The 71,939-nt window shown below is 42.9% G+C and overlaps 1 protein-coding gene and 2 long non-coding RNA genes across 12 annotated transcripts; 1 reads left to right on the forward strand and 2 right to left on the reverse strand.

Annotated features, from left to right (window-relative positions):
- Window positions 1-11,494: 11,494 nt before the first annotated feature.
- LOC127049338 (uncharacterized) lies at window positions 11,495-20,305 on the reverse strand. 8 transcript variants are annotated; one of them, XR_007773928.1, is made up of 5 exons: window positions 18,097-18,265; window positions 17,622-17,984; window positions 17,296-17,487; window positions 14,455-16,076; window positions 11,495-14,309 (listed from the first exon to the last, which is right to left on the reverse strand). It is a non-coding gene; the product is annotated as an uncharacterized LOC127049338 (long non-coding RNA). The 8 variants fall into 8 exon arrangements; XR_007773927.1 differs by having other exon boundaries at window positions 14,455-14,546; window positions 15,102-17,487; XR_007773924.1 differs by lacking the exon at window positions 18,097-18,265 and adding an exon at window positions 18,657-20,305 and having other exon boundaries at window positions 14,455-17,487.
- Window positions 20,306-37,231: 16,926 nt separating this feature from the next.
- On the reverse strand, window positions 37,232-42,666 carry LOC127049348 (uncharacterized). Its single transcript, XR_007773948.1, has 3 exons — window positions 42,114-42,666; window positions 38,308-38,451; window positions 37,232-37,436 (listed from the first exon to the last, which is right to left on the reverse strand). It is a non-coding gene; the product is annotated as an uncharacterized LOC127049348 (long non-coding RNA).
- On the forward strand, window positions 41,446-51,092 carry LOC127049205 (serine/threonine-protein kinase Sgk1). Of its 3 annotated transcripts, XM_050949763.1 has the most exons (13): window positions 43,755-43,836; window positions 44,459-45,068; window positions 45,241-45,316; window positions 45,744-45,819; window positions 46,418-46,522; window positions 47,067-47,150; window positions 47,278-47,409; window positions 47,676-47,788; window positions 48,010-48,133; window positions 48,478-48,573; window positions 48,852-49,007; window positions 49,113-49,202; window positions 49,892-51,092. In XM_050949763.1, exons 2-13 carry the CDS (start codon window positions 44,993-44,995, stop codon window positions 50,057-50,059), a joined length of 1,296 nt encoding a protein of 431 aa, XP_050805720.1. In that variant the 5' UTR covers window positions 43,755-43,836; window positions 44,459-44,992; the 3' UTR covers window positions 50,060-51,092. The 3 variants fall into 3 exon arrangements, with proteins under 3 accessions (XP_050805721.1, XP_050805722.1, XP_050805720.1); XM_050949764.1 differs by lacking the exons at window positions 43,755-43,836; window positions 44,459-45,068 and adding an exon at window positions 41,446-41,977; XM_050949765.1 differs by lacking the exon at window positions 44,459-45,068 and having other exon boundaries at window positions 43,639-43,836.
- The last annotated feature ends 20,847 nt before the right edge of the window (window positions 51,093-71,939 follow it).

Below are 71,939 nucleotides of genomic sequence, written 5' to 3' on the forward strand. Positions count from 1 at the left end.
GTTTAGAAAGCCAGTAAAACGCCCACTGAGTTAATGTACTTAATATTTGAAGCAGAATCTTGTACTCTCTGATCCATTTGGCAGTATGAATCATGTTTGTGGAACTGTCAGAACATGACTAGTGAGTCATGTCAGGTACATTTTAGTTACTGGTACATTTAATTTGTTCAGTCATGGCAGAATGCTGCTTGGGTAGCCAACAAGCAATCCAGTGAAAACCAGGAGCATGCAAAGGTCACTGATGATTTCTGAAGATTCAACACAGGGACAGAGAACCAGTTCAGACAAAATAAGAAGTGACCCCAACCTTTGCCCAAGCCTTAAATCAAACCTGAACTTTTTCTTTAAACATCAAAAAAAGTTCAGTTAACATTGGGTGGTTTCTTTGTTTTTCTGCACTTACTTCTGGTGGATGGGACTGGAACAATTTACTAAAAGGATGATTTACAGATAGTATTTCTGTTCCAGTCAGAACCAGAAACTACCAGAAAACCTGTTATGAGATTTCCAGGCTAATTCCTAGACAAAATCTATTTCAGTTAAGCATATTCTGAACTTTAGGACAATACACAAATCAACTTGATTGAAAACCTGCGAAAGTTATGCCACCACTAATTAACATACTCTGATTTTCTGGGTTTTGTCTAGATTAAGAATAAAGGAGCTCTTTTCAATATAGTTATCCCACAATCAAATTATTTTAACTTGATTAAAAACCCCACTTAACACCAATGCAGACAAACTGTAAAACATTTGTTACAGAATAGTTCCATTTTAGCAGGTTGACAATCTAAAAATCTAAAGGCTGAAAATTGAGTTAAGGGTGTTAAATGGTGTTAAAGCATCTTGCATACAAGACATTGGCTTCCTAAATGTTGGGCTACAATGGGTATGAATTTAAACAGATTTAGATAATTTGGTGTAAGGATACATGTGGACACTATTATTTTGGAACCAAAAGGGCGAAATTCAATGTAGTTCATAGTTAGTTTTAAAGAAACTAATTTAGTTAAATCAAGTTTGCAGGTAGACCACTCCCAAACTGGTTTAAGATTTAGGGCATCCTTTATATTCATCTCGAAATGTGTGCTGCTGCCATGCCATTCATTTTAATTGCATTCATGCACACATATTGAGGTCCTGCTCCTGCCCCCACTGAAATTAATATCAAACTCCCATTCACTTCAAAGGGCATTCACTTCAAAGGGCCTTGGATCAGGCCCTAAGGCAGATCTTCATCTTTGTCTGTTAATCAATACCGGTATAAAAATGACACAGATGATCTAGAGTTGAGCCTGTACCATATAATTTAGATTTTAATGCATAATCAGAAAGGGTTCAGAAAATAGTTATAAGAATGATGTGATATCTGGAAAATGTACCTTACAGTGAAATACTTAACAAGCTCAATATATTTATTTTATCTATAAGTACTATATGGGAATGAGTTTTTTGACAGAGGAGGGATCTTGATATAGCACAAAAAGGTAAAAGAAGTAGAGCTGCGTGAAATTCTTCAGCCAAAATATTTTTGCCAAAAAATGCAAATTTGTGTTGACCAAATCACTTCACCAATTCATGTAGAATTTGCCAAATTGTTTCAGTCAAAAACAAAAAATCAGAAAAAATAAAAACATTTGACATGTTTGAAACAAAATGATTGATTTAAAATGACTTCATTTCAAAATTTGCTTTATTTTTATTTTTTGAAAAGGTTAAAAAACCTCAAAAAAACCCACAAACATTTTGTTTTAACTTGATTGAAATGTTTTGTTCAACTTACAATGAATGTTTTTCATCTTTTTGATGTACCAAAAAATTTTCATTTTGGGTCAATCAGAAACAATTTATTTTTCAGATCAGACTATGAAACAAAAAAAAACCCAATTATTTGCACAACTCAAAGGGTAATAACCATTGGAATAATTCACTAAGGGATGTGATGGATTCTCTATCACTTGAAGATTAGGTCTCTTAAAATACATGCTTTATTTCAACCAGAATTTATGGGTTTGAGGCAGAAATTACTCGGTGAAAGTATATGATCAGTGTTATGCAAGAGGTCAAACTAGATTAACATAATGATCCCTTAGGCCTTAAAATCACTGAATTTCCCAACCTGGGTTCACATCTGAATCTGAACTTCATCAACATTCGAAGGGGTTTGGATACTTTCAACGCACTGTAGTGTCATAGAGTCATAGCGTTTAAGGTCAAAGGGACCACCAGTACCTCCTATATATATCCCAGACCACTAAACACAGTATAGTCATCCCCACACCAATCCTTACAACCAGAAGTACATCAAAGCACTACAACCTTCAAGCAACTAAACTATTGCATGCCACAGGCAAAGAACAGGAGGGACTGAGGTGCATCAGTGCCTAAGGCTCCTACAGTGACAGGATCTTGATTAGTGGCCCACACTGGAAAAGTCAGATCTGGATCTGACTCTGAGTACTAATTCAAACTCTCTCAAATCTAAACTCTCCAAAATGTTAGGGTAGAAGGACTTGGATTTGAAATTCTGGTTATGGTCTGTTTCCAGAATTAAAATAATAATTTATTTTATCAAAAAGAAATACAGATTGGATTTTATTTGACATTTTGATGCCACCTTGTTTCTTCATTTAATGGTATTATAGGTGACTTGCCATTTCTATAATGAATAACCAGAGCAAGGGCTTCGCTGTGCTAAGAAAATTCAGAAACGGTTTTTGTGCTAGTGAAGATGTATTATAGACAGGCCATGGGTGAACCCTGTGTAGTGTAACCCTGAGTATAGACAAGAAAAGCCATGATTTTCATCAATGGAATTTAGCCCTGTCACTGATAACCACTGATACTTGCACCAATGGGTATCCCTGATGTAAGTATCACTGGTGGTGGTGCAGTGTGTTTGCTGAAAACGCTGCAGTTTTAGCCAGTATTCACACTGTACTGCAGCATTTGCAATTCCATTGTCCTGTGAGTACCTGTCCCATAGTTTCCAGCACAGCTGTCTGAAGCTATGCCAGTAGATCCAGTTAAAACCTCAATATAATTAAAACACTCACTCACACTTTACACCGCTGCAACTGGGGTGTGAAAAAACACCCCCATGAGCGCTGCAAGATACAGCGCTGTAAAGCGTCAGTGTAATCAGGGCAGCAGCGCTGGGAGCACAGCTCCCAGCGCTGCACGCTACACCCGTAAGGGATGTGGTTTACGTGCAGCGCTGGGAGAGCTCTCTCCCAGCGCTGCTGCTCCGACTACACTCACACTTCAAAGCGCTGCCGGGGAAGCGCTTTGAAATTCCAAATGTAGCCATATCCCTCACACTGTTGAAGGGAATGAACCATGAGGGATTTGGCCCTATTTTAACAATGTCTTTGAATTTGGTTAAAGCCTTGGATATAATCCTCTAATTTGAGGACACTGTCAAAATACAGATAAGTACTGACTATACAGAAAGACAGAACCATCGATTTTTCAGCTGTGCAGTGAATAAACATATTGTAAACAGGTTTCAGAACCGGCTGAATTTTGTAGATGGGAGTTGTCTGTAGTCAGGCTTCATTTTGACAAAATCTAAGATTAAGATATGACAAAGCACCTTTACAAAATTTTATGTAATCAGTTATTCTCCTGTTTGGTCCAAAACTGTTTTTTGGAGGGGAGGGGGCAGTGAGATTCTTTTAAGTTTAATTTCTCAGAGCAGTTATAACCACTCTCTCTTCCCTAGTTAGGAAATAATGTCAGTGGAATTAGGCATTAATACACAATAATGGTCTCCCACTGCTTGACAAATGACAAGGTGCAGGCAAATTATTTACTGAAAATAAATGTTGCAGCTTGAATGGGCAATTCCCTATCCTGCAACAACTCCCTATTCCAAAGGCTTTATTACTGTATTGTAGCAAATGACTGAAGAGGAGGTAAGGTACTGGTGGAAGGCATTCTACTGCTGCCCTCCCTGGAGGTTCAGCCAGGGTACAGCAGCTTTAAAATCCAGTTGGAGCACCATATGAGACTTGCTAATGGAACCTGCTTTTGAGAAATTCCAAGAACACAGAAAACAAAGGGTACTAGTTAAAGAATACAAATTATAGAATATCAGGGTTGGAAGGGACCTCAGGAGGTCATCTAGTCCAACCCCCTGCTCAAAGCAGGACCAATTCCCATCTAAATCATCCCAGACAGGGCTATGTCAAGCCTGACCTTAAAAACCTCTATGGAAGGAGATTCCACCACCTCCCTAGGTAACCCATTCCAGTGCTTCACCACTCTCTGAGTGAAAAAGTTTTTCCTAATATCCAACCTAAACCTCCTCCCTGCAACTTGAGACCATTACTCCTTGTTCTGTCATCTGGTACCACTGAGAACAGTCTAGATCCATCCTCTTTGGAAGCAAGGCTGTCCCCATCCCTTGTATCCAAGTGAATTCATTCACCTCTCAATGCAACTCCAGCACCTACTCCTTGCCTCAATCCTTCCCAAGGACTGATATATCCCTTGAAGTCCCCTTGCATTAGGTCCTCCCTCTTTCCAGACCCAGGCCCAGAGATTCCTATCTCTGGATCCTAGAGGGAGAAGCAGTCAATAAGGAAACCAATAGTTCAGCTGAAAACAGAGCGCAAAATATCCAAAAATAACAAAAAGAAGGGGGGAAGCACACACTCAAAAATAAAATGAGACAAAATACTGAATAAAGCAATAAAAATAATAAACTCCACAACCACCCAAATGTGAGTGCTCATCATGATACCCCAAGGCTTCTCTGCCCAAAGTCACTCTGGCAGTAAATCTGATCATAGATGTTGATGCTTCAGTATAGCACCCAGGGGTGCTGGAACAATTTTTATAGTGAGGGTACTGAGAGCCATTGAATCAGACAGTAGACCCTGTATATATGGAAACCACTTCAACCCATATCATAGGAGCAGCAGGTTCCAGCACCTATGATAGAACCTGCAAGTGAGACAGAGTAGCAGGTGTAGCCTCTGCTCCTCATGATTCATGTGTGGATCTTTGTGCAGAACATAAACATCTGAAGTGGGAAAATCAAAAGAGGGAACAGGTGTAAACAGGTCTGTTAAATACCATTGACTTGATGCATTTGCTCCAGTGGAGATCCAGAGAGATGTGACTGGAACTGTGGAATAGGCACAACAATCCACAGGCTCGGCAGCCCTTGCTGGGGATTGTGTGTGGCTGTGGTGAGCACAGACAGCCTCCAGTCTCAAGATTGTCCCTCCAGTTCTGGATAACAAACCTCAGTTCCAAGTCTTCTTTTAAAAGTCTTTTTCCTTTTGTATTTTTCTTTCAGTCCATGGTGACTCATGTTTAATCAGAGCGCGGGAATTAGCTCCTGACTTGAGAGACGGGGGAATATTCTTTTCAATTTTGAAATGTCTCAATATCTTTCCATTAATTTTAATAGTCCAGCCTTATCTTTTCCTGGACTGGACACTGGATAGTTACTTGAAGCTGGTTTCATGTAAACAACTGGCTTGGGAGGTACCCAACCCCACCTGCCTGCTCACTGCCCTGCTGTGAGGTGGAGCTGAAGTTTATGAACACACTGTTCTATATACACAAATACGTAAATTCATACTAATTGTCTGTATGCATATCTCATAATGATCATCAAGTTCAGAACACAACAAGCTTTTATAAAAGACCTGACAATTTTCTGTTCTCCCCTGGGGGTGTCTGGATCAGGTTTCAACCGGAACACCCAGTCGAAAAGGGACCCTCCCCAGCCCAATGAAAATGAGTGAGTAAGTGAGGGTGTGGAAGAGCAAGCAACGGGGTTGGGGGCGGAGTGGAATGAGCGGGGTGGGGCCTCAGAGAAGGGGCAGGACAAGGATGTTCAGTTTTGTTCAGTTAAAGTTGGCAACCCTATACCACATATGGATCCTACTTTGAGCAGGGATCTGTGCCAAATGCTGACATTAATGTAACCTATTTCTGTTCTTCATTTGAGACAGGAAGTTGCTACAGGGCCTGAGATGATGTGGTGGGCATTTTGGCAAGGGCATTTTGGCATGAGAAAGTGGCAACTAAGGAGAGCACAAACAGGCTGTTTGTGGAGCTGGAAGACTGGAAACAGGTGCAAGTTCTGATGGTGTGATTTTCTAGTGCAACAAGGCTTTTGAGTCTGTGAGATAGTGAACAATAGCACCAAGAGTAATGTGACCAGCCCACATTTATCTGATTGGACTTTTAACTTTAAAGCCTAGTTACAGTCATTTGAGAGTCATCCAGATTATTAGGTTTTCACTTCTGACCAGCATTCCACAAACATAATGCGCATATCTAGTGTCTGTACATACCTGTCACATTCTGACATGCAATTCACTTGAAAGGATTGTCTATAGGAATAAAGCTTTACATTTTGAATAAACAAAGTGTTAGAATTTGGTGGCTTATATCAATATTTGAGGTGCTTGTTACTGTCCTTAAAAGTAAGGGTCAGGGCCAGCTCCAGGCACCAGCTTATCAAGCAGGTGCTTGAGGCAGCCACTCCAGAGTGGGGCGACACTTTCAGCTTTTTGGCGGCAATTTGGCGGAGGGTCCCTCACTCTTGCTCGGAGCGAAGGACCTCCCGCTGAATTGCCGCAGATCATGATCGTGGCTTTTTTTTTTTTTTTTTTTTTTTTTGGCTTCTTGGGGAAGCAAAACCCCTGGAGTCGGCCCTGGTAAGGGTAAAACTGTTGTATATAGTGCCATCACATGAGCTAAAAAATACTGGACTCTCATGCTGTGTGGCATGTTGCATAGTGTAACTTTCTATATAGCATGACACAGCAGCAGGGAAGACAGATATTAACCTTAATAAACTAATGTATTTCAGTATTTGTGAGGAATGTTTTTCCTTTTAGTATAAAGTGGCTACAGTATTTGGTCTGATAATGTATTCTGTGTACACTCTTCTTATTTATGTCTTTCAAGCGAACAGAATATGTAGTTATTAATAAGATGTTCCTGTTAAGATCATCAGCAGTGCAATAATTAACAACATTGACATGAAAATTGTCATCATTAGATTACTAGGCTTCAGAGTTTAAGTTCCATTGAGATGAATAGGGCAATTCACACTTTTTTCAGGCCTGGGTTCAGCAAAGCACTTTAGCACATGCATAGCTCTAGGCATGTAATTAGGTCTCTATCAGTATACAGCCAAGCACTTGAGAGTGCATTTAACTTTAAGCATATGAGCATTCCCATTAAAAGTACATGTTTAAGTGCTTTGCTGAATCTCTTGTCTACTGAGGAAAGTTTTATCAGCTATACCAATATTTTTATATAGATATAGTTATATTCCATGGTATAGATTCAGAGCCTGCCCATACCCTCTCCCCTTCTTCAGTACAGGCGGTGCAAACTGTATCTGAGGGAAGATGAACCCTCAGAAGATGGGAGTGAGGGAGAGAGTTGTTTGCACTCCCTGCGTCCTCTGTGGGTTCCACTATGTGGTGTTAGCTTTAATTTATAGTTTGGGCTCCATAAGAGCCAATGGTGGAAGCTAAAAGGAAGATCAGCTGTTTCAAGGTCTCTCTGACTCTTGTAAAACACTGACTCCAGCTAGCTCCTGGTCCCCCAAAGAGCAGCAGGAATTTGGTGCGTTTTTGCAACACTGTGACTCATCCATTCCCCATGCCCTAGGCAGGCGGCAGCCCTGGGATATGCCAAGAAAGGCTGGCATATCTGGGGCTGAATAGCACTATGTGCCTAAGTCAGATGTAAGCATGGGGAAGATGATGAGGTGAATGTGGGTTTTGAGAGGCTGTGGAGGACAGACTTTCACCTTTCCTCTACCTATAAAACAAGCAAAAGTGATGTAATGTAAAACAACATTATATATATAAACTTTGAAATGAAACTAAAATCAGCATTTGAAGTCAAGTGCTGTTTGTATTGAAATCCATGAGATTCAGATTCTTTGTATCCCAGTTCACCATATTTCCTAGACATCGCAGCCTCTATGCAGGGAGGCCAGAATAATCAGAAACATAGACTAGCACCTATTAAACTCTGATTAAGAAATGGGCCCTAACATGGTTTTATCTCCAGCACAATCGAGGCCATAGTTTTCCTCTACTGTCTTTTATTCCAAGGCCTAATCCTCTAGACCCTTACTCGTGCGACTAGTCCCATTAAAGTCAGTGAGGAAGGTTTTCAGGGTCGTGCCCCTGTTTCATTCTTGTCTCCATCAGAGTGGAAGAAATGAGGAAAATGGATAAATTATGTTTTATGATCTCATAGATTGTATTTGTTTTCTTGTCTAACTGACTATTGTATGGACATTATTTAAAAATATTTGACAAGTTAAAGTGTTATTTGCCAAAGCTTGTGTATTAGGACAGCACAAAGGGGAAAAACTTGGTCATTGATGTAAAGCAATTTGTCTTGATTACCCAAACTGAACTTTATGCTAACACTGTTGGCCTGAAAATAGAGCTAATCCAGGGTTTAACACACCCTGTGATAAGCATGTTCCTCCACTAAGGTCCAAACACAAAGCAGGGTTTTCAGGATGCAAACATTTTTAAAGAGAAAAATATGAAAAAGGAAAGGCACCCACAATATATTTTATATTTGTGGACATGGCAACTTTTCTGGCTTGCTAGGACATTTCCATTTGGGAGTCAGAAAAACTGAAGTGCCTATAAAATAGCCAGTGTATAATATAATGGATTGTTCAGTTCAATGGGTAGTAAATAAAATAAAACAGACAAAAAAAATCCCCTATTTTTATTTTCTTAGGAATTGATGGAGTCTCCTTTGTGAGGTGACACAGTTCAATTTGCTTTCAAAGCAAAAAAAAAAAAAGGGAGTAAAGATTAAAAACTCCTCTTTGTTTCTTCTGTATCACTGTGAAGATGGATAATTGTTGTGCATTTTGAAGAAGAAAAAGAAAGGTTCTGAGCAAGGAAAAATCATTATCCTGTGTATAAATATTTAGTCATGTCATGAATGTACATTAAAACAAAGTAAAATCCTCTGTGCTCAGTCCTGTAAGCACTCCCTACGCAGCTCCTATTGGGCCACATCCTCTAGCTATCTACTTATGTGGCTCCTATTACTGTAGTATCTGAGCACCTCACAATATTTAAGATACAATACTCCATGAGGCAGGGAAGTACTATTATCCCATTTGACAGAGGACTAGGGCCACACAGGAACTGAATGCAGGTCTCCATGTCCCAGGCCAGCACTCCAGTCACTGGACCATTCTTCCTCAGGAATTGGCACCCAGTGCAATTCAGGGAAGAGGATGTAGGTCTCTGATTTTCATGGCACTGTACACTGAACCAGTCCAGAGGAGCAACTTAGGATAGCCTTAGGGCTACTCTAACTTGTGCAAGCTGTTAAGGCAGCCAAGGATCACCAGTGCCCAGGGACACTCCAGCCACACACCTTTTTCCTCTGCTACACAGCCTGTGCTGAGGCTGCAGAAAGAAGAAGGTGCATATTGCCAGCTAGGCTACCGGTGGATCCTCAGTCTAGCAGGCCATTGAAATTGGGTTGTGAAGAGAAGTGTCTGATATTTGCATTTGCAAAGGTATTTTTTTAACCTGAATTAATTGGCAATAAATTCAATTGAGTTAAAATCAGAACAAAAACTCTAGCCATCCCCTTGGACAACAGCCTGCCAGAAGAATAGCCTCAAAGGAACTCTAAAGTGATGCGGGTGCTGCTATTTTTGGACATGGGAGGTTCAGGTTTAAGTCCCTACTTCACCCCAGATTTCCTGTGTGTTTTAGGGGAAGCCATTTAGGCTGGGTCTATGATGCCAAAAAAGTGTGTGTGTATGCGGGGCAGAGCGGAGATTTACAGCATGATTACTAACATGCATTATTATCCCACTGTAAAAACACACCACTGTGGCAGTTAAGACATAGCCTTAGTCTTGCTGTGCTTCACTTCCTCATCTATAAAATCTTCCTGGCAAGGGTGTTGCAAGGATGAATACATTAAGAATTGTGAAGTGCTCAAATATTCTGGTAATAATGAGGACCATATAAGTACCTCCAGGCTTGTCTACATGGAGAAATTGACTGCAACAGAACTGCAGAATTCTGGAATAATTACACTCCTTTGGAAGTGCACTAATTATTCTGGTATCACATGGAGAGCTGCTTCCGAATAGCATATTCTGCAATAACTATTCCATTCCATTGCCCTGTGTAGACAAACCTGATAGATAGTCTCCGATTGCTTTATTTACACAGGCCAAATAGGGGTGGTTTTGATCAATGTAGCTTGACTGAGTTAATTTAACTCAATTAAAAATTTGCCTTAATGCCCACGTAGACACCGTTTATCACTTTAAAGATAGTTTGATCTGGTCTTGTTGTGTCTTCAGGAGCATTAGGAGGACTTTTCAAATTAGTTAACTTAATTGAATTATCAAGTGAAAAAAAATGTTTTATTTTACTTGTATAGACATGGCCAAAGCGAAATTCTGTTGAACACAAGTTTCTTCTGACTATATCTAATCCTCAAAGAGATATACACAGAAAAGGAAACAGTATTTTTAGTTACCTAGCTATATGCATATGCTACCATTCCTATAGATGTTAAGCACTAAATAGGTGGAAAGATTAGACAGTTTGCAACCCAGAGTATTCTGAGTTCCATAGATCCTGATTTTCTAATGAGGTGCAAAAATAATCTAGGATCAGATTGTCAACAGTGTAACTATTAAGCAATTTATTATCAACTCAGAAGGTCTGAGGGAGTTGCAACTGGACATTTTGCATGGCCATCAAACCTTCTATAACAATCCAGACCATGCTAAATATTCATAAAACACACTTGCTATCGTATTAGTATTCACTGAGATTGCTAGTATGCCTCCTCCTTTCTTTCATTCCTCTCCTGAGTTGAGAATAATTCCTTATCGATATCAACACTGTGCTGAACACATTCCCCTAAGTGAAATATTCATCCCTCGAACACTTCATGAACCCCATAATCTGTAGTGGGAAAGTGATGTTTCGCATACAATAGAACAATTTGTAAGGCACTGTAGCAAGCATCCTGCATAATTGCTGGACTTCAGTAGTGATCACATATGTCACTATTGAAGATGGAGCATATTACTATTGCCATTTATAAGCTTGATTGACAAATGATTTGTATAGCATTGGCCTGCTAAACCCAGAGTTGTGAGTTCAATCCCTGAGGATGCCATTTGGGGATTGGTCCTGCTTTGAGCAGGGGGTTGGATTAGATGATCTCCTGAGGTCCCTTCCAAGCCTGATAATCTATGAATCTATTCAGATAGCACTAACACGGCAATTTCACAGAGGTCAAATTAGATTCCACCTCCATTCCTCTCTCAGTACACAGAAGGCACTGAAATCAAGTGTAACCTGCTACATTTGTATAATCAAAAAGTCCCAGTACCCTGAGTAAAATTCCTCGGTCCTCCCTCTCCCGTGAAGTGTGAATATTCTAGAAGTGAGAATGAGATCAGCCAAAAGGAGGGATTCTTCCAATTAAAAACACTGATGGATTTATTCAGGAAAAAGGTAAAATCTAACATCTGGAGAGGCCTTGGTAGTGCATTGTACAGTAGAGGAAAAGACGGTACAGGTCACTGTAGGCACCGTGCAGCAAACAGGACTATTGTTATACTCCACTTTACACATAACTGAAGGCAAGACAATGCCACAGGTGCATGCAACTCTAACACAGCACTGAAGAAAGTGAGAGTAGTTACACAGTAGGGACCACAGAAAAAGCAAGCATTTTCTGAGAACATTCAACTCCATGCACGTGTAGATATTGGGCCAATTTCAATATACATAATAATATCTACCTTTTCATCCATAGAAACAAAATATCATTATCCTCATTTTGCAGACAAGAAAACTGAGGCACAGAGAGTTGAAGTGAATTGCCCGAGGTCACCAGCCAAGCCAAGCCTAGAACCCAGATGTTTTAAGTCCTAGAGGTAGTGCGCTATTTACTAGGCCACACTGCCTCCCTAAATCAGGTACAATTCCATCAAACTCCAGATTTACATCTCTCTTACTGAAGTTACCCATTAGGTACAAAGGAAGGGTAAATTAAAAATGCCAGAGGCCACTTTCAGGTACATTACAGGCAGGTCTCCACTTGTGGTGGCATGTAAAGTACAGACACTGCACACCCAACTGGCATGGGTATAAATGGGAACGTAGGCAGGCAGTGAGGCACTACTTCAGCAAGTAGAATGCAGACATGGTAGATGTTAGGATATGTACCTTACACAGGGGTGTGTACCCTACACAGCTCACTATGTGCCCAAGCCATGCCTCTCATGTCTAAGCATGTTTGCTTCCTCCTGGGAATTACATTCTGCATGTGAGCTGCCTATCTCTCACTTCTGCACGTAGCTACATGTACCTATCACTATAACATCATAGAATCTAGGAACCAAGGAGTTCTGAATGATTTTATATCTTATTCCTAAGGACCTGCCAAATTCACGGCCATGAAAAACATGTCATGGACTGTGAAATCTGGTCTCCCACCATGAAATATGGTCTTTTGTGCGCTTTTACTCTATACTACACAGATTTCACAGGGGAGGCCAGTGTTTCTCAAACTGGAGGGTCCTGTCCCAAAAGGGAGTTGCAAGGGGGTCACAAAGTTATTTTAGGGGGGTTGCAGTATTGCCTTCCTTACTTTTGTGCTGCCTTGAGTCCTGGGCACCCGGCCAACAGCTGCCAATCTCCAGCCATCCAGCTCTGAAGGCAATACAGAAGTAAGGGTGGCAATACCATACCATGCCACCCTTACTTCTGCACTGCTGTCTTCAGAGCTGGGCGGCCAGAGAGTGGTGGTTGTTGACTGAGGACCCAGCTCTACATACAGCAGCACAGAAGGAGAGGTGGCAATACCATACCATGGCATCCTTACTTCTGTGCTGCTGGCAGCAGCTCTGCCTTCAGAGCTGGGTTGCAGGCCAGCAGCCACTGCTCTCCAGCTGCCCAGCTCTGAAGGCAGTGCTACCGCCAGCAGCAGCACAGAAATAATGGCAGCAGTACCACAACACCCCCTACAATAACCTTGTGACCCCCCCCCCACAACTCCTTTTTGCGTCAGGACCCCTACAATTATAAAACTGTGAAATTTCAGACTTAAAGAACTGAAATCATGAAATTTATTATTTTTAAAATCCTATGACTGTGAAATTTACCAAAATGGACCGTGAATTTGGTATTCCTGCAGTTTATGTTCCATGAAACTTCCCTGAACTACTGACTTGACTTTAAAGAGTTTGTCACTGTGATGCCTCCAACTCCACAGAATGGGAACCATGATAATAGATGGAAAGGAAACAGTTGTTGGATGGAAGAGTGCAAGGGTTTTGCAGCTGGTATATCAGCATGTCTTTGCTCCTCTATAAGCATTATGCACATCAGTACATCTCTTTCCATCTGTTGATGTGAACTTCCAGTCCTTGTTGTGCACATGCTTAGAGACATGCTTTTCAGAGGCAGAGGTTCTTGTGTACTGTGAGCTTTGTTTTTTGCATGTTTTTGTGAGCAGTCTCATCGTGCATGTTTTCTTACATGATCGTAATTCAGCCCAGAATATGCAAAATAAAATGATCTCTCTCTGCTCCCTCCCCCCCACCTATGTTTCTTCTTTTCTATATTCACCCTGGGTATTAACTTTTATCACAGGATTATGCAGTAACTAGAGCTTTAGCTGCCCTGAATGCAATTTTTTTTTATATAATTAATCAGGTGCTTGAACGCCTGAATAAAAATATTCAGAAATAGCCCATCAAATAAGCAGAACCCTATCTTTCAGTGTGGTATTGGGCTTTAGTTATAGAACCTTGGAAATCTTCCAACAATCAACTTTAAAGCCTTCCGTAGTACTTGTAATATAGTGTAAATATAGTGGCAGGTAACGTTTCAAAGAAAAGTTTGTACTGGGAATCATTTGATGAAAAACATTTCTTAAACTGGAGAAGAATAGCTTACTGGTTGAAGAATGCCAGATTTGAAAGAGCTACTAGACTCACTGGAACCTCAGATTCAAACTCATTAAGCCTTTAATCCTTCCAACGTAGATAAATTGAGCAATTTACTGTGTGAGCCTCTTTAAGATCAGGCCTTAAAAAACAAGGTACTGTCTGCTCAATGTGGACATTAAAGATCCCATGACACCTTCCATCATAAGGGTTTGTTCTGCAACCACTGGAAATTTTTACTCTCCTCCCTCGCTTGTGCAGCATGTTCACTGGCTGACCACTGCTTCCCACCCCAGAGTCAGGTGATGCATTTCAGTGGCTCAGTATGTATAGTAGGGGATCCCTGGAATGGAAAGGTACGTAAATGTAAAATACTATTGAGTCTGACTCCCCATTTATACTGTTGTGATCAGAAGCAACATCACTGAAGTCAGTAGAATTATAACCTTATAAAGTGGTACAAGAGGAGAATCAACCCCATCACTTACAAAGGAAAATGCCTTTCTGGTGACCTAGCTACTGAAGAAAGACTCATTTAGCAGTAGCAAATCGAGGATGCATTCTTTGATATGGCACATGCCTGTTAAGAGATGGATGCAGAAGGAAAATTTACATGGGGACTACTTTTCCTCTACTAGGCCTTTTTTACACCACTGTAACTCTTTTGCTTTAAGGGAGCTACTCCTGTCTTACACCAGTTTAAGTGAGAGCAGAATCAAGCCTATAGTGTACAAGTATAGTCAAAATACAGGGGGTGGACTGCTCATCACAGCAGCTGGGTTCGGAGGCACCAGCAAACCAGTTACAGCACCTTACATCCCCAGCTAGGAAGCTGCAGGCAGCTTCTGCTCCCTTCATGCTATGCTGTCTGAGCAGGGCCAAAGGAGCAGAGCTGGGCTAAGAATCTGGCTGAAAGATGTAAAACCCAACATGCACATTTTAAGTGGAAAATGTAAGTCCAGGCAGTGGGAAGCATTTCCTTCAATTTGAAGAATCGTTGTACCCAACTCATCAAATTTGCCCATGATTTTATAAACAGCTGGAAATGAGCCTGACATTGCCAAGTGAGTGAGTTCTTTTGAATGGAAAGGAAACAGCAGTCTTAAACACTGACAATAATGAACGAAGTTCTTACCGTTTGTTTTGTTCCTTCTGTTTAATAGATGGAGTCGTGTAGTAAAGGAGACCTGCTGGCTAAACCTGATCCAAGAACCTTCTGGAATAGTGATGACTCAGGTAAGGATGGAACTCAAAGTACATGTAAACACACACAGATATATTCTGCAGAGAGGGCTTTCCCTTTTGATATAGTTCTATTCAAGGTTTATGTACTTTGTACTAAAGCCAAGCAAAAATCAATTATTTTTAATATAGAAATGAAGTGTAACAGACATCCTCTGACATACATACTGTTTGCTGGTAAAACCAATGTTCTAGAAAATAGGATTCAGCATATTATGTGGTTGGGTATATAATAATTCCTGTGGAATAATGCCATAACATAATGAGGCAAAATAATGATGGGGGAGGGATAGCTCTGTCATTTGAGCATTGACTTGCTAAACTGAGGGTTGTGAGTTCAATCCTTGATGGGGTCATTTAGTGATCTGGGGCAAAAATCTGTCTGGGGACTAAACCTGCTTTAAGCAGCAAGTTAGACTACAGGACCTCCTAAGGTCCCTTCAACTCTGATAATCTATGATTCTAAAACAAAATTCCTCCAGAAAAGCTGTTTTGCAAACTCTGGGCCAAATTCTACCATTGATCCACTGTGTAAATACAGTTCCCATTAACTTCTATAAAGAGTCACACAGACACATCCAAAGTCAAAATTAGGCACTATCTGGCCCCAGTTGAGCAAAGCACCTGAGTACTGTGTTAAAAGTTTAAGTACATAACTAGCCCCGCTGGCTTCAAAAAGAGAAAGAAAGTAAAGGTGGGATAAACTGAATAAAGTGAGATAGCTAGGTGTTTGGTGTGCTCTCAGTGGTAATCATTATTAGACCAAACTCACAATCTCTTCACTGTCCACCCTTCCGTTTTGTTTTGTTTTGTTGTCCTCTCTACCTGTTGTCTCAGCATATGCATAGGCCTTGTCCACAGGAGAAAGCTGTTGTGATGATTACAGTACTGATAAATAGTAGATTTTGCTGACAGTTTGGCTAGGTAGCAACTATGTTAAAACCTTTTTTTTAATGTGTAAATGTTCTCTAGCCACCAATGGTTCCATTCAATAAGGCCTTAAAAATAACTCACTGCTTCAGTTAGCTAAAGTGTATTAAAACTCTTTTCAAATCAATTAAAGTATAGCAAAAGTCTAGCCCTATAGCCAATCAGCACACTCCTGTGAAAATGTCAGAGATAGAACTAAGAAAACTGAAAAACAAGTTAAACAGTATCTTTTTTCAGGTCACTTCCTGGGGTAGAGCAATAATTATCAGGGAGTCTCATTTAACACCTGAATGGAGATTCCCAGTCCCTTCAGACACGACTGATGTAACTCTCTGCTTCAATTCAAGTTACATATTAGCTTTTGATTACTCTTTAGGACTTGGAACCATGGGTTTGAAAACTAGAGCTTGAACTCTTGCTTTCTGCTGTGGTTCCAGGCCCAGTGTAGACAGGATCTATGGCACTGTTTCTTTTACATTCTGTTCGCACTACAGAAACCACTGTCTTTAAGGATTCCAGCTGTGGAGGGAGCAGCTCAATTATTTTAAGGTAACTTGGTCTTATCTGGGAAATCATCTCAACCTTGTCTGACGGGAATTTCTATTCACCTGTTAAACAAGATTGTCTGTTAAGGGCTGTACCTAAGCAACCTGAAAAGAGATGCTGTTTTAACCTGCTCCTTGGGTTATTTTGTTGCAGCCCTCCAGTGGCACTTTTATAGATATACGTTAATTGGCAAAGGGGCTGGACAATTGCTACTCTTCAGTATATATGAAAATGGGGGGAGTTGTAATGAACATTAACTAATTGTAGCGGTAAATGCTCTCTCCATTCTTTTTAAGTGGAGACTGTAGAGGTCTCCTCTGTGAAAATGATAGGGAGTTCTCCCATCCCAGGTCTTGCACCACTACTACATATAGATACACTTCTGCAGGCCAGCCACCAGTATTTCTACTGTTGTATCCTCTGGAACTGCTCTAGGCAAGGTGAGATGATAAAAACAGTGATGCCCAGACTGCACTAGAATGTATGCCTATTGCTACCTTTCGGCACATCTACACTACAAACTTTTGCTGATGGAAGTTTGATCAGCATGAAGCCACTGCAGTTAGTATATCACTTGTGCACTTGCATACTTCGGCATTGCGCATACTCACCAGGAGTGCTCTTTTCAATGTACAGTGTAGTGCATCATTGCTAGGTATTCTAGTGTGCAACTTGCCACCGTCCAGCACTCTGTCTTTTGGGAAGTTACAGCAATGCAGGGTGTTGCAGAAATGAGTCACACAGAGGTTACTGGGAGTAAGGAGTCAGGTTCCCAGCATGCAACCTTCTCCATACTCACTTCTCTGTTGAGTGATAAAAACATTTCAAAAAAAGCTGTGCAAATTAAAAGCAAACACATTAAAACCTTAATACATGTGTGGAACAGAGCTTAAAGAAATGGAATGAACATGATTCACGTCAGTGTTAGCACATTAACCTGTGAGAACCACAGTTGATGTATGTGTGTGTAGGAAGGTGCTGTAATGGAATTCTCCATGGACTGCAAAGGGAGATGAGCCCAGGATTGTTGAATCTGTATGTTTGCTTCCAGAGGAGCTCCATTATGTCCTTTCCCCTCCTTTTTCTGCTGGGATTCTTGGTCCTTTCTCCTGTTGCTGCTCTTTCTTTCTCTATACAGCCTGCAGTATTCATGCTTCAGGCCCTCTGTTCATGGTCTGATGCAGCACTGCCTTGCAGGATCTCACTGAACATGTCATTCTGAGCTTCTTTTCCATCTTTATCTGGCTCAGGCATTCTGTGGGTGTGGAAGGGGAACTCCTCAAGGCCACAACAGCAGCAACTGCATATAAAACACAGAAGTTACATTGTCAGTACAGTAACAATGAAAAGCGAAAGTTAAGATCAAGAACTCCTTTCTCTTATTCCCTTAAAGTTTTAAACAAGACACTGACTTCTCCTTCCAAGTGCTTGTATACAGCACCACTCACAGTACAGCCATGGTGAGTATGGCCCACCAGAGGTGAGGGAAAGGAAGGAGGAGGGAATTGCTCAGTTGCATAGAATTATGGGTATAGGCCTATGGCATTGAATACTGCCACCATTTTCCACAGGTGGTGGTGATTTTAGCTGAAAGCTCACTCCTGAGGGTAACAAAGGCACAGAGAACACAGCTGCTGATGCTGGCATCCTGCAGCCACCCAAGCCCACATGCTGCTAGCCTATCTGCTGCAGTGGGGCCTGCAGCAGTTATCACCAACTGGCATGGGAAAACATCCTCCCTTGGAGGAAGAAATAAGGCTGCCATTCCTAGAAACCTTTGGCAGAGCATTGCAGAGAACTTCCATGAAAGTCTCATCAAGATAATTCAGGAAGATTCCAGGGACATCCCTGCGTACATAAACAAACTGCTCCATATACCCTCCTCCTCCACTACCTAACTACAGGGGAATGAAAAGCAGTAATGGTGCCCCCAACTATATCATCTTAATGATAATTAAATATGAACACTTACCTGAGGATCCTTCCCCTCAATCGGTTTTGTGGTGCTCGACTGCTGGGATTGATGGACTGTGCTGGAGTCTCAAACAGGTCCAAACTAGCGTCATAGCTAGACCTCCCAGTCCCATGTCCCTCATCCTTCTCCTATTCCTCCTTCACCTCCTCCTCATCATCCTTGCTGTTCACACCAAGGGACAGTGATGCAGGCTCTTCAGAGGTATCCACGGAGGTCTGTGTGGGGTGTTGGTGGGGGGGTCTCCACCAAGCCTGGCGCACAGCTCTTTGTAAAAGCAGCAGGGCTGCAGCTCAGCATCAGATTGACTATTGGACACTCTGGCCTTCTGATATGCCTGCAGGAGTTCCTTTGCCTTCACACAGCACTGCTGCTGGTCCTTGTCATAACCCTTCTCCTGAATCCCCTGGGCAATCTGTTCATAGATGGCCATATTTCTATGGCTGGTCCATAGATGTGCCTGTCAACTTCTTTTCCCTACAGGCCCAGGAGTTCCAAAAACTCCTGTCTACTCCAGGATAGAACACACCTGGAGCATGTAGCCAACATGGTCAGCTGGGCAGTTGCACACAACAATGGAAAGCTGCTACGAGTGCTTGCCACAATGGACAATCTGAAAACAGCATATCAGAAATTCACAGGGTTTTAAATAAAGGATGCGGCTTCCAGTCTCTGTGAGTCTCAGGCAATGGAGTTCACAGCCGAGACCAGAACAGTCAGTGTGGGGCTTTGTGGGACAGCTGCTGGAGGACTGTTAGGGTTATCATAGGCAATGCAGTGTCTACATTTGCACTGTGTCAACCTCAGTACACCGACTGTGACTCGACAACGCTTGGGCAGAAGGTGTTACTACGTTGGCGTAATGGAGATTTTATACTGGTAGGAGACAAATTTAAGTGTGGACATATGCACAACTAGGTTGGTGCAAGGCACCTTACATCAACCTCACTTTGTACTGTAGATCAGGCCATGGACATTTATGAAAGATACAGTCCCTGCCCCCAAGAGATTGCAAGGTAAGGGCTTGATCCTGAGCATTGCAGCCAGATTCATCAAATCACTTAAGCATGTGCTTAAGTTTAAGCATGTGAGTTGTCCTGTTGACCAGGGCCAGTGCAAGGATATTTTGTGCCCTAGGCGAAACTTCTACCTTGCTCTCCCCCTCCCCCTGCACATCAGTTCATTAAGGGGCAAATCCCAATGAGCCTTTATAGACCCCAGGGGCCAGCCTGCCCAGGGGCTGCTTCCCTGACCAGATTCCCCCTTCCTGCCCCCTGAACTCCCCTGGAGGGTGCACAGCCCCCCCACGAGCCCTTCCCATCCCATCTCACCCCATCAGCCCCCGTCCCAAGTCCACTCACTGGCTTTGCCGGGCTTGGGCCTCTGCAGCAGCTCGGTAGGGTGGAGCCACTTTCCGGAGGCACCGGAGAGCCAGAGCATCAGCTTGTGGGGACGGCGAGCCCCAGCCATGGAGGAGCCAGTGCAGCACAGGGGGGCAGCAGCCCTGCAAAGATGGTGGCGCCGCTAGTGGAGAGCAACCGTGCCCCCCACTCCTCCTGCCCAGGCTGTGGCCTGGCACCCCCCCCGGGGGCTCCTGCAGGCTGCAGCAGATGCATGCGGGCGCTGGCCCTCATGTGCCCCCCAGCTCCTCCCTTGCCACACTCAGGCTCTGCGGCTCCTGGGCATGTAAGCCGCCGCTGCTGGGATGCGGGGCCCTGAGCCTACTCCGGTATGGGCACTGGTGGCTCACATGCCTGGGAGCCGCAGAACCTGAGCGCGGTGAGGGGGAAGCCAGAGGGGGGTGTGCCTGCCTGGGCTGCGGCCCAGTGCTGCCCCCCCACCCCAGGAGCTCCTGCAGCAGATGCAGGCAGGCGGCGGCTCCTCCATGGCTGGGGCCCCCAGAAGACGGCTCCTCCCTGCTGAGCCAAGGCACCACTTTTTGGTGCCCCCAACCACTTGGCACCCTAGGCACCCGCCTAGTTCGCCTTGTGGTTGCACCTGCCCTGTTATTGACTTAAGTGCTTTGCTGGATCAGGGACAGATTGCTCAACACCTTGCAGGGTCAAGACCTACATAAACATTTTAAATCTAAGTTGTGTAGTACAGACAGGACTATCCCAAACAAAATCATCAAGATTTGATCATAACAATCAAGGCAATGATTATATAATAAGTGCCACTCCTGTAGTCAAACCGTGATAAGAGTAAGGGCTTCTACAGCCAACTCCTATACCAGGGCCACTGCACAGGACTGGAGCCCAGCCTCCTCTCCCTCCATCTGTGGCTTATTCTATCCTATTGAATTAGCCCTGTTGTTTCATTAACAAAGCAAAGTTAGAGGCAAATACTTCACCTGTTACAAATGATGGGCTCAGAGCTATCACTATTTTGTAAAGAACAGTTAAGCAACAATCAAACAAAGCAGCTGTAGAAGCATGAGACAATAAATCATAGAAAAAAGAAAGGAATAACGCACATGGATCAGATTCTGCTCTCAGCCATGTGTGTGCAAATCCCATTGAAAACAAAGGGAATTCCATGTGTGCATCTGAAGCGGGAAGAATTTTTGGCCCATGGTGTAAAATCCAAAGTGATCATGGCTCTGAAGTGCACACTCTTTTATTGACTGCATCCCTCCATTTGTTTTTATTGTTACAATTTATTCTGCCAGTTTATGGTGCTCACTGGGTTTCTGATGTTCATCTCAGTAGCAAATGGGTCTATGATAATGATGTTCACTGCTACATTTAGTCACCCAGAATTGGTTTAGCATAGCAATTTCTGAACCTTTTGAGTAATTTTATCCACAGACCATGAAACAAAATCTTTAATCCTAGTATGTTTCCAAGAACTATTTCCCATTCTGTAATATCTGTTGCATTCATTCAAACCAACATTTCAAAGTTGGATGCAGTCTCACCGAGCCCCAATGTTCCAAATTCATGATCAGCCTTCCCCCTTCCCCAAAAACATCATGAGATTTAAAATAAAAAATAAAATCTGGCTTCTTTTTATTTGCCTCCTGATTTTTTAGACTTTTTGAGCTGTTTGGGTCACATGAAGACTAGAAATGGTTTGGGTTTTTTTTTTAACGGAAGCTAAGATTTTCACTTCAGCACTTGTCTTCAGGAGCTGGGGCTTCAAGTAAAACATCAAATATCATGACAAAAATCAGAAGAGTTGGCAACTCCAAATGGGCATAATTTGCATCCATTTGCCCAAGAAGGGCCTGATTCTCCAATACTTGGCACCTAATAATTTACATCTGGGCAGAATGCTGCTATTCTAATTTAGTAGTGTTTTACATCTGCTCTGTAGTCACTTTGCACAGGTGTCAAGGACCACAGAAGGTGCAAGTCAGTGAACAACCAGCCCCAGTGTCTGTTTTCCACAGCTCCCGCTAAGGGTTTGTTCCATGCACTGCTTGATAACCTTGGCATTTTAATGCTCCCATCCTCAACTAGACTTTGAAGTTAACAGCCCACTGAACAGAGGGACATAGTTTCCACTTTTGCATCTGTTTGTGGACAGTTTCTCTAGCACACATGGAAGGCTATCTTTACAATGGGAATGGATGGAATGTTCCATTTTTTAATTGAATGTTTATATTCTGTAGAGAAGAGCAAATAATTGGAGCACAATCCCAGAACAGGAGAGACTGCTATTTTGTAAAACCTGTAATTTTCCACAGGTGCTGCACCATATCAGAGGGCTCTATTTCCTATTTGTCTGCCAGGTAAATTGTAATTTTTAAACATTATACAGAATTAAATAAAAGACACTTTACACTCTGCCCTCTGGAATTTATAAAGACACTGCAGGGTAAATAACTTCAAAGCATTCAGCGTATGTTCAGGACATTACTACAGACTGAAGGGACATGACAGGCCACTCCATGCTCTCTCAAGGAGCCCCAGAAAAAGAAAGAAAAACTCTTCAAGCCTCTGTTTGCCAGAAGCTGGGAATGAGCAACAGGGGCTGGATCTTATGTTTTACTGACATGGACATAATCTGTGTGGGGTGTCTGAGAATCAGGGAAAAGGGGCTATATACTCACCATAGAAGCAGCACTCTCGCTTTGTACACCTACAGCCAGATCTGCCAACTGCATCTCCCCCAGTAATGAAAGCAAACCAGGCCATCAGGCACTGCCTTTGGACAAACATCTGCCTCCTTACATTGTGGCACTGTACTGGCATGCATTATTTATTATGGTATTTTGGCAAACTATCATAGCTTGAAGATGCTACTCGTGCACCGAAAATGCCATGGGCACTCATGAACAACTTGCCGACAGTGTTTAGAGAGGTGATATATGTTGAGGCCTTATCTAAACTGAGGATTTTCTTCAATTACAGCCCCTGATGGCGTTTCACAGTGCAAGCCCTTGTGGTATGCAAAGAAAGCCACAATTTGCACCAGTGCAGCTTACTTCTGAGAAAACTCAGATTCTCCCACAAATACTGGTAGTGGGGACAACTGTAGCCTCAGCATTCCATTTTGTTCTGGGGGATCTAAAATATTCCTAAACTCCTCCATTTCCAGAAGTGTGGGGTCTACAGAGCTTGAAACGTAACAAAAAACAATTCTTTCTTTTGCGGTCTGATAAATTTGGCTGTGGAAATTTTCACAGTCAAATTTTCAGACTAAAGATCAGAATGGAACAATCCTCCTTTGTCTCCTTGCACCCACCAAACATCAGCCGAGTGCTCATTTGGCAGCCTATATCTTTCAACACAGTGCTCTAGTCCAACAAAATCTGTTTCTATTGCTGATCTGTCGTATTTCCAAAACACTACAATTTCACATCTCAAACTAATAATTTGCTTTTCTGATTCCCTAGGACACTTTTTTCTTCATACTTTCAAGTCAGTGATATCCCTTTTTCTAACCATGCATTTTGGTGCTATTTTTTCCATAATTTTGTCTCAAAGATTTTTTGAAAACAATTGAAATGTAATAAACCATATCAAATGCCATTTTGAATCCAGATTTTGTAATTTAGGAAAGTTAATTATTTCATATTTTAATTAATCTGCTCTTTATTCATGCAGACCAACATGGTGGCAGATCAAAGGTCTAATGGAGTTTAATTGCAACTAATATAAAGCTTTTGCTGTATAAAATAGTTCACTCATGCTAAAAAAGAAATTCTGATAGAGGTGTGCATGTAAGAGAAAGAAGCGATTTTGAATTTGCAGCTTCAGGGAATTTTAGAATGTGCCTCATGCTGATCAGCTGTTGATCAGTTTTGAGCAAGGCTTGAATGAGCCAGAAACTGTAGTCTGAAAGTGAAGTTCTTTGGAGAGTTGTCAGTTGAAAAGTTATGGTTTTAACCATTGTAGTTGTGAGGGAGAAAAAGTGTTACAATTATATGCTAGAAGTAACCAGCTCAATGTTGTTTGAGTCTGTGGATAAGAAGCTCAATCAAAGGTGTCAATTGCCCCATTCATCTCAACTACATGCTAACTACTTAATTCCAGGGGTGGCTCTAGATATTTTGCCTCCCCAAACACTGCAGGCAGGCTGCCTTCAGCGGCTTGCCTGCAGGAGGTCTCCAGTCCTGCAGATTCAGCGGCACGCCTGCAGGAGGTCCGCCAAAGCCAGGGGACCAGCGGACCCTCTGCAGGCATGTCACTGAAGGCAACCTGCCTGCCGCCCTCGCGCAACCAGCAGAGCGCTCCCCGTGGCTTGCCGCCCCAAGCATGTACTTGGCATGCTGGTGCCTGAAGCCGCCCCTGCTTAATGCAAACAAGTTTCAGAGAGGTAGCCCTGTTAGTCTGTATCCACAAAAACAAGTAGTAATCCAATGGCACTTTAAAGACTTAACAGATTTATTTGGGCATAAACTTTCATGGGTAAAACTCCCACTTCTTCAGATGCATGGAGTGAAAACTACAGATACAGGCATAAATATACTGGCACTGTGGCACATGAAGAGGAGGGCTTCTAGTAATTTTCACCCCATGCATCTAAAGAAGTGGGGTTTTAACCACTTAATCTTATGCCCAAATAAATCTGTTAGTCTTTAAGGTGTCACTGGACTCCTCGATGTTTTAATGCAAACAGTTCAGATGTCAGAATTGTCATCTATTTCACTGCTGAGTGCTTTAGTCTAGCTAGAATACTCATGCAGTGTGATAGGATGTGTCATACAAATTAGAGATTGAAAAGATTTATTAGGTCATTTTAACCAGTCCTTGAGGCCACATAAGGATTTTTCTTTACAGGCAGTCCTCTTGTGCTTTTCCAGTCTAGTTTTAAATGTCTCACTATCTTTGAGAGCCCGTTCTACAGCCCAGTATACCTTACAGCATAATTCTTTTTCCACCCTGTTTTTTTTCTTTTGCCTCCTATTATCCCTTAGGACTTTGATGGTGTGTCTACATCACAGAGACTCTACCAGTATAGCTATGCTGGCCTCTGCCCATAGCATAGACGAAGTCTGCATTGATGGAAGGAATTCTTCTGTCTGTGCTGGAATATCATCTCACCAAACAACATGAACTACATCAATGAAAGCATTCTTCCATTGACATAGGGCTGCATCTACACTGGGGGGCAGAGGGAGGGTCAGCAGAGCTATGTTGGTCAGTGGTGTGTTTTTTTCCACACTCCTGACTAACTGTCACAACCAAGATGTAGATAGTCTGACCTACTGATCAGGGAAGGAGTCAAGCCAGGTCAGATACTAGGAGGTCAGCGTCTAAGAAAGGCCAGAGGGCAAACCAGGAATCAGGCATCAGTAGGCACCCAGGGTCAGATTACCAGGAGATCAGAATCTGAGACAGGCCAGAAGGCAAACCAGGAGCCAGATGCCAGGAAGAAGTGGGCAGGGTCAGGTTATGAAGATATCAGAGTCAGACAGTAGGAGCAGGTAGTGCAAGGGAAGCAGTCTAAAGCAGAGGGAACCCAGATGCATAGACAAATTCCTGTTCCTATGCTTGGTATAAACAAGAACTGAGAACCTGTCTGGACATCCAGTGTTCCATCAATAAGAGCCCAGGACTGGAGTCCTCTAGCAGAGTTCAGCTTCTTTCTGGGCTCTGTTAGCAGGTCACTGGCAAGTTAGATGTGCCTAGTGCTTCAGAACTCTGTGGATTGGGGTTCAAAACCTGCAGTTCCTTGCTGGTGTTGCTATACCATTATAACTTTCAAGCGTAGACCAAGCCTGAGATGAATGTGAAGGAAGCAGCATCTAAGGCAGGCCTGCACAACTTGTAAAGCGGTGAGGGACATATTATTCCAAAAAAAACAGCTGAGGGCCGAACCCCCCCAGCCCTGCTGAACCTCCCCCCACAGCGCCACCCACCCCCTCTGAAACACAACATCCTCCCCAGTGCCACCCGCCCCGCGGAAACAACTCCCCTAGCACTGCCGAAACACCCCCCCAGCACCGCCCAGCCCTCCCTGAAACACCCCCCTCAAGCACCGCCCTCCCCGCGGAAACCTGGATGACGTTGCTTGTCGGCGGCATTTTGACGGCAATGCCTATCGACGTTGCCACTTGTCAGTGGAATTTCGGAGGATGCTCATCCACCGCCACGGTCCTTTGTGGCTCATCGTCTGGCGCCCGCCAGACAAAAAAGGTTGGGGACAACTGCACTATCCTGGGACCGACAAAGCTACAACTACACTGCATGCAACATTCATTTATTTCCTTTGCCCATTCACGATGGCTGTGTCCATGCTAGACTTTCTTTCCTAAAATTTTCCACCTTTACAATCACAGCTGCAGCTCCATTAAGTCTGAAACACCATACCATATAGCCCTGAGGTCTAGACAACACAGTGCTGAACACATTGGCAGGCAATGTAAATAGCAAGAGCAGGAAATAAGTCTAATGCAGACAACCAAGGCCAGTGTGAAGAACTCCCCAGAGTGACAGACTGTAAGGATATCACCTAGCATGGTCCTGCATCGTAAAATTAAAGTGTCTGATCTTCACTATGTTTTTACCTCAGGATAACTCATACATGTTAGATACCCCAAGGTAAAAATGCACCTTTTTAAGCTGTGAATACAAAGGCTGAGTAGACACTCACTGGGTTTTCTGAGCCTTACATGGGAATAGCCACATAGGGAAGGAGAAGGCCCTAAATCATTTACAAAAAAAATCCTCAATGAACTGCATCTGAAGAAGTGGGTGTTTTACCCACGAAAGCTTATGCCCAGATAAATCTGTTAGTCTTTAAGGTGTCACTGGACTCCTCATTGTTTTTGTGGATATAGACTAACACAGCTATCCCTCTGATACTTATCCTCAATGGATGCTTTTAAAATTACAAATGAAATGTAAAAGTAGTACTGATGAATGTTGAAATACTATTAAAGGCTACCATCATGGCAGTGCTGATGAAAGAGCAGAGCAAGAGATTTGGTCTAAGAAGCCCACATTAAAAAGTAATAATTTTAAATTATGTAAATGTACTATATACCCCTTAGTAATCAGTGTGGGTGCTTGCAGGTAGGCATATGAATAATAATTCAGTGATTAGGCAAATGAATTCCAAACTCTGATGTTATAATGAGATATTTATATGGGTGGAATCAAATTGCTCAATTTACTCAAGACATTTTATCTTTCTCATTTAGCCTATCACATCACTGGAAATATCATTGTCAGAAGATAATTACTGTGGAAGCCAAGTTCTTATCTGCATAAAACTCAATAGTATATAATAATTAGCTGCAAATTAAAACAGCAGCAGAAATATTATAGCTTTAAAAATACAATTTTACAAACAACAGTGTATTACATGCCCCACAAGAAATAAGTACAGGAATATGAAAAACTATTGCTTACAGCCATATGTCCAGAATGAAATGCCTCATACATCTGAAATTAAAATAAGTGAATTATTTCCCATGAAGGAGTTGGAACCTATAAAAGGACATTCACTGCATGAAAGGCAATGGGTGTCTGTGGATATCTGCAGAAAAAGCATATGAGCAGAGTTTGAACAAAGATTTAATTTACGTAACTACTGAAAAAGCATGGGTATAATGATAAAGTTACAGATAAAGACCTCTGTTCCACAACACTTAAACACATGCTTAACCATAAGCCTGTGTATAATAATTGTATTGAAATCAATGGAACTGTTCATGTCTTTAAAGTTAAGCACATATGTAACTATCTGCAGGGTTTAGGTTTTAGGTCCTGATCTTGCAAGGTAATCCATCAGGGCATAAGAGTCTGCTCACAGAGACTCCTTTAAAGCATCAAGGCCTTAATCTTTACTTTGTGCCTGTAGATCTATTAGCACTTGCAGCAATGCTATATTTTTCTTAAAAATTGTACATCCATATTTTATATGGAATGCAGAAAGTCTTACTGAAAACTAAAGAGAAACCACCATGTAAATAAATAAATAAATACATAAGAGTTAAAAGTATTATTAAATACCTCACCTGTCCCATAGCCCTCACGGCCATTTTGGTGGTTTTACAATCTCATTTCCATTTAGAAGGAATTCTCTACTTTTGATATGTAAAAGACCCACCACAAACAGGGGAAACTGACTGATTGTGTATGGCAAAGTGTGATGATGACTCCACACAAAGTGCTGTCAAATACACACAATGAACAAAAAAAATTAAGATTTTTTTTCTCGAATTTCTTGTACTTACAGTTGTATTAGGTGTCATAACAATGGTTGAGAAAACGTGTTGTGTCAGCTGTGTGATTTTTAGCTGATGATATCCCTTTAAGAATAAGAGGATGGATTTGGCTGTAAGCAGCAGAAAGCAAAAAGAGAGGAATAAAAGGGGATATGATGAAAGTGAATCAGATGGAACAGACAGAAGAAAAGACCACTCACAGGAGGAGAGGAAAAAAGAGAGATACAAAAAGGGGATGAGGAGAAATAAAGAGAGTGGAAGGGAATAGTAACAAGAATTATGCTCCATCTGTATTGGAAATTGAAACAGGGTGCTGGTCATAGCTTCAAATTGGGCTCCATGGAAGCCAGCACCCTGGTCACTTAGAACACCTGTGGCACTGGGGGTAGTTAAGATAGAAGTGAGCAATTACATCTGCTGGTAGCCTAAGGAGTTAATGATGTAATTAGCACACAAGCTGGAGAACCAGGGAAGAAAAGCAGGCAGTAAGAGACCATGTCTACAGTTACAAGCTTTCAGTGACATACCTCTGTACTGATACAGCTGTGCTGCTATAAGATCACTCATGTAGCCACGTTATGCTGATGGAAGAGAGCTCTCCTGCCGACATAGCACTGTGCATACCCCTATGTTTTTTCGTACTCCTGAGCGACAAAAGTTTTGCTGACATATATGCTAGTGTAGACATGGCCAAAGTCTAACCCAAGGAGCAGGAAAGGGCTGGTCATAATTGGTGCTATATGGTTATATTGTACCTGGGCCAGAGCTGGCGCTAGGCATAAGCAGACTAAGCAAGGGAGCCCCCATTTGCTTTTTATTATAAGAACTTGCTTGTTTATTATAAGAACTTTGCCCCCCCAAATATTCCTGCATAGGGCCCCAAATGGCTAGCACCAGCTCTCCCTGGAGCTTAAGCATGAGACAAACAATAAACACAGGTGGTGATGGTACCATGATGGACCTGTGTGGCGCTTAATTCACCAAGAGGACTTACCAGCCAGGGTTTCTGGGAGCTGAAGGGGTAACCCATTCGCAGGGATTAAGCTGTGACTCTGAAGTGTTATAAGGGTGAATGGAAAATTTATGGAGCAGAGGGTAAATAACCACACAAATGCTTTCTTTAAAAATGACTTCTTTGAAATAGGCCGTCATTGCCACAGTTCATGAGGAACATGCACAAAGCCTAATTCTAAAATAGAAGTTCCAGTACAATACAGACAGTAATGGTTATAACATAATGTGACAAAGTTCTGTCCTTGACTCCATGGGTCCTGCATTTCCTGGCAGAGTTTGCTAGCCTCAGATGCTCACTCTGACCCTCCACATAGCCCTTCTCTCTCTAGAGGCAAGGGTCACAGCTTACTGAGTCACTTTCATCATAAGCCAACAACAGAGGTAAGGAGAAACAATCCTTCCACACACAGTCTCTGTTGTCTCCCAGTCTCAGTGATTAATCAGGGAGGGGAGCGGGGAGCCTGGGTCCACCCTCTGCCGTTGTTCTTCGGCGGCAATTCAGCGGCAAGTCCTTTCCTCCGAGAGGGACTGAGGGACCCACCGCCGAATTTCCGCCGAAGAGTCGGATGTGCCGCCCCTCTCCCTTGCTGACAACCGGCAGCAATTTGGTGGCAGGTTCCTGAGTCCCTCTCGGAGGAAAGGACTTGCCACTGAATTGCCGCCGAATAAGGGATTGTCTGAGCCCCTCACATTCTGCACCCGAGGCAAGTGTCTCACTCGCCTTGCCCTCGTTATGGCACTGAACCCAATATCCAGCCAGGGGAGGATTCCTCCAGTGCAGGTATTGTGGAAGACAGCTATAAGGCTGCTCTCTCAGCACCCCCTTGCAAGCCCTGGCATGGGAACATACAGGGGGCGGGGGTGGGGCATGAAGGGAGTGTTGGGGGAGCACGGTGGCCCACAGGACGGCCAATGGAGGCTGCCATGACTGGCTCATATCGGGGTCTCCCAGGGCTCTCTAAGTTACCTCAGGGGCCTTTCCAAGGCACTGGACCAGCCCAGGGTCAGAAGAGTGCAAAGGTGGTTTAATGGTGCCTTAGCCCCTGTCTCATCCCTGGACTGTAGTATAATTTAGTGCCATCTACATAGAATGTGTTTTAACCATATCAATATATACTACCGTCTTGTAACTATGATACACAACATGGCAGTTTTGTAGTGCAATTGTCACTGTGCACAAGTCACAGTGATGTTTAATTTTACTTTCTAAATTAATCTACATAATCTGCAGTTTCAACTGGATATTGTATTCTATGGTATTCTTCACATCCTGTCCTCAGCTGTTGTGTAGTGTTGTTACATGCTCAAGGCCGGCTCTAGGCACCAGCATTCCAAGGACATGCTTGGGGCGGCACTTCTCAAGGGGTGGCACTCCATTTTTCCTTTTTTTTTTCTTTTTTTTTTTTTTTGCTTTGGTGGCAGCACTCCGGCTTTTTTTTTTTGCTTGGGGCAGCAAAAAACCTGGAGCTGACCCTGTACATGCTAATACTAACAACTGCATTTCACTCCAGAGAATGCCTTCCTTTCATTGATGAGGGAAGAAACAGTGAACCCAAGTCGTGAGGAACAAGGTGGTGAGGTAATATCTGTTATTGGACCAACTTCAGTTGGTGAGAGAGACAAGCTTTCAAGCTTACACAGAGCTCTTCTTCAGGTCTGGGAAATGTACACCTGTGTAAGCTGTGTAAGCTCAAAAGCTTGTTTCTGTCACCAACAGAATTTGGTCCAACAAAAGCATTATCTTACCCACCTTGCCTCTCTAATATCCTGAGACCCACATGGCTAGAACAACACTACATAACCCACATAGGAGAAGTTTCTTCCTATCCCTGTCAGAGATGAGTTGGGTTCTGAGGCCCTGCTATCATAATATCCCTTAATATTTAAAAACACTACGGCTGATAATTTTTTTCACATCTTAGCTCTTATTAAACATGAATTCTCTTTGCATCATAAGGATTAGAAAGAATTAAAAAAAACAGAGATGGGTGCTGCTAATTTTATCAGTGACTTCAGTATTCACAGTTTATGACATCACTACCCTCCAGTTAAAGTTTTGTAATTATATTTTCCCATTAACCTATCTCTAATGAATGAGATTAGTGATTCTTGCATCCCTACTGTACATGTAATAACCTTCTTAATTAATACAGGAGCATGAACAGAAGTGTTTTTATGTTAGTCTATGATTCAAGTCATCCGGCCAAAGGACTGCGAAAGTGCTCTAGTTGTGGTTGCAACATCTAAAGACAAACATTCCTCAAATAACTGAGGTGAATGCTCTGGGGATCGCATGATCGGAGATCTTTCATCAGCGTGACCTCAGACTGGCTGAAAGAATCAGAAGTACTGTGGATATTGTTCAGATGAAACAAACTGTGCTGATATGTATGTTTACAATAAGTATCTAGTAAAGGATCACGGCAGTACTTACATATGCTCACATGATTGCTTACAGATTCACATGAAACACTAAAGACTGGATGAAAATGGTTTGGAAGAAGGTTTTAAGGGATTTACCTATAGATAGGGTTGGGTTATTTCACTACCATTTATTACCAGTCTTCAAACAGATAAGGTATAGTCTAAAGCTGAAAACTACATAGGCAAATCTGTTACTTGTTTCCATTTGATTTTGTATGTTTTCACACTCTCATATCTCAGAAATAACCAAATAGAATTTTATCAAATTTTCCAAACAAATTCATTCGTGAGCTGATAATTTCTCACTCAAAGGGTAATTTTGTCAAAAGGTGTAAACCTTGAAATTAGAGATGGGTCAAAAGTGGAATCTGAATCTCCTTGAATTTTGAGGGCATAATGGGTTTTGATTCAGCAAGAGCCTGTTTTATTGTTCTGCTTTGGATGTTGCCATAATCTCATATCGTCAGCCATCTAGTTGGGAAGTTTAACATGGGAATGGGAGCCTTCATACTCTGCCACAGAACTGTCATTTGACTTTGAGCAAGTCATTTAATGTCTCTGTGCCTCAGTTTCCCCATCTTTGAAATGTATATACTAACACTTGACTTTGTAAAGGCCTTTGAGATCCTTGGATGAAAAACATCTGAGTGAAAATGGGATTAGCAGTATTCTGTAAAATTCTAATGAAACCTTCATCTGCATGAATTTCAAGCAAGTACATCATGCATCTGAATTGTGGATAGGTTTTGCCACCATTAACTCCCTGGAAGCCCATTTAACCAGTTGGTTTGGCTATTTCATATGTAAGTGTCTGGGACCAGAGTAGCCAGGACTCCTGAGTTCAACCCCTATTTTGCTGTGAGACCCTGAGCAATTTTCTTAACCACTCTATGTATCAGTTTTCACATCAGTAACTTGTGGTTAATAATGTTTACCTATATTTGTAAAATGCTTTGTGATCTCCAAATGGAAAGTGCTAAGATTATACTGCACCATTCCTAGGCATTCATTTGGCTGGCAATCAGGAACCTCCCCAGCATTTTAACAGTGAAGTTGTAGCCATATCAGTCCCAGGATATTAGAGAGATGAGGTGGGACAACAGAAATTGGTCCAAAAAAAGATATTACCTCACTCATCTTGTTTCTCTATCATTTTAACAGTCAATCTCTTCAGAAAACTATTCAGAACACTATTCAGATCAGCATGTAGCTGATTCTCATTACCACTTTCTGTCTAGCAAATTTTTCTTGAATAGAATATTCTACTGCTTTATTAAGCTGTAAGGTATGGAAGATCAATGAGTGATATTCAGCTAGCCAGAGCAGGGAAGGGTTATGTTCACCTCACCACAGATATATGGATTAGTGTCAAATTGAGGATGATGTATCAGTCACAGCATAGTCAGAAGTATTCCAGACCTGCTCTATCTAGTTCCTCCAATATAAATGTCTTCTGTAAAAACAAACAAACAAAAAAAAAGCACTACAGATTTTTTTGTGTGGTGGAGGAGAGGGAGAAACAACAATGAGGTGAATGTGTTGCAGAACTTTCAGCATTAATTCGGAGAGCGGCTTACTTTCAAATATGGGTTCTTGGTATCGGGTAAAGATGGTAACACATCCCTTATGTGTAAGGATAGTGGTATTATGCATGTTGTGTGCTTTGCACACTTATTAAGCAAGTTGGTCAATTACATGTCTGTAGGATGTCAGTGCTTTGTTAAACCATCCCGCTTTCCATACCTGAATGGGTGGGAAGTTTTGTGATAATCAAGCTTGAGAGCTAGGGGAAAGGGCTAAGGGCCCTCAGAAGCTAAGTTATTGGATTCAGAACAAAAGTAACTGGATGAAATTCTATGGCCTGTGTTATACAGGTCAGATTAGATGACCCAATGGTTCCTTTTGGTATTAAAATCTATGAATCTATGAAAGCTAAGGCCAGAATTTCCAAACTTGGATACCCAAGTTATGCACAAATCTATATTCGGGCATTTACGTAAAAGTAGCCTGGTTTCCAAGCGCCCACAGCTCCTATTAGAATCAATGAAAATCAGACAACTTTTATTTAGGTCTCCATTATTCTTTTTGTGTTTAGGTGTCAAACTTAACTAACCCAAGTTTGAACATCTTAGCCTAATTAAAGTTCTACAAAGAAAAATCCTCAGTAGTTAGTGCAAGAACAGGACAGAGGGTTAGAATCAGAAAGTAAAAGAAAGGAAGCCCACAGTACAGATTTGTATAGATCGATCTCTTTGTTTTTATATGTGTATATGAAACCTTTTTTGTTTTTCAGAAGTTTTAATTCTTTGTGGTGATAAAACAGCATGGAAAAAGCACTTGCTTGGCAATAGTGGTCTGCCATACTGTGAGTGATGGTGATGATATCAGTTAACAGTGCTATCTAAGTACTGAACATGATGGCAGGTAGGTGGTAAGGTTGTGTGAATGCACCATACTTCAGCTGTGGAGTTCAAGTCCTTCCTTGAGTCACAAGCAAAAAAAGCATTTGATGGCCTTATCCTTTATATTGCCTATGTATGTCATCATGGTTGGTAGTCCCTGTGAAGAAGCACAGTAGTAGATACATTGACAAGGCAAAAAGAACAAGAGTACTTGTGTCACCTTAGAGACTAACAAATTTATTTGAGCATAAGCTTTTGTGGGCTACAGACCACTTCATCGGATGCATGCAGTGGAAAATACAGTAGGAAGATATATATATACACAGAGAACATGAAATAATGGGTGTTACCATACACACTCTGATGAAGTGGGCTGTAGCCCATGAAAGCTTATGCTCAAATAAATTTATTAGTCTCTAAGGTGCCACAAGTACTCTTGTTCTTTTTGCGGATACAGACTAATACGGCTGCTACTCTGAAAATTGACAGGGAAGAAACTTGTATAGTAGCTGCCAGCAGTAGGCTTGCCTGAAGCTAGTCTCACTATCATTAACAATACATCACTCACAAAGCTTTTAACTGTGGCATGTGAGAAGTGTACTGTCTGAAGTCCAGAGGATCTTAGTTCAGACACTAGAAGAGAAAGAAGATGGCCTAGTAATCGAACCATCAGTCTGAGCCTCTAGAAACCTATGTTCAATTCCTGGTTCTGCTGCAGATTTCTTATCTGACCTTTGGCCCAGATTTTTAAAGGTATTTAGGCATTGCTGCACTCAGCATTGCAAAGGAGTCCAAATCTCATTTTTAAAGGGATTTAGGCATGAAGGAGTCAAAATCTCATTGTCAGACAATGGAACTTAGGTTTTTAAATGCTTCCCTACCTCACAGGAATGTTGTGTGGTGCTCGGATTTATTCTTGCTCTGTAAGTAGATAGACAGTAGGAAAAATCTTCCCAAAACTTGAGCTTCATCAGAATGTGCTACAATATGTTATAATGCCATAACCTTCATGTATGAAGCTTCTGGAATAGCCATATGTGATGCTGATACCAGTTTTGATAACTTCTTCTACCTATCTGAAGGGACTCCTTAGTGCCCACACAAGAATACATAGGTTGGCTACATTGTTTGATCCACTTGCCTGGGACAGAAGTAACACTCCTTCCTTCCTATACAACAGACCAAATTCCTCTGCTTTCAGTTACTCTAGTCTAAATCTGGAGAACCTGTTCTTGGTCACACTAATATATAACTGGAGTAACACCACTGAAGTCAATGGCCCAGTGTAACCAAAGGTATATCTACACTGCAATACAAGATCCGTGGCACAGCCATGGCTAGCCCAGGTCAGCTGACTCAAGCTCACAGGGCTTGGGCTGAGAGGCTGAAAATTGCAGTGTAGCTCTTTGGGCTTGGGCTGGAGCCCAGGCTCTGAAACCCTGCAAGGGGTGGGGATGGTTTCAGAGCTTCAGTTCCAGGCTGAGTCCAAATATCTCCACTGCAATTTCTAGCCAAGCAACCTGAGCCATTACAGTCCAAATCGGCTGACCCAGGCTCTGAGACTTGATGCTGCAGGTTTTTTTATTGCAGTGTAGATGTACCCCAAGAAGCAAAATTGATCTGTATTGTGGATCACTGGAAGGATATTCTGATAAATAAAATACTGTGTTTCATGTATTCATCATCTCCCTTCCTTCCTCTCAAATGGCCTGTTACTTTTCCTGAAAGAGAATCTTCTAGAAATTTCAAGGAATAAAAAAGTGACAAGTATAAGAGTAGAGAGCATCAAAAAGGGATAAATTCAGCCTGTCTTTTTTCCCATATTCTGCTAGAGACAGAGAAAATTCAAGGTGTACTGTCAAGTGAAGAGTCCGCTATATCTACCTCTAGCAAAAATTACTCTTCTTTCTCTGATTTGCTCACTAAGTCATTTAGTCAGAACTCAACTTCTGTGTTGCTAGAGGGCTTATAGGCCTAAAGGGATATCTTTCTTTTAAGATAACGCTATATAATAGCAATGATAGATTTTTGTGTGTACATAAAAGACACTGAGATACCATGGTAACAGACACCCTATGAAACCCTAGACTGGCAGATAAGCAGGTAGACAGACAAATAGACAGCTAGATTAGATTAGCTATCATTTGTATTTTAGCATATATGTATCAAGTGAAAGGTGAAAGAGAAACTTCTTTACCATCATAGCCCTGGCAGAAAAGGTCTAGCATACATCTCTGTTAATATTTTTCAAATGCAGTTGCTGATAAATATGAACAGAAAAACCTAAGTGTCAGATGTGCATAATTATACATGGTGCACTACTTATTCTTCAGAACATACTATATGTCAGTTGCTCATCTAAGGACTTGTCTATACTGGCAATTTACAGCACTGCAACTTTCTTGCTCAGGGTTGTGAAAAAATATCCCCCTGAGCACAGCAAAATTCAGCGCTATAAAGTGCCCCTCGTGGAGATGGTTTTTTTAGAGTGCTGTGAGAGCCCTCTTCCAACGTTGAGCCGTGACCACACAAGGCATGTTAAAGCACTGCCACATTGCCAGTGTAGACTAGCCCTTAGGCTGTGTTTGGACTAAGAGGAGAGGAAAGATAATTCTTGGCATAATTAAGAATCTTTATTTCTTCTGACCATCCTCCTTTTATCACCTGTCCATCTTTATACCCTTTTTGTCTCTTTACTATAGTAGTGGTCTTGAATTCTGCTAAGACTAACTTCTCCCCAACCACAGGCCATTATTATAGGGTCATAATGGGACTAATTTATTCAGATATCACTCGCCCAACCCACTTTTATTGGGGAGGGGAGGGGTGACATTAAGCAGATCAGGTTATACAGTAGTGTATAGACTTTTGTAATCCAGCCAGGGCAACTCATAGTAAACCATACAGAGTAGCTCTTTCTACAGCCCTCTCTTTCTTATTACTAGTGGGTGAATTATCAACAATAGTTTACCATCAGGGTAAAGCTCATCTATGCAGAAGACAGAACTTTCTAGTGAGCTAGTCTGAGACTGTGGAATGAACTACCTCCGGAACTAAGGAGGACAAACCTCATCATCTTGCACTTCAAATTCCAGGCACTGTTCCTCAACGTTATCTTCTCTAACATATACATATAGAAAGCAGCCTGTACATTTAAAAAAAATCCTACCAATACAAAACACTACATTGAATTCACAATTCTTCCCCCCGGGAAAAGATGGGAAAGAGAATGGCCCACGTGTGACAGACTTCATATCACTTTATGCACTACTGGAAGGCATTCACATACTGTGGTGACGAGGGCAGCATAACAACCTATATAGAATAGAATCAGTATACTGCAATTTAAATGAAAGTTAGAGACATCATTTAGCAGCTGTTTTAACTACAGGTCTGTGTATCTAAAAGGCTGTAATTTTTGACTGCTTTCTACAAAGAAGGGAATTGCTTTTCCCTCAATATGGCATTTCATCACTTTACGATTCTGTGAGTGTAATCCTTTGGCATTAGAGCCTCTTATTGACAGTGCAGTAAACATGCTCTGAGAGTAGCAGAAACGTGAAATAAAAAATAGACAAAATTTATGTTTGGTAGAACACAACACTGAAATCAATTGGTGGTGTTCCATCCAGTCAGCTCAATAGGAGTTTCAACCAATGACCTCTCTGTCAAAAAGATGTCCAGCACTCTTTTGACAGCATCCTAAATCTCCTGAGTTTAAACAGCTGTTGGGGTTATTATGAAAGCCATTATATAATCCTATCTATTTGCAGCAACTTGACATCATTTGCAGGGGGCAGCCTGAAGTGCTGGACTGAGTTTTGGTTGCTGCACGTGAAACTAAATTATAAGGGCAGAGATGAGAGCGTGTTCAGTAGGAACTTACAGTAAGCAGATTAAAACTTTCAGCTTTTACTTCAGAGAAGAGAGGGTAATAGAAGTGCAATCTCTGCTTGTAGTGTCCAGAGCCAATGATATTATTAATGTAATTGAAGATAAAGACAGACCAAGGCCTAGACTCTTATCTCTGTGCAGTTAACACATAGGGCATGATATTGCAAAAAATGTCTGCAGAATTTTGCACTGTCTCTGTCACAGAAGGCCAAACTATTCTAGGTACAGTTCAATGAAGCTGCTTAGAACCTAATAACAAAGGACATGATTCATCAAGGTAGACAGCACATACCTCATTTGAATCCCTTTCTGAACTGGGGCTTAAATGGTGAGGGAGTTGCACAGCAGTTCAAGGAGAGGAGAGGTCAATGTATTTACTAGCATCAATCCCAGGAGCCAAGTTGTCATATTGACTGGGTGGACGCTGTGAGCTTCCCTGGGAAAAGGGGAGTCAAAGACAGGATTACCATGACTAACCAGCATTAAGTAGTAGCTACATTAGGGGTAGGGGTGAAAGTAACTTAAAGGACCTACCAGGACGCCGGAGTCCTGAGCGGGGGCATGGCCTCAGTGGGAAGAGGTGGGGACTTTCAAGATTTAAAGGCCCTGGGGCTCCAGCTGTGGCTGGGAGCCCCAGGGCCCTTACATCACCCGGGAACTCCCAGCTGCAGAGGCAGCTGGGAGCCCCGGGGCTCAGGGGCGAATTAAAGGGCCCAGGGCTCCCCGCAGCGGCAGGAGCACTGGGCCCTTTAAATCCCTGCCCGACCCTGGCTGCCGAAGCTCCAGCGGGGATTTAAAGGCCCAGGGCTCCCTGCAGTGGCAGGAGCACTGGGCCCTTTAAATCCCCACCCATGCCTGGCTGCCGGAGCTCCGGCAGCGCTTTAAAGGGTCTGGCGCTACCTGCAGTGGCTAGAGCACTGGGTCCTTTAAATCCCCTCCCATGCCCAGCTGCCGGAGCTCTGGCAGGGATTTAAAGGGCCCGGGGCTCCCTGCAGCGGCTGGAGCCCCGGGCCCTTTAAATCACCTCTGCGGAAGCCAGTCCAGTCCGGCACGGCGTACTGGATCTTGTCGGTACGCTGTGCTGGACCGTACCAGCTTACTTTCACCTCTGATTAGGGGAAACAGCCCTCTAAATAGTGAGCATCCTCTAAGGCAGGGGGATCTCATGACAAAATTTTTGGTGGCCTCAGAGTGCAGCCACCAACTTTTGCTGGTTAGGCAGACAAGGTGCATACAGGAGCAATAGGAAGAGTAGAAGCTACTGCTTCATCCCTCACCCCCGTCACTGCCTAGGATATTGTCGTGGCCACAAAAAAGTTGCTGGTGGCCACATATGGCCACCACAGTGGCTGCATTGGAAAAATGCTGCTCTAAGGTGAGAAACCTATATAGCTTCCATATATGCTTCCAACAGCTGCAGAGGATGCTTTCATGTGCATAGGTCCCTTGTCCAAAGCCAGGAAACAGTTCTTGTTTAAATGTAAATTGTGTGTTCATTCAATGGAACAAATTGCATCACATTCTTATTGTATTTAAATTGTGCACCAGTTAAGCTATGTAATAGTGGGATGCTATCACTGTTACCCTTGTCCTCTGCTTCCTTCTCCCTTCTATTGATTGCTAAACCTATTTGTTATGCCTTCTTTTCAAATAAGATTACAATCACTTTAGAGACTGTGTCTTGCTATATGTTTTAGAGAGCTCAGTACAATGAGGTCCCAGTCCTGATCCTCACCTTTAGGCATGACAATAACAACAACAATATTCCTTTGACACTTTGACATGAGATACACTTATTTGAAAAGTCCTGTTTTATGACGTGCTTATAATATTACAGTCAAATCAAATCAATTGTATTTCTTCTGTTAATTAAGTAATCCATTTCTTTTTATCTGACAATTCTGCAAATACGAAAACATTAGCACCTTACTCATTAAAATGAATATTGTATTAGTTCAGGAGTCTTAATTCACTATTTGTCATGAGCTTTCAGGCCCTCGGATGGAAGTGATATATAAGTGTAAGGCATTATTATTTTTATTTGTCTCTTTTGCATTATCTAGTTTGTAGCAAGTACCTTCCTACACAGCAACTATCCACCCAGCCACCCACCCAGCCTGGTCCGTGCTAGGTGAATCAGGCTTGCAGGGCCATGGCTGCAAGGTGGGAGAGCCCCAGATCTCAGGCTGCAGCCCAAGCCTGGAAGTCTACATAGCAATGAAACAGCCCCGCAGCCCGAGCCCCGGAAGCCTGAGTTGGCTGGCACGGGCTAGATGCAGGTTTTTCTTTGCTGTGTAGACATATCCTGAGGCTCAAAAACCAGAAGAGAAACAAAAGGAACTGTACAGTTACTTTTAAAAAATCTTATGATTCCTAAATCAATCTCAGGATTTTACAGGTACCAGACTACTGATTTTTGACTGCCTGGGTTGGGAATGCTGTGTAAATTATAAAAAATAATAATTCCTCTCATATAGGTGACTGTGCATATTCCTACATACAGTTCAAGACTTTTGTGATGGAAATATAATTTTAAAATAGGTATAGGCAGAAGATTAGACATCTTTTAAAATGAGGAAAGGATTAATTGTGTTGGAAACTAAATATAGGGACATGTCTATCTTGTATTATTATATTGGACCCATCACTATGCCATCTGAGCAGGGGGCCTGGCAATCTGTTGATTTTGTTTCTCTATGAGTTATTTTCCTTTGAGATTAAGCCAAAATTGAAGACACGGTAAAAATCAGTGCATGATAGACAACTCTAAACCTTCACTGAGACCTCAATGAAAACGATCTACTAAATAAAGAGAAACAAATGTGTCTCTTCCTCGGCTTTAAGGAATACGGCTTCCCATTTCGAAAGTCTGCCATATTACATGTACAGATTACCATTGGGGATTGATTATAGCAGTATTTAAAAATCCCACACTAGCCATGCTGTATGGTTTTTCTTCCACGGGAGAAAGCATGATCGCCCCCTACTGGCCATATGCCAATAACGCCGCGAAGCAATTGTGCTAAAGAACACGCTGGCGACTCTGTCTGCAGACGGGGGGCATGTGCCTATTATGTGCGTAGGGAGAGGCAGCGAGGGAGGAAAAGACACCTCAATAGGCTACAACCGGGCAACAGACATGGGGGGAGAGAGAGCCCGATATATCTCTCCCTTTCCTGTTCGGAAGTATTTAGATGCCAGGATTGGACAGGGGGCGCCTGTTCCATCCGTCCGCTATCCGGTGGGCAGGGAACGCCAGTCTCAACAACTCCACTCTGTTCTTTTAAACAATAAGCCCAGGAGCCCATCTGTCTCCTCCTGCTGCAGAAAGAGGATGGAAGTGGGGGGGAGGGAGGTGTCCCACCAAGCCAAAGAGCCTGGCCCCTGTTCCTTTTCCGTCCCGACAGCTAACACGACGGCGACTCCTCTTCTTTACTCTTTGATCGTTTTGACAGGCAGCCAACAGGCAAACAGTGGAGGGCGGGCAGCAAACCCTAGCCCCTTGGACACGGAGCTTGTGTGTGCTTTCTGCGGGCTGCGGGGCTGGCCGCAGGGAATTCGCTCCGGGTGACTGCTGCTGACAGGTCAATTACAGCAGAAGACCTGCATTTCTAGTTGCCGCACTGGTTTGTAATAAACTGGTGTTTACTGTAACTCTCAGGGTTGTGTTGCAACGGGGCAGAGTGTACGGCGTGGCCAATGTTGAACTCTACTGATCTGTATGTAAATCACCTTGAATATGGGGTTCATAAACTGGGCAGTGCCATCGAGCAAAATCAGCCGCTACTTTCTCACCACTTCCCTTCAGCTCCAGGCCGGCCAAGCAGGGAGGTTATTCGGGATTATAGCAATACATAAGAACCCAGCCAGAGCATCAGAGCCCTGTTTCAAACCTACTGTGGTGGGATCTTAAGAGGGGGAGAGTGAAATGAGAGGCAAAGAAGAGAAGGCTTCATTAAGAGGTTGGTTTAATTTTAAAATTGTTACAATCTCGCTCTGGCTTGTCTAATGAGAAGAAATCTTTACTGGTAACAATTACATTCCTGGTTGGGAGCAGCGGAGGCTGAGTACCTGACATTTGATAAAGACTTTAATTACCTTTTCACGAAAAGAGGAAGAAGACCTGAAAACCAGGGTGGGACAACAGTGACCGAACCGAGACTGCAATTCCAGCTTTGTTGCTCTTCCACTGGGGTGGCGTGAGGCCGGGGTCTGCGGGGAACCAGTGAGAGAGCAGTGTTGACAACGGGTGTTTGCAAGCGAGTGGCTGCTGCAGCCAAGCAGGAAGAGGGGGAAGGCTCTCGAGAGCTGCGGTGCAGCCAGGACAGGCTTGACAAGAGACCCTGGCAGAGGTGTCTCAGGGAAAGCCGGTGTGGGCGCTGGGGTGGGGCAAGGATGGGGCAGGGGGACTGGGAGGGGGTGCTGCGGGGTGCAGCAATGGCATGTGGCGGAAGGAATGCTTCTCCGCCGCGTTAGCAAACAATTGGCACTTGCGATGTTGCCTTGCTCGGATTAGTCCAGAAGAGGCGGTTTTGCAACGCAGCTAGGCAAAGCAAGGAGTGGAAGAAACCGGAGCTCGGAGGAACTGAACAGAACTGCCCCAGCTCTGCGACCCCGCCTTTCCCCAAAGCCAGCTGTGACTTTGGCGTGACTGTTCCCTCTCGTTCCGAAAGCTCTTTACACGCTAGGAGAGGAGACCCAATTTCAGGTTCCCAGATCTGTCTGGGGAAGGGTGTGGGGAGCCTTCCTAGAGACACGTGAGGCTGGGGAGCCGGCCGGCAGCAATTCCTTTATTCTCTGCCTTCAAACTTCTTATCCAGCACTGTGCTGTCTTTGAAAGACTTGCCGCGTATGGATGGCGCAATTTCCCACCCCGGGCCATTCATATTACCATTACCTCTCAACTCTCTTTAAACCGAATTGCAGTCTCAGAGCAGCATAGAACTGCATAACTTGATTTGATGTAACCCTTCGCCCCCCCTTGCTTGGTGCTGGTGCCTGTCTCTTAGAGAGTACTTAGAGACATGAATCAAAGAGCTGTAGGGGCATGCCGGCCAATGGTGATGTGTGTGTGTGTGGGGGGGAGGATGCGCACAGGGGGGCAAAATAATGGGGGTGCATGTTGCAGCTTACTCATATTACAAGCTGAAGTTCCTGTACAAAGAAGCCTGCTGCGATGGAAAGTCCCACACGCCTCTGATGCGCGGTATAACTTGACGGGGGTGCGGGGATTTCATAATTTTGAGGACACTTCTTCAAAACTGCAATGAATGAACTGCATAGGGATGTGGCCCGCCGCAGCTAGCCCTGAAACGGAGCTCCCTTCCCCCCCACGCTTTCCCTACCCCGCAAGACCGTCAGTCACCCTCTCAAGTGCACCCAGCACCCCCTAGCAAACTGTATGTGTACCTCCATGAGCTCCACACCCCTGCCCTCCTTTCCCTTCTTCCCCCCTCCTCTCCCTAGCCCTAGGGGGTTGCGTGTTTCGTTGGTTGTTTCCCTCGGCGGCCCAAAGCATTAAAAAGCATTTTCTGTAACGTCCCGGCCGGGATCCGGGCAATGTACACAAGGGGCATGTGTTTGTTCTCCTGAAAGCCGGGCAGGAAATCTTGTTCTCCTGAGTCATTGCGGCTCCTTCATGGAAACGTCAGGGTTTCTTATCGCCCTTCATCCCAGGCAGCAGCTCAAACTGCTGCTGCTGTCGAAAGACATTCTCCTCCGCACAGGGCAAAACAAGCCGCAGTCCCATACCGAAAAACAGCTCAGGCTGGAGGAGCTGACCGCGCAGGAGAAAGGGAGTTTTTGCTTCTAACTGGGCTTGGTAAGAAGCTCCGATCCTTCCCCTTTCAATGTGTTGCTGTAACTAGGGGTGGGACGGGGATTAGTTACATGAGCGGTGCATCCAGGTGGCTCTCCCCATTAATCGGATGATGTGACCCGAGTGACATAGAATGACAACAGCTGACTGATCTCCAGCCATAGAGACAAAGGGCCACTTTGAAGTTGTTTGCTTTGAGCAATGAGGTGCCAACAGTTGCAAGCTGTGGACAGGGACATTCCTTTGCCTCCCCCTATTGAAATGCATTGGGCGCAGAGCAACAGATGTGAGCCACAAGTATCCGCTGACTCAAACGGTTCACTTGCCGAACTTTCTGAAGAGAAAAACAAACGGGGCAGGGCATAACACATAGTAACTTTGTTCCAGTAACTTGATTTAGTTGGGGTTTGGTCCTGCTTTGAGCAAGGGGTTGGACTAGATGACCCCCCACCCCAGGTCCCTTCCAACCCTGATATTCTATGATGGTACCGAGATGCAGTCCCCAGAGCTAGCTAGCGTGCATGCTTTGTAACTGAAGAAAGCCATAGAAAAGCTAGGTCTGGAACACCAACGTTTTGCATCCTTTTTAAAGCTGCTAACTTCTCATTTTTGTCACAATTCAAAGCCTCATGGAAATGGATGCAGGAGAAAAGGGACAGGCACCTGGTGCTGCGCCGTTCGAGCCAGCCCGGTGCATGCTTGTATTTGTGTGTGCAGCGGAGTGGAAGAATACCCGCCGCTTTCCCCCTGGGGCTGTGCGCTTTATTGTACTGCATGGCGATGCACACCCCTGGAATGCCGCCGCGTCCGGGCCCCCGCTGCAGAGCGTTGTGCTTCCTGCCGGCCGGCTCCTTCCTCCGCTCTTTCGAACGTCAAAGAAGCGAGGCCGGGCGGGGCAGCGCCAGAGGCCGGGCGCCAGCTGAACGAGTCAAAGCAGTTCTGGGCGCCTGGAAGCCAGACTCACTCTTCCGCATTGTTGTTCTTAGTTGGCTCCTCCCTCTCCTCCCCCCTCGGCGAGGTCTCTATATAAACCCCTTCAGCGAGCCCGGTAGCAGAATTGCATTGATCAGTGGCTGCACGTACAGCAGCTCAGGCTCCCCTGGACTAACTCATTCATCAGCTTGGATTATTCTTCACTGACCCACATTTTAGCTCCGAAATGACAGTTAGAGCCGAAGCTTCTGGACCCACATTAACGTATTCCAAGATGAGGGGAGTTGTTGCAATACTCATCGGTGAGTCTGAAGAAGAAAGATGGGGTGATCATGTCTCTCCTCTGGGGGTACAGATATTTTGGACGGCATCGTTACTTTGAACCGGAAAGTCAGAACAAAGTATCTGATTCTCTTTTTTTTCAAAACGACGTTTTGGGATATCCTATCGTAACGCTTTTCTTTTTATTTGCAGCTTTCATGAAACAGAGGCGAATGGGTCTAAATGACTTCATTCAAAAAATAGCCACCAACTCCTACCCGTGCAAGCAGTAAGTAGCAGCAGTTTTGTACATATCGATCTGAAAATCGATACTTGCATTTTAATGATGGAAAGATTTATGTATTATTGTCACAACAGAATTTTGTTCTTATAATATTATTAGTTATATAACAGACTTTACCTAGTTTAGTTAGCATAGATAAAACCAGAGAGCATGGGGTTATTTTTAGTTTCTAAAGACCCACCCATCCTATCGCTCACCTTTAAGTACAGAACAAACAGTTTGTGTTTTTGCAAAAGTTTGTTCCTTTTTCCTGTTTCATTTTAGTTCTGAAATGAATAGACAGTCTCTAGTAGTCTGCCAAACTGAAACTTATTCTTGATAAGTAGAATGGTTGCATGCCCCCTAGAGGTGAGATGTATCTGCCTGTTGCACAGGTCAGCTGTTCAAATAATATACTCTCTAATCTTTGCAGCCCTGAAGTTCAGTCTATTTTGAAGATCTCCCAGCCTGAAGAGCCTGAACTTATGAATGCTAATCCTTCCCCTCCAGTAAGTAGTCTTCATTGTGTGAAGTATCAGAGGGGTAGCTGTGTGAGTCTGGATCTGTAAAAAGTGACAGAGTCCTTTGGCACCTTATAGACCAATACTTCTGTTAGTCTATAAGGTGCCACAGGACTCTTTGTCACTTTTCATTGTGTGAATCATTTTCAGTAATAGAAACATGTTTAAAAATAGCTTTTCTGTGAATTAGCAATGTAACGTGTCCCTTTTAGTTCAGTTCACAGTGCAGTAATGTAACTTCAAAAGGGAGTTACCAATTTAGAATAAAACCCTTACCTTTTCTGTATGAAAAAAGTCCATGCTTTTAAAATATGTTATTTCATATCAGCTAAATATGGAAAGCAGCCAAGTGCTCAATGAGATTTTAAAGTAAGGCACATAGTTCTCATAATTTGTCTTTTGAGGTGGTTCAAAAACAGTTTAATGTAATCTGATGCTAACTTTTGGGGAAAAGGACATAGACTTTATTTAATGTACCCATCTAAAGTTTTATCTTGAAATCCATGATTAGATTTATATAAAAACTCTTTGTGGTCAAGAATTTCCAATAAACATCTTTTAACAAATGTATTTTGTAAAATTACAGGCCAGCCCATCACAGCAGATCAATCTTGGTCCATCATCCAACCCACATGCCACACCATCAGATTTTCATTTCTTAAAGGTTATTGGAAAAGGAAGTTTTGGAAAGGTACGTTTTACTTCTTTCCACCTTAATTTGGTCAGTTAGCTGCTATTGCATTGCATGCAATTGTTTAAGGGATGGGGTTACAGCCAGTCTGCTTTAGTAACAAGAGTGTCAAAATTTCTACATATGTTCTCCCAGTACTTTACTGTCAGGAGGGTACTTCACAGCTTTGAGGAAGTTGCTTGCCCTGAAGGGAATAGGTGGGGCAGAGTGCTTTAGTTAAGGAGAGCAAGTGCAAGGATGATTAATTGGGGTTGATCCTTTATGCAGGAGTGGGGGTAGGGTAGTTTTTGAAACCAGGAGAATCAGCCATAAAAAAAACAAACAAAACCTTTGAAGTTGATATGCACGGCTTTTCTGGCTGGCATTTTGCTGATAATGCTGGATGTTGCTAGCAAAATGCTTCCACATGCAGCTCATAGCATAGAGTGGTAATAGCACTCAGTGGTAGCATAAAGGGCTTTGGATATAGTCTCACCCAGCTGTGTTTATATTCTGTTCGGTATTCCAACATATTTAAAGTAATGGGATTTTTAACCACTTTCAGGTTCTCCTTGCAAGGCATAAGGCAGAAGAAGAATTCTATGCTGTTAAAGTACTGCAGAAGAAAGCAATCCTGAAAAAGAAGGAGGTAAGTATTGCCTTGTTCACAATACAGCAATGCCGCTACCAAATTTAGTTAATTACTACAAGTTAGCAAACTTTGTAACTAAATACTGATTTCCTCCCCCCCCCCCCCCCCCCACCCCCATTTCTAGGAGAAACACATAATGTCAGAGCGCAATGTCCTGCTGAAAAATGTGAAACACCCTTTCCTGGTTGGGCTCCACTTTTCTTTCCAGACTGCAGACAAATTGTATTTTGTCCTTGACTACATCAATGGTGGAGAGGTAAGCCGTAAGAGAATGAAATAATTCCTAACATGTGCATAGTGGTATTATAGATCTTTCTTTTTTTAAAAAATGAAAAAAAAAAGTTCCAAGGGGAAAAGTTATTAGATTTAGCATCGTCTGCCTGCCAGGTTTCAAACTGCTAGAGGATCATTAGGCCATTTCCTGCTATTGTTCTTTTTAGCTATATATGTCAAGTCTAATTAAATGCATTGTTAACCGGCTTTGGCACCATTTACAGAACTTGTTCTTTCTGTCTCCTGTAGTTATTCTACCATCTCCAGAGGGAACGTTGCTTCCTGGAGCCAAGAGCACGGTTTTATGCTGCTGAAATAGCCAGTGCACTGGGTTACTTGCACTCTCTGAACATAGTTTATCGGTAAGCAATGTGTAATTCGGCTTAGGCATGATTATAAATGTGCATATTTTGTACCTTATCTGTGGAAAGTAGATTTCAATATATATTAGTTTAAAACATCTAGTTTCAAAATACTTTATCTGAATTTAAAGGCTTGCAAAATCTATAGACATGCTCACAAAATACTAAGAATATTTTTTAACCGAGAAGAACTAACATTTCTGTTAATTCTGTTGCTACAGGGACTTGAAGCCAGAGAACATCTTGCTAGATTCTCAGGGGCATATTATCTTGACTGACTTTGGACTCTGCAAAGAGAACATAGAACACAATGGCACTACCTCCACGTTTTGTGGCACACCTGAGGTATGCTTAGTTCTGATTTCTGAAATGGTTGATGTTTGTCTATAAACTGTATGATAAGAGTAGATGAAGCAACAGGAAATATGCACACCTGATGGAGAGTTACAATGGAATAGATAAGTGGGAGAAAGTAAGATCCTTAAAATGATAGCTTTCTGGTGAAGAATGATCCCTATGCAATGGGAACTGCTCTCAAGCTAGCTGTTGTGTATATAAATGACATTTTACCTATAGGAGGCTTTTCTTGCAGTTCAAGAACATAGGTTTGTTTGGTGTGGTTTTAGTTTCTGTCTTAAGATTCTTCTGCCTCTGGCTAATATTATGGTTCTGGTTCTTCTATTTAACAGTACCTTGCTCCTGAAGTTCTTCATAAGCAGCCCTACGACAGGACTGTTGATTGGTGGTGCCTTGGAGCAGTTTTGTATGAGATGCTTTATGGACTGGTAAGTAACAGATATTTTAGTTGCCCGTGTATAGCTTTCTGTAGTTCTTACAGGAAAACATTTTTATACTTATTACCTATACTTGTGGCTTCAGTTAAGATGATGACCCGACCAATGTCCTCTGCTGCCCTCATCCTCATTGAGAATTCTGTGTATGGATTAAGGGCAGCACGTGGCATTAAGATAACAATAGCTTGTGGTATTACAGTAGAATGCATATATGTGTAATTTTATTAAGCACTTATAGACTTATTTACCTTTTTATTTCTTTCTCACAGCCCCCCTTCTACAGCAGGAACACAGCAGAAATGTATGACAATATCTTGAACAAACCCCTGCAATTGAAACCAAATATTACCAATTCTGCTAGACACCTTCTGGAAGGCCTGTTACAAAAGGATAGGACAAAGAGAGTTGGTGCTAAGGAGGACTTTGTAAGTGCAACTTTATAGTTACTGTGTATGGTATAAGAAATAATTAGATCACACCACTCTTATTCAATTACTCTTGTCTGAATTAATCTAATTTTTCTTTAACAGATGGAGATTAAGAATCACATCTTCTTCTCCCCAATTAACTGGGATGATCTCATTAATAAGAAGATTACACCTCCTTTTAACCCAAATGTGGTAAGTATCACATCTAATTATAGAATGTAGAGAGGGCTTTTTGCCTCTTACATCAGGGTGTGGCCCAAAGGCCATCTGCAGCTGGCTAAACTGTAGTTATACTTTTTTGCTCTAACTAAAAATCTATTGTTTTTCTCCTTATCCCCTTTAAATAGTTGGATAGTAAAATCTAGCACTTAGGTTGGCTCTACATAAACATTGGTTATTCTCAAACACACTTGTGAACTCACTACTGACTGATTTTATAAATGGGGAAACTAAGACGAAATTAAATAACTGCCCCAAAACAGAATTTCTGTTTTGTCAAATTACAATATTAATTATTTAGATAAAGCTTTTTGATTAAATGTGGTCTACTACTGCCAGTTGCCAAGGCACCCCTGCATAAACTGCAGTATAAGAGAGTGGAGTGATTATTTTGTTTTGCTTTTATTGCATGGAGCTAGTTGGAGGGCAATATACTGAAAATGAATCAGCTTGTTTTTAGTGAGACCATATGCAGCAAGATGCAAAAAAAAATCAATCAATCTAAAATTGGCCAAGCATGTTAAACAGTGAGTCTGAGGTGATAACACTGTGAGTCCCTTACAAGAGTTTTCACATTTTGAAGTGATCTGTGAAATCATGAAAAAAATGGAGATTGGGGACTAAACATTCCTTTTCTTTTTATTTTTTTTTATTTTCCACAGAGTGGTCCGAGTGATCTGCGACACTTTGACCCCGAGTTTACAGATGAGCCCGTCCCCAACTCCATTGGCCAATCTTCAGACAATATCCTCATTACTGCTAGTGCCCAGGAAGCTGCTGAAGCCTTTCTGGGCTTTTCATATGCCCCACCCATGGATTCTTTCCTGTGAACATTTGTTTTCCTTTCTTCTTGGTTTTTAATTATTATATTGGCCTTCTGGCTGAGCTGCCAGTTGACCAGTCATCTTGAAACAGAATTTGCACATCTCCACCATGGCAGCTTTGCAACCTTAATTTCAACTACACTGTTTGCTGGAAGCTTTTTTTTGAACAGCACATAACACCTCTAAATAAGCTTACAAGCATTTTGATTTGTTCTTCCCCCAAAGTGGTGCTATCTCCTTGGCAAAGAACATTAGAAGTGACTGTTGCCATAGCCTGCTATGGTAGATTGTAGGAATAATAACCTGCTGTTTGGAAATAATGTTCTGAAAAGCCTTGCCTGAAGACCTGGATGTGATGAGGACTTTATGAAATGTGCCTTTTTTTCTGATGAGATCAAGTTAAGCTCCAAACTTTTCCTGTTGCAGAGTGTTTTGCAATTGAGTTATGTGGGTTTACTATGTGAACAAATGGTATGAGTGTGATATGCATACTACAGAGGGACTTAGTTTAAAGCATCAGTGTGACACTTGCAGGACACTACAATGTGGGGCATTGTTTGTTTCTTCCATATTTGGAAGATAATTAAGTGTAGAATTTGATTTTGTTTTGTAAATATACAGTTAACTAAAATTATTGAAATGGGCTCACAATTAATTATATCCAAATGCTTGAAGAAAGCATTGCTGCTATGAAAAGTTTCTATTTTTAGAAAGGTTTTTATGGACCAAAATGCCCCAGCTGCAGTTGGTCAAAGCTGTTGGTTTATTTCTTGTTTGTTTTTTTTAAAAATTGTCATCTGTACAGTGGGCATTATTGCGGGGGTGGGTGGGTGGGTGAGGGAGTGTTGCATTGTATGTATTGTAAAAAAAAAAAAGTCTGTACATTCAGTTGAAACTCTAGATGTATATTTAAACTTACAGCCTGGCTTGTAATGTACACCATCATTGTAATGTAATTAACATGGTTTATGTACTTTTTTTTTTTTTTTTGGTGACCGAACCCATTGGTTTGCAGTAAAATCTTGAACATTTCTGTAAACTGTCAGGTTGTTTCATTTAAAAAACCACCTTTTTCCATCACAAATTCAGTCAAGTTTGTGCTTTTTCAAGGGTTTAAAAAGCAAATCCAAACTATTTTTTATCTTTAGTCTAGACTAGGCCTTAGCTATAGTAAAAATTAAATTTAAGTTACACTAGCATAACTTTTGATTAGGGATGTGATTTCTGATAACAGTCCTTGTGTGGATGCAGTTAGACCAGTATAAACGTGCCTTACCTGTATATTCTTCCCCTGTGGGAATAGCTATACTGTTACAAGCACTCCTACACCAGTACACTTAGTGTTTGTGTATACTAGAAAGTTGTCTCACTTTAGCAGTACAATGGTTAGGTCTCAGTGGTTGTACTGCTAAAGTGAGAACTTTCTAGTATACACAAACACTAAGTATAATTACTATGGGAGATGGTGCCTGATGCTGAGGGGGTTTGTTCTGGCCTCAATCCTTTCTAATGCCCTTTCATAGACACTTTCTGGGTTCATCTACACTACAAAATCAGTACTAGCATTACAACAGCAAAGCTGTACTTGGGCCAAAGCACTAGTGTAGATAGGGCTCAGGTATTTTACCACCCTGTAATGGAAACATAGGGTAGATTTTCATGATTCATTTAGTTAAACACTTCAGCCCTGCTTACATCAATGCTACTGCCCCTCGGGGTGGTTGCCTAAGTGTGTTTGTTCTGTACTGATTTTTCTAGTGTAGTCAGACAAGGCCTAGGTCAATTGGCAGGTAGACTTTTCTCCTGGAGCAAACTCAACTGAACAAGTATTTAATTTCTGGGGTGGGAACATGTCTGAAACTGAGCTGAACAACATGAGCTCATGCCACTGAATGAGGCTCAGGTCTCAAAGCAACAGTGTTTTGACTTTCAGTAGAAGAAATTTTAAGGAAACTCTCAGGTCCAAACTCAGCTTCCATTTCTGCACATAAGCAATAGGTGGTGTGAGCCTGTGAGGTACTGAACATCTGTGTTTTATTCACTGTTGTCACCCCCCATTGACTTCAACAGGTGGTGGTGCTCAGCACCTCAGAGGATCAAGCCAATAATTTGTACACAAAACCCATTTGGACAACTTTATTTGCAAATAAAGCCATTCAAATAAAAGTAGTATGAGCAAAACTTATTAATAGAAGAAACAATGTCTGGTACTTACAAGGGAAGAGACAATTAAAGCTTTCTTTTCTTACCTACTACACAAATGTACTTGAAGTTTTTTTAACTTCAGCTATAAACTACATACATAAAAGGCCAGGTCCTCTAATGGAGCTGTGTCAGTTTACACCAGCTAAGGATCTGGCCCATGTGTGCTAATTATTTTAATATATTAACAGTGCAGAAAAAAAATGAGTTTACAACATTACACTTCCAGCTGTGCACAAGTGACTCCTGCAAAATCGGAAAATGCACAATTTGCACACACAACACTGGTGTAATGAGGATGCCAATTACTAAGATATTATCAAAATGTTACTAATATCCTTAATCAATTTGTGTATGATTAAAGAGAAACTGCACTTGCTACAAATAAATGAATAATGTATATTTTGTGGTGCACACTGCCTTTGCCTTACTGTCTCCTCAACATTAGTGTGAAATTACAAGCATTGAATTGCAGCCCTAAAGTAACAAAAGCAATCTAAATCTTTCCTTTAGCTTTCAGGAAAAACACTAAAGAAGTTAATGATAAAGAAAAGGGGAACTAAGTGAGTCATAGGTCTCTGTGCAGCTTTTAATGAGTAGTTTGGGATTTTTTTAGAAAATCCATCTGTAATTCTGCATGTTTAAAATTCTTTGGCTAATTACATTATAGCTGCAGTGTAGGTGTGTCTACAAATTTTGGTGTTTCCAAGCATATCTTTATTTTAATATTATTATTAAAAGAAAGGTGAATAGCCTGTTTGCACTTTACTCTTTCAGAATGTAACATATGGCAGCCATATATGAAGGGAAAATCCGAGTCTATCATGTTTAATTACTTTTAGGGCTGTTGATTAATTGCAAGTTAATGCACATGATTAATTCAAAAAAATTAATCGCAATTAAAAAATTAATCACAATCACAGTTTTAATTGCACTGTTAAATAGAATACCAATTGAAATTTATTAAATATTTTTGGATGTTTTTCTACATTTTCAAATATATTGATTTCAATTACAACACAGAATACAAAATGTACAGTGTTCACTTTATATTATTTTTTTACAAATATTTGCACTGTAAAAATGATAAACAAAATAAAAGTATTTTTCAGTTCATCTCATACAAGTACTGTGGTGCAAATTGTTTATCTTGCAAGTGTAACTTACAAATGTAGATTTTTTTTTGTTACATAACTGTACTCAAAAACAAAACAATGTAAAACTTTAGAGCCTACAACTCCACTTAGTCCTACTTTGTGTTCAGCCAATTATTTACATGTGCAGGAGATAATGCTGCCAGCTTCTTATTTACAATGTCACCAGAAAGTGAGAACAGGCATTTGCATGGGACTTTTGTAGCCAATACTGCAAGGTATTTACATGCCAGATATGCCAAAAGTTTGTATGCCTCTTCAGGCTTCAGCCACCATTCCAGAGAACATCCTTCCTTGCTGATGACACTCGTTAAAAAAAAATGCATTAATTAAATTTGTGACTGAACTCCTCGAGGGAGAATTGTATGTCTCCAGCTCTATTTTCCCTACATTCTGCCATATATTTCATGTTATAGTAGTCTTGGATGATGACTCAGCATGTTTTTCATTTTAAGAACACTTGCACTGCAGATTTGACAAAATGCAAAGAAGGTACCAATGTGAGTATTCTAAAGATAGCTACAGCACTGGACCCAAGGTTTAAGAATCTGAAGTGCCCGCCAGAATCTGAGAGGGATGAGGTGTGGAGCATGCGTTCAGAAGTCTTAAAAGAGCAACACCCCAGTGCGGAAACTACAGAACCCGAACTACCAAAAAAGAAAATCAACCTTCTGCTTGTGGCATCTGACTCAGTTGATGAAAATGAACATGCATCTGCACTGATTTGGATTGCTATTGAGCAGAACCCATTACCAGCATGGATACATCTGCTTTGAAAATGTGGTTGAAGCACGAAGGGACACGTGAATCTTCAGCACATCTAACATGTAAATATCTTTTGACACTGGCTACAACAGTGCCATGCGAACACCTGTTCTCACTTTCAGGTGACACTGTGAAGAAGAAGGCAGCATTATCTCCTGCAAATATAAATAAACTTGTTTGAGAGATGGGCTGAACAAGAAATAGGACTGAGTGGACTTGTAGGCTCTAAAGTTTTACATTATTTTATTTTTGAACGCAGGTTTTTTTTCGTACATAAGTCTACATCTGTTCAACTTTCATGATAAAGAGATTGCACTACAGCACTTATACACCTCTACCCTGATATAATGCAGTCCTCAGGAGACAAAAAAATCTCACCCCGTTATAGGGGAGACCGTGTTATATCAAACTTGCTTTGCCCCCCCCTGTTCCTTGTTCCCTGACAACCCCCTCCAGAGACCCCCCTCCCTAATCACCCCCAGGACCCCACCCCCTACCCAACTCCCCTGTCTGCTCCAACCCCTATCGCCCCGCCCTCCACTCCCTGATAGGCACTCACCAGCAGCGGCGGGAAGCGGAGCAGCCTGGCCCCAGCATGCTCCCCTCCGCCACCTCCCAGCCGTGGCGCTCCGCTTCCTGCTACCGGTGAGTGCGAAGAGCTTGGGGAAAGGATGCCCCCTGCACTCACCTGCGGCGGGCAGCAGAGCGATGCGGCCCCAGCCCGCTCCGCTTTCCTTGCCCCGGCCCCAGCCGTGTCACTGGGGGGCAGCTGGGGAAAGGTCCTGCACTCACCTGCCTGGTGGGAAGTGGAGCGCCAGGGCTGGGAGCTGGCTGGGGCTGGGCTGCTCTGCTTCCCGCTGCCAGTGAGTGCGGGGAGGCTGGGGAAAGGACGCCCCCCGTAGTCACCTGCGGCAGGAAGTGGAGTGCTGCAGCTGGGAGCTGACAGAGTGGAGTGGGCTTGGGCCGGGCTGCTCCACTTCCACCGCTGCTGGTAAGTGCAGGGGGGATCCCTTCCCCCCAAGCTCCCTCCCCCGGGCGACATGGCTGGGGCCAGGGTGAGGGAAGGAGAGCAGGCTGCTCCCGGCCCCCTGCTAATCCCCCGCGCCACTCTGGGACTGTAGGGCCCCCAAAAGTGCCCTCCCACAGCTTCTGCTCCCCAGAGCCGGGGAGGAGCCCCTGACCGCCCCCGAAACCCTCTGCCCCTTATCGAACCCCCGGCCTGGCCCAGCACCCTTAACACACTGCTCAGAGCCGTGTGTCAGAGCTTTACCACTTTGTATGCGAATCCGCCTTATATTGGGTCGCATTATATCAGAGTAGAGGTGTATTAGGTGAACTGAAAAATACTATTTTGCTTTTTCCAGTGCAAATATTTGTAATAAAAATAAATTTAAAGTGAGCACTGTGCACTTTGTATTCTGTATTATAATTGAAATCAATATATTTGAAAATGTGGAAAACATCCAAAATATTTAAATAAACGGTATTCTGTTATTGTTTAACTGTGTGATTAATCACACAATCACAATTAGTTTTTTTAATCTCTTGACAGCCCCAATTACTTTTTAAAGAATGCCCAATCATGCTAAATGATATGGGGGAAACTGATTTATTCTAAAGAAAAGGATGGTTTAGGGGTTAAAACAAAGGACAGGGCCCAGATCCTAAAGGTATTTAGGTGTCTGTCTATGGGAATTAGGCATGACAATACCTTTGAAGATCTAGGCCAGTGAGTCTGGAAAACTAGTCTGCCACTGGCTTCATGTGTTACTTTAAGCAAGTCCTTAACCTCGATATGGTTCAATTATAAAATGGAATTAATGGACTAATGCTATAAATTGTTGCAATTCCTTTAAAATCAATGGAGTTCTGGCAATTTGCAGACTCAATTTTTACCAACACACTTTGTAATTGCATTCATAGGGATAGTGTGGGTCTGGATATACTGTTTTGATGGATTAGGTTAAGGGAGCACTGACAAATATTTAAGTACACAAAATACAGATTAAAGGTATTTTGGTCCAATCTGTATTCCTTTTCTCTGTACAGTGTATGCATTCCTTTGAAAATGAATCAGGTATTCCATGACCTAAGATTAGTATATTTTGTTCCACGGATGCTCTTCTAAAGTATTTTGTGTGATATGGTGCGTGAGGGACATGATTATAGGCTAGCACTATTTATAGTTAAGGTTGCCTGATATTTCCCATTATAACATCCTGTTTTTATTTATTTATAACTTTGCCAAAATTTAACTATCTGGCCTGAAAATTTTCATACCAGGTGTGTGCCCCAGACTGGATTTTTTAGGGGAAAGTTTCCACAAAAATAGTCCACCCATCTCTGAGAATGAGATTAGGGGAAAATATGTTGTTTTGTCCTGATAAAAAAAATTGTAAAATTTTGTTGAGATGCTCTAGTGCTTCTATGCTTTGGAGCAAGGGCTTGAAATTGGGCAGGGGGCTTGTTCTGGTGCCAGAAACATTTCTGGGGCCTTTGAGCGTTCAAGTGGTTTAATATTCATAGTTTCCTGTGTATTACATAAAGACAAAGACAGAAATTCAGAATCCATGTCCATTCAGTCCTTAACCATCCTGCAGGGACTGTCAAAGAGGATGATATTGAGTATGAACTGTTGTGGTGGCGCTTTCAGTGCCTGTTCACTAGACAGTAAATTCCTTTGACCACCAAGCATATGACAAGCTGTAACAACTGTTAGTTGCTACTTATCTGCTAACTACAATTACCCAGAGGTGAAGAAATTGATGTTATCCCATTACCAATCCTCAGAGCCAACCAGTCACCTTGGTTTAATTCTATCACAGGCATTCATTGTTGTTTTCTGCTGAGATAGTTTGCATTAGTGAAGCTGAATTTAGATCAAGAGTGACATCCAGTGGTCATAATATATAGTCTAATTTTTTTTTTGGAAAAGAAAGATTGGAAGAGTTGCTAATATTCAGTAATACAAAGAGCTGATAGCTCATGTGTCATGGAATAATTCCATATTATTCTTCCACAAATAGATTATTTAAGATGCCAGTAGGTGAGGGCCAAAGGAGCTCTCACCATAAGTTCTAACTCCCCTTCCATACAGAGTTTGTCTAGCATGGACAATTCTTTTACCTGATAATGTGCAGTTGCATAGACTGGTCCCACCTCACATGCAGCATCCTTAGCAACATCCATCATTGATCGCATCCACCTTTCAGACCATTGCAAGAGTACCTCGCTGACATGTTTACATTTGACACACCAGCTGCATCAAGGAAATGGAGGAATTCAGGAACACCTTTGAGACACAAAATGCCTCATTACTATTAAAACTGTACTCATCTGCTCCCGGCATTGACATCCAACTCTAGATGGCAGCAGACTGGCAACAATGGACAGAAACAGCAGGCACCCTCAATTGTCCCTTGCCCTTTCCTAGGAAGATTTCATTGCTTGGTGTGGACTTTGGGTTTGCTCCAGCACCCAGTAAAGTCAGTATGAATCTTTTCATTGACTTGAGAGAATACTGGCTCAGACCGTCCCTAATGGGAGAGGGATTTCAGGAAAACACCTCATTATAAATTGCTGCTCATGCTTTCACACTGACGGGTATCCCAACATCCCTGGCTGCCACTCCAGGGTGCATAAAGTTAAGCATGTGCATAAATGTTTGCAGAGTTTCAGCCAAAGTTTCTTAGACTGCTTCTCTTCATTTCAGTGCTTGTGAATAGCTCACCTACTATCCTTAGAAGTCTGTCCTCATGACCTGTTTTCTGAAAGTTATGAAGAAGCATTTGTTATATTGGAATTGTCTGAACTGTTCTTCCGAGGGTCAGAAAACTAGATGAGACACTCTTCTATCAAAGGGGAAGATCAATAGTACACTGGTTATAAATTGTTCAAAAGGTATATCACATGTCAGTTACCATTTTTGCTGCTCCCAGTGAAACCAACCCATTCGCTCATGCAAACGTGCACACATCTCTGACAGCAGCTGTGCAGCTGTCCTTGCCCCAGGCATACTATATATCATATAGAGTAGGCATCCTGCTGAGAGCTGTACTATCTAGATTTAGTTATATATTTTAACAACAGCATTTGTATAGACTTGTAGAAAAGAAATATATGTCATGCAATTTTGATTGATGTCCATCTGTGCTGAGATACACTGATAAATGGAGATGATCTTAACGTGGATCCCACCTGCTCTATTTAAGGGAACATCTTTTCTTAAAGGGTCATGAAACCCCATATATTTATTTTAACCAATAGTTATGAAACATGCATGCTGGGTTAGGTTAATGCTAAACAAGGAGTGAGCCAGAAAATGTGAACAGAGATTTAAACTTCCTTAGTGTTCAGGGATGTTCAGACTCAGGGTTTTGTTTCAGCCCATTATAGAGGTAAGAGTAGGTTGCAAAGTTTGGAACTGTTCACAGCCAGTGTTTTGGCTTATTCCCAACTTCAGTTTATCACTTTGGTAGCATACAGCATCTGTAATTGAAAAATACTGGGGCCCACTTCCAACTCCCCTACTTCCCTGGATAGGAGTAACTCCTCTCATATAATGCAAAGGGCTGCAAAAAATAAATAGAGCCCCTATTGTTCTAGATATTCCAAGCAAGGAGCCATAGAAAAATAATTAAAATGTGTGGAAACAAATAGATTTAAAAACTAATTTTAAAAGAAAAAATCCTTTATTTTAGACATTTATTTTCAATTAATATTTCAGAGAGGGGAAAAAGAATGACAGAGCAAGAGAGACATGACAAAAACACCTTTATTTGCATAAAATTTCATTCAAAACTATTTTAAATGTTATAAAATTACAATATATACACAAATATCAATACAATAAAGCAAACCTCTCAAGTGTATGTTATACAAGGATCACTATAGCACCATCATCAAGTTCACTCAAAATATTAACATACAAAGTCAACTGAAAAGTATCCAGGTTAAAAGTCAATTTATACAAGGCGTAATCAGTCTGCAGCCAGGCCACAATCAGTGCGCTGAACAGCCCTAGTACATCATACCACTCTACCTTGGCCACTCAGTTCTGGTGAGATTTCAAAGCAGCCGGTTTTGCATGATCCAGCAAAAAGTTAGCCAGGCATGAAAATGGTTGAATGTGAGTACTGTATCTCACTCCAAGAACAAAGAGGCTTAGAGAAAACCAGTTCTAACCCTCAGAAAAGCTGCTGCAAAAAACCAACCAAAAAAACAACAACAAAACCACCAAGTGGAATCAAACGAGGGTAATGTAGGATAAAATTGAACACTGTCTGAAGCCAAACAGAAGGAGCACTGCGTAGACATCTCAGGGATAATATGGTGCACAAAATGCTTGGTTGCTTCAATACTATACTACAATACTCCACTGCAAGATACTGGAGCACTTAAAAAGAAGTGGTTTGTACAATGTCCTCCAAGCCGGGGATATAAAGTCAACCAGGGACAGGGGAATCCTTCAGGCTGAATCAGGGAGATCAGAGAGGGTGGCATAATACCGCAGCTTGACACACATGCCATAGAGCTCCTTCTTGGTCATGGTTGCAAAAGGAACATTCACCAACCCCTTCCAGGACAACAATCTGCCTGGTTGCTCAAGGATCTCATCAACGGAAGGGGGTGGACTCAGGATTCCTTCCTGGAAGAACTACCCCTGGAAAAAAACTTCCTATGAATACTGAGCAGCCTGCAGAGGGAGCACTGCCTGGAATTCAGAGTGGACCTTATCCAAAAAACAGAGCCCAGATTCTGGTCTAAACAGCAAGAGCTGTCCTGACTTCTCGGTTAACCAACTAGGAACAATCAGGTGGTACAGCTTAGTCAACCCAGCCTGAGTAAAGGCAGAAAATGGGCTCCTGGAGGAAAGTACTTTATCAGGAAAAAGTGAGTTAAAAAACAGCAGCTCTTCCAAGAGTCAAACTGAAAAATGCCTGATCCGATTGCACACTCTGCAGAAGTTGTGAGGTGTTATGGCCATGAAAGAATGAAAGCAAATCTAGACAGTAATCAACCAGGTTCCAACAAAAGTAGGTGAGCATCAAAGCCCATCCCACCAGTGCAATGGAGAAGAGAAAAAGCAAAGGACTGCCAGGCCAGCAGGGAGCCAGAGAACAGCAACAGGTGCATGGACGAGAGGCGAAAGGCTGCCACCCTGCTGATTAAATCAATGAGCCACTGTGCCCCATCATCTAACAGCAAGAGCAGCAAAGCAGAGCACAATGGTAAAAATCAGTGGCAATTATTAGGAAAAAATGGTTAATATGCCATTGAATCTGGCCCAAAAGGCCCGAGGCAGGGTCCAGCCACACTAGCTGGTGCCATGAGGTTGAGACAAGAAGATTGTTGGCAATTAAAATCTGCCCCTGAAAAGAGTGTCCAGGAAGGAGCCAGCACCATTTCTGCAGGAGACATTGCACCTTCTCCTCAGCCCCTTCCCAGTTCCTTAGCATATATTGTTCAGATTCGAAAAAGACACTCAACACCCTAATCCCAGAGGTGCTCCATTGCAATTGTTGGGGCAACAAAGATGGACCATTGTGCTACCAAGAGCCCAATAAGATAAAATTGCTCTTACTTGAGTGTTATGGGCTCCTCTACTCACTGCTGGGTGGCACCCCCTTCTGGCTATTCTGGGGATTAACTCTGCCCAGTTCAGCACCCCTTTCTTCTCTTCCACCATCACAGCTCTCCTCCAGCTCATGGATCTGCAATATGGCTGCTTCATGGCTCAGCCCTCCAGCCAGGTCACATTGTGATCTCCCTTACGGGGGAGCTTTTCAAATTCTCTCACCACAAGCAACGTCAGGCAGTCCTCATGCCCACTGCCTTGTTAGGGTTGCCAACTTTCTAATCCCACAAAACTGAACACCATAGCCTCTCCCCTTCCCTGAGGCCCTGCCCCCCACACACTACATTCCCCATCTCTCAGTGGTTTGCTGTCCCCCACCCTCACTCACTTTCACTGAGCTGGGGCAGGAGGTAGGGGTGTAGAAGGGGGTGAGGGCTCTAGCTGAGCATGTGCGCTCTTGTATGGGGTCAGAAATGAGGGGCTCAGGGTGCAGGAGGGGGCTAAGGCAGGCTTCCTGCCTGTCCTGGAACTGTGGACTGCACTGAGCCCCAGAAGGGCCAGCAGATCTGCGCCTAGGCAGAGGTGCGACAGGTGGCTCTGCGCACTGGTCTCACCGACAGGCACCAACCCTGCAGCTCCTATTGGCTACAGTTCCCAGCCACTGGGAGTGCGGAGATGGTGCTCAGGACAGGGGCAATGCACGGAGCCCTGTGGCCCCCCCGACCTAGGAGCCAGGCCTGCTGTCCGCTTCTGGGGCACAGTATGGAGCCAGGACAGGTAGGAACTAGCCTGCCTTAGCTTCGCAACTCTGCCAACCAGAGTTTTAATGGCCTGGTTGGCAATGCTGACCAAAGCCACCAGGGTACCTTTTCAACCAGGTGTTCCTGTCGAAAACCAGACACCTGGTCACCCCATGCCTTGACTACATCACTCCTGCAGTGACTCAGGCAGACTTCCCGTTCACTACCCCATGCAAACACCACTCTTCAGTGGATGGTAGGGGAGCCCAGGCCCACCCTCTAGTCTGAGCTCCAGCTCAGGGCCCTGTAGTGACCAGTTAAGGTCTGCAGCTACTCTAACCTTACCACTGTCACTCCTGGACCCCTACCTTGCTTCTCCAAGCATTTCATTTTCCAGCTTTCCTAGTCAGGCCCCTCTCTCTTAGGCCTACTAAGCCAACTCTTTTCCAGAGGGTTCTTCTCCTCCTTTCTTCTCCCTTATCTCAAGGAGAGAGACTGCAGGTTTTCCCCCTGCAGACTCCCACCCTGCTGCCAGCCTCCTGGCTTTATAGATGCCCTGCCCGTTCCCTCACAGGTGAGCTTCCTTCTAATTAGTGCCCTCCGCACAGCCTATATCTCCCTATTTGCAGCTTCATTGGCTGATTGAGCCCACCTGGTCTAATTCAACACTTTCATGGCCAGGTATTTCAGGGGAATACATTCTATCACTCCGAGTTAATGCAAGCAGAAGACCCTGTTCATACACTTGTAAACAGGCACAAAGTACCTGCACATCAGTCTCAGGCATGATAAAAACTGAGATATTATCTGCATGGGCTGACAGAGGAACCAGAAAGCATCCAACATTCCTGGCACAGAAAGGCCAGTCAGACAGCTTCTGAGGAGGTGCAGGAATGCTCCAAACTGACATATAGCATCCTAGACAGAGGACAACCCTGATTATTGCCTCTGTGAACTGGGAAGCAATGGCTAAGATACACATTAATCTTTAGGACACTAAAAATGTCACGATACAATAAAGAAATATCAGAAGAGAACACTATCCCAACCTCAAAGACTTCTAACATTTTAAAAAGATAACTATGGTTAACTCTATGAAAGACCTTTTCCTGGTCCATTGAAACAAGCCTCACATCCAAATTACAAAGTTTGCTAACAGCAAAAACACCACAAATTAAAAACAAATTATCCAAAATCCAGCAGTTAAGAATACAATGTGTTTTATCAGGGGGTATCAAAGAGTCCAGACTGTCCTTCAGCTGATTGACTAAGGCTCTGGATAAAATCTTATGATCAGAAGAGAGAAGAGAAATAGGTCACCTGTTCAGTAAGTCACAGAGGTCCCCTTTTTTGTGCAGCAGAGTGATCACTGTCCTGCAAAAACTAAGGGGCAGCTCTTTCTTCTGGTTATACTCCAGCAGCACTAGAAAAAAGTCAGGACTGATAAAATGCAGAAATGTTTGTAAAATTCAGATGACAGCTCATCAACACCTGGGGCCCTGCCTATAGAAAGCTGGACTACAATGGAGAGTTCCTGTAGTGACATGGGGGTGTCTAGGCACCACTGTTCCTCACCAGTCAGATGGGGTAACTCTGGGTACAGCTTCTCCATTGCCAGTGCTACAGGGTACTGTAAAAGAAACAGTTGTTTTCTGGATCTCGGCAAGGTCAAACATCAGACAACCATCCAGTAGCCACAGGCAAAAAACCTCCAACCTGCAAAAGAATCCTGTGTGAACTTCAATTTCATAGAGCTGAGAAAAGTGGATCTGAACCAGGGTTCCTTGCACCTTCTCTTCCAACAAGCACCTCAGGAGTCGGTACTTCTCAGTTAAGGTTTCATGAAGCTGCACTGGGTTTCCTTCAAGGTTGCCATGAAGGCTGAAGATGGCTTGTTCCAGTGTGCTCATGGCCTGATACAAGGGCCTCCTGGCAGCCTGGGTATGCTATTGGCAGAACAGTTGGATCTGGACCTTTCCCACATCCCACCACTGTCTCAGGGATTTATACAGGGCCTTGTGCTGTCGCCAACACTCCCAAAACACAACAGCCATCTGGCTGAAATTCAAGTCCTGTAATTATTTGGTATGAAAGTGCCAGTGGGAAGCACAGGAAGGAAGAGGGAGACACACACTGACAGAGACATAATGATGATCAGACAAACGAATTGGGGACGTGGAAAACCAAACAAACATATTTACACTGGCCTTTATTTATAAAAGTGATCCTGTCTAGCCCCTGAGATCTGGTTGGGAGTAGCCTTCAGTCAATAGTACTGCCTAACAGTCGGTGGGAGAACCTCCAAACATCTACTAGCTCAAAGGTGTGCAAGAGACAATACAGTTCCCTGACTGACTGTGGGGCTCCTCATGGTTCCTGTCTAAAACATAACCTTCAGAGCAATTGAAATCCTCTCCCAGAACAATAACGGAATCACAGTCACAACTAAGCATGTCGTGGGCAAGTGTCTCCAGAAGGAGACACGATATCACCCCAAGGTAGAAGCATACACAGTAAAAAGCTTTAAAACAGTAGTGCCAATATGTGTCTCCACCTGGAGGAGCTAGACCTGCACAATCTCTTTCACAGAAAGGATCTCTTCCCCTATACCCCGGGGAAAGAGAACATCTACTCTAGCAGTGACATTGGAGCCAGGGATCAAGAAAGTTTCTCCTTCCCATTCCTTCAACCAGCTCCCCTGATAATCAGGGTCTGAGTGCATCCCTTGCAAAAGAACATCAGTCTATTTTGGCCTGAGAAATTCAGAGTTGTGCCCTTTTATGATCATCCTGCATCCATTAATATTTAGAGGGCCAAAGCTGGCAACAGCACAGAGACTAGAAGGAGAGAGCCAAGCAGCAGAGAAAGACAATGGAAGTACTTTGAAAAAAGCGAGCCACGGGGAGGACTTTTTATCTTGAATGACTCCACACACTTCCGTATCTTGCTCAACGACTTTTTGAGATGGAAATGTTTCCTATGATCAGTCGAGGTCTCTCTCAAGACAAGGGCAGTTGAGTGAACAACGTGCTGTAAATCAAGGAAATAGGCCTCAATCTCAACTCCCTGCTTCCCTTTAGTGTTATTACTAATCTTCACACTATACTCACCCTTCCTAGATAGCTGACTGCCTGGGACATCAGGAACCAGTGAGGAGTCAAAGAGATCATCATTGTTCTCTTCATCTCCGTTAGACTCCACTAGCACAGAAGAGCCATTGAGCTACCACTGTAAATTCTCATCATTCATGAAGGAGGGAGATTCAGTGGAAGTAGCTGCTCCCAAAAATGGTAGGCAGTGCAGCCCCAGGCTGGGACCCAGCATCATCATGGCACCATGAGAAATCTTCATGCCAGGGTGTCATGGTATAATTCCCCACTCTGAACCTTAGCGTCCAAAAGATGGGGTACCAGCATGAATTCCTCTAAGCTCAATTACCAGCTTAGAACCTGTAGCGCTGCCACCAACCAGGAATTCCAGTGCCTTGTACACGCTGGTCCCCCCAAAACCTTGCCCGGGGATCCCCAAGACCCAGACCCTCTGGATCTTAACACAAGGAAAGTAAACCCTTTCCCTCACCATTGCCTCTCCCAGGCTTCCCCTCCCTGGGTTACCCTGGAATATCACTGTGATTCAAACTCCCTGAATCTTAAACAGAAAGGAAAATGCACCTTCCTCCCTCCTTCTCTCTTCCCCTCCCAGATTCTCCCTGAGAGAGAAAGTAATCCTAACACAGAGAAAATTAACCTTTCTCTCCCCTTTCCCTCCTTTCTCCCCACCAATTCCCTGGTGAATCCAGACCCCATCCCCTGGGGTCTCACACCAGAATAAAAAAAAAATCAGGTTCTTAAACAAGAGAAACTTTTAATTAAAGAAAGAACAAAGGTAAAAATTATCTTTGTAAATTTAAGATGGAATAGGTACAGGATCTTTCAGCTATAGACACTGGGAATACCCTCCCAGCCTAAGTATACAAGTACAAATTAAAATCCTTTCAGCAAATACCAGTTTGAACTCCTTCCAGCCAAATACACATTTGCAAATAAAGAAAACAACCATAAGCCTAACTCACTTTATCTACCTAATACTCACTATTCTGAATCTATAAGAGCCTGTATCGGAGAGATTGGAGAGAAACCTGGTTGCACATCTGATCCCTCTGAGCCCCCAGAGTGAACAACAACCAAAAACTAACAGCACACACACAAACGTCCCTCCCTCAAGATTTGAAAGTATCCTATCCCTTGATTGGTCCTCTGGTCAGGTGACAGCCAGGCTCACTGATCTTGTTAACCCTTTACAGGCAAAAGAGATATGAAGTACTTCTGTTCCATTAACTCTTAACTATCCGTTTATGACACAGGGGAAGACAGTACCCCACTGGGAGCTCCAGGCATGGAGTTACCAGTACCCCAATGCAAGACCACACAGCTCCATACTCAGCCACTATCAGAAGCTTAGGGGCCTCTGAAGTCTTAGTCCTTTTAGAAATAGTCCCACATAAATCCATATTGTCAGTCTGTCCTTCACCCCCATGTCTAGAACCTGTCTCTGCTTCCTCTGCAGGGAGGTGCTTCTCAACATCCAGGACTTGCATCTGTCCAGGCACAAGTGATGGGGTCACAACTGACAGTGCCAGATTTACAATGGTGCCAGTGGTGTCATGGAGCTGGGCCCATGCTCAGAAGGGACCCTGGCCTGCTCTGCTTGCACTGTGCCCTGAGACCCCTCCAGCCCACTGGCTACCCCCCACCCGCCCACCACTTGCTTCTCTCGGCCTGCTCGCTGAGGGTTCCTCTTCACCCCCCGACCCCACCCGCCAGCTTCCCTCTGCCCCCTGGCCATACCCCAGTGCACTTCCGGCTCCGGGCAGTCTCTGCTTCCCATCACCTGTGGGGCTCCACTTGTCTCCCTGGAGCTGAGCCGCCTGGAACTGATGAGGAAGCCTGGCCAGTCTCAGCCAGTTGCTGGGGAACAAGACAGTGTGGGGGGCTTGGCTGGGCCCCTCCAGGCAAGTGGGTTCTGAGGGAGCCCGGCCGGGGCAGGCCCTGGCCTGGATGATCGCAGCACTCCCAAGGGGCCAGAGTGATTCCCCGCCCCAGGACCAGCCCTGGCTGCACTGGTGGCTCAGCCTGGCACACACAGTCACTTCCCAGAGAACCGGTGAGTATGGCCAGGAGGCAGGGCCTGGGGGAGTGGTTGTCTGGAAGGCCTGTGGGAGAGGTGTGTGCTGGGTTGTGAGGGGGCTGGGAATATCTGTGTGTGTTGGGGCACTAGGGAGTGGGGACTCTGTGTGGGGTGCTGGGCAGTTGTGGTGGGACTATGATCAAGGGGGCATGGGTCAGGGGTGGTGTTGTGCAGGGTGTTGTGCATTTGTGGCCGGGTCTAGGAGGGGGCGCTGGGCATAGCAGGTCCAAGGGGACTCTGGCCACAGGGAATCAGAGGTTGTTCCGGAGTTGGGCAGGGGGATGTGTGGCACGGCATGGCAGGCCATTGTGCGTCTGGCAACTGCTGGTTTGTAAATAGTGCCCTCGCACTGTGCTGAGTGGAGCGGGGCCACCCCTGCCATGCCATGCCTCTGATCGGCCCCTTGCTCCAGGGACCGACTCCGCTACACCATGCTCCATTGCCCCCATGGGGGCCCGCAAACATGATTGGTGCCAAGCCTACGAAAGGTTAATCCGGTCCTGACAACAGAGGGTTCCTCTGGGAGGGGGCTGCTACCTGTACAACTGCAGACTACATACAGCAAGTGGGGGAGCGGGATGCAGGCTCTGTCTCCTGTTGATCCCTTGATGTCCCAGCCCCCTTCCCACTATCCTGGGGTCCCCTTCTACATTCTTCCCAGGGACCCCTGAGTCAGCAGTGCATGGGCGTGAACCCCTCAAATGACCAGGGTCACCACACAGGAAACATTGCAGAGGTAGCAAACACTATAATATCTGCCCTATCTCTGTAGTGATTTAAAGCCAGGTTCAGGGGCCGTTTGGGGTAATTTAGAACCAGATAAAGCCAGTGCAAGAACAACTTAACATGCCTCACATCTGGGTTCAAGCAGCCTAACGGAATCATCATAACAGCACAAATGACCTTCCCATGATGGGAGAGAGCAGACGCTAGCATCTCATTGTAAGGAAACAACATTGAACAAAACTACTTTTGTAGAAGTAAATTAGGAAAAAACTTGAACAAAAGACTACTTGGCCCAGTGCCCCTCCTGTACCAAACGATTCACAAACTGCTCCTGGGCCAGGAAAATCATTATGGATATGCTCATTTGAGAGGCAGATTTTATATTAGCACAGCCAATTATCTCCCACAGTCTCCAGAGAGAGACAAAAAGAAAGGCTGTAGAACCTTTTGTGAGAGGTTCTTGACTTTGGATCAAAGGACCAGCTCCTCAACTGGTGTAAATCCCTAAGCCACTATGTACTGGCTGAGGATATGGCCTAATATATTGAAAACTGTCATTAATAACCATGTCAACATGTTTTTCCAATGAATCATGCAAATGAAATATCATGGATTACAAGGTTTGTTTCTTAAAGAATAACGAGGTATTGTCATGTTTTTCTAGAGGCATTGCATTTCAAATCTCTATGAAAAATGGTTGCCGCATGAAGGCAGTGTACTGTAACCCCCCAGGGTCTCTGCCAGTCTGGCCTGGGGGGAAATTCCTTCCTGACTCCAAACAAGAAGATCAGTTAGACCTTGAGCATGTGGGCAAGACCCACCAGACGGACACTTGGGAAAGAATTCTCTGTAGTAACTCAGAGCTCTCACTATCTGTTGGAGATATTTACTGCTAGCAGTTGCAGATTGGCTACATGCTATTGTAGGCAGTCTCATCATACCATTCCCTCCATAAATTTATCAAGCTCTGTCCTGGAATCAGTAGGTTTTTTGCCCTCATTGCTCCCCTTGAAAGGCTGTTACAGAACTTCACTCTGCCACGAAGTGAAGTGATTACAGAAAACGAGAACAAAGACAATCGTGGTGATTATTGGAATGATCCCTGAGTGTATGAATAAGCAGCTCAAGAATACATTAGGAATGCAAGACATCATGATCCGTGACCTCTGGAAGATAGTGCTCTTCAAGACTGTGAGAATTTTAAGGAAAGTCAGAGGAGAATGTTTGCATTTGAGTACCAAAATGCAAGAATTTTGCAGAGGGTTTAACAAAAATCCTGACTACTCAAATCTAATGAGTCAGTTTAGGGTCAGGATTATTGGTGACTCATGAGAATACATTTTAGACTGTAGCTGTCCCCTTTTTGTGCTTAAAGAGCCTGTATATTGTGAATATAATTTGTTTAAATAAAATTCCCCATGGTGTAAGACTGATGACTAAATAAATAATGATGAATTTCCAATACAGATTTGTGAACATTTTCATGAATATAAGGTTTTCAAATGAAGCCTCAAATAATAAATAATATGGGCCTCATGAATAAGTGCGAGTCAAATTTAATTAATTTATCTTAAGTATATTCACACATATTTTGCCATTATGGAGCCAGTTCTAACAATCATTTTGGAAATTTGGTAATGCTTCAGTTAAGGTTCCCAAAAGCACATTCATCCATTTTGCTTTGATAATGTTATTTTATCTAAAATTATTGCCAACTGACAATTAAAAAACAAACATAATGGGCCTGACTCTGATCTTGGCCTTTTACCAGTTTTACACTGATGTAACCTCACTGATTTCACAGCTGATTGTCACCTGTGTAATTAAGAGAAAAATCAGGTTCGTGATGTGTTTTAAATTATATGACTAGTACACAATTGTTGTAGCACTAGATGATTGTTAATCCTTTGTAAGATATTTTTCTTATCAATTTTTTTTATTTAACAGGCAATAATTCTCAACAGGCCAAATCTCATACCCTGCCAAAGCCTAAGTAAATGCAAGCAGGCTAGTTGGAATCTGGCCTGATGCATTTTTGAACAAAACTTCTGAATGTTTGTCCATCAATACTAAGTCCAGTACTAACTACCTCCAAAGCCAACAGGGTATATGTGGTCACCAGAAAGGGGGATATTCTTCCCACTGGTGGATATGTGAACAGCCTCTATACAATGCCCATATATTTGTAAATGCCTTTTGCCTATTGCAGCAACTACATTTTTATAATATAAGATAGTCCTACACTTATTCTTCAAGCAGTGAAGTAAAAAGGTTTTGTAGATCATCCGGGATTTTTTGAAGAAATTATTTTAAATGATAAATAAACCCTATTTCCTATATCTGGGTTCAGGAACCCAATTTTCTTTGTCCACACAGGCATGACACATTGCTCACAGGTGATGTATGATGTTTCTGCATGCAGTATTAGTCATAAGGATACCTACAATACCCAAGTCATTAAAATGTGGTTGTAATATATGTTGCTTATAGTTTAATATCTAACATTTATCTACAGTAATTGAATAAAAATGAGACCTATTATACCTTTCTCTATTTTATCTGTCACTCAGTTATAAATTATAATTGTAATGCAGCTAAGATGATAACACTAAAAACATAATTCCAATGTTCAACTCTTATTTAGGTGCCTGCCCATTGATTCTGTGCAATTATGGTCTCCAGGTCTACCCAGATTCAGTAATGGTATTTTAACTGCAACAGTGAAATCCCATACCTTATATTTTTTTCTACCATACATTGTGCTATCTGTACTCTTCAATAGATAGACTTCTGTGGGAACTATCTCCTCCCTTGTGTATACAATTAGATTAAACACAACTAACAATTAGGGTATAAGGCATATATATCTATGCAAACTGCAGGCTTCTAACTAACAACAGCTATTGGGAGTTACCATTTGATCCTAATGAATGCATAACACTATCATGGGATCATGGGATTATGGACAAATTTTGCTTTCAGTTACACTGGTGTAAATGACCACAAGAAGTGGGTTAACAATAATAACAAAGCAAGCAAACTAACAAAACATTTCTAAGGCCCTGATCCAACAAAGCACTTAAGTATAGGCTTTATGATAAGTATGTGAGTAGTCAAGTTGAAGTGATGGGACTGCCTATGTATTTAAAGTTAAGACCATGCTTATGTGCTTTGCTGGATCAGGGTCCAAATTACTTGTTCTTCTGATTTCCCATTTCATTCTGTGTGTCTGTCTTTTATGTTTCCATCCTGGCACACAGGGTTAATTTTTTTAAAGTGCTGTGACAAGATGGCAGATGTTTGTACGATGGATCCTGCGCTTTTCTTGGCGGAGGGGGGAGGGCTAAGATGCCACTTCTTGCCCCTGCTCTTGGGTGCTGAGGGCCCCACTAATGGCCTGGGAAGGTGGAACAGGAGGCAAGCATTGGAGAGGTCTGGGTTTGCTCCTCACTCTGAGTACCAGCCCCTCTCAATCCCTGTGGATTTCTTACCCTCTTCCCCCTTGAATGGGGTCACCCTTGGTCCTTAGACGCTGGGGCCAGAGAGACTGGATTACCCATTAGGCAGACTAAGCAAGTGCTTAGGGCACCAGCAAAGTAGGGGGCACCAAAAAAATGAGATTGTTTTTTGAAAAAAATTGATATTTTCTATTTCAAAAATGCATCGAAGTAATCATCATGGGAAAAATCAGAACTTTGTTAGACTTCTTTACACTCCACTACACACTCGTCCCCCATTTTTCTGTTCCCTTTTTGTTACTTATCCTCATCTAAACCGGGGGGCGGGGCATCCTACTAACGTAGATCAAAATAATGCGAGGAAATCAGAGACTATAACTGATCATCCTACTCCTGATGATAAAACAGACATTGTTCTAGAAGGTGTGGATGTGGCAGAGACTGAACCTGCTCATGCTGTAAATAATAGGAGAAAAGATCCTGGTATGTGGATTGATTTCAGTACCGATGATGTAGCTTACTGGATAGATCATGAACCAAATGACTGTCAACACCACACTGGGCCATTTGAGAAATCACATTGGACTTTTACCAATGGCAAACAAACAAGATATTGCCCACAAAAAATATTTTTCAGCATGAAAGCGAATGGTGAGAAATACACTTGAGAATGGCTACTGTATTCACCATCAACAGGGTCTGTGTACGGTTTTGTTTGCAAACTTTTTGCATATAAACCTGCAACATCCCGGTTTGCTGCAGATGGATTTAGTGGCTGGCGGAATACTGTTTTAATTGAACAGCATGAAAATAGCACTACTCACAGAGATTCAATGTTGACATATTTAAATCAAAGACAGGGCTTTGGATTGACACAAAAATTGGAAGAACAAATTAAAGGAGAGCGTGAATACTGGCAACATGTCTTGCAGCGTGTTATAGCTGTTCTTCAAACAGTAGCTGAATGTGGTCTTCCTTTCCGGGGATCAAATGACACATTTGGATCATTGCAGAATGGAAATTTCTTGGGATTGTTGGAGCTTGTGGCTCAGTCTGAACCATTTTTAGCAGGCCATA

The sequence above is a fragment of the Gopherus flavomarginatus genome, chromosome 4, assembly GCF_025201925.1.
Source record: "Gopherus flavomarginatus isolate rGopFla2 chromosome 4, rGopFla2.mat.asm, whole genome shotgun sequence".
Classification (NCBI taxonomy): Eukaryota; Metazoa; Chordata; order Testudines; family Testudinidae; genus Gopherus; species Gopherus flavomarginatus.

Excerpts from the sequence above, each read along its gene's own strand:
- LOC127049205 (XM_050949763.1), top strand. The coding sequence starts at position 44,993 with ATGACAGTTAGAGCCGAAGCTTCTGGACCCACATTAACGTATTCCAAG. Across the intron at positions 45,317-45,743 it reads AACTCCTACCCGTGCAAGCA|CCCTGAAGTTCAGTCTATTT; the intron begins GTAAGTAGCAGC and ends TAATCTTTGCAG. Across the intron at positions 47,789-48,009 it reads TCTCTGAACATAGTTTATCG|GGACTTGAAGCCAGAGAACA; the intron begins GTAAGCAATGTG and ends CTGTTGCTACAG.